The 72,089-nt window shown below is 51.2% G+C and overlaps 1 protein-coding gene and 1 long non-coding RNA gene across 2 annotated transcripts; both read right to left on the bottom strand.

The window, feature by feature from the left end:
- Positions 1 to 49,203: 49,203 nt before the first annotated feature.
- On the bottom strand, positions 49,204 to 49,773 carry LOC105723100 (ubiquitin-fold modifier 1-like). Its single transcript, XM_064363140.1, has 2 exons — positions 49,656 to 49,773; positions 49,204 to 49,370 (listed from the first exon to the last, which is right to left on the bottom strand). The coding sequence occupies exons 1-2, from the start codon at positions 49,771 to 49,773 to the stop codon at positions 49,204 to 49,206; spliced, it is 285 nt and encodes a 94-aa protein (XP_064219210.1).
- An 8,109-nt stretch (positions 49,774 to 57,882) lies between these two features.
- On the bottom strand, positions 57,883 to 71,248 carry LOC135269504 (uncharacterized). Its single transcript, XR_010337772.1, has 3 exons — positions 71,165 to 71,248; positions 70,244 to 70,387; positions 57,883 to 58,215 (listed from the first exon to the last, which is right to left on the bottom strand). It is a non-coding gene; the product is annotated as an uncharacterized LOC135269504 (long non-coding RNA).
- Between the last annotated feature and the right edge of the window lie 841 nt (positions 71,249 to 72,089).

The raw sequence follows: 72,089 nt of genomic DNA, 5'->3' as shown, positions 1-72,089 counted from the left end.
TACCCTCAAGCTCTCGAGTGAGTGTGTGGATTCACCCGGGGAGCCTCTGCAAAATGCATGCTCCTGGGCCCCACCTCGGGATCCCTGGGTAGCAGGTCTAGGGTGGGGCCCAGGAACGTGCATTACAGTCAAGGGTCCTAGGGGTTCCACTGAGACCTGGACCCCACGTGACTTCAAGACTGTAGTGGGCTGAATGGCGATCCCAAAAAAGATATGTCTACACCCTTGCCCCGGAAGCTGTGCATGGGGCATTATTTGGAGAACAGCTCATTGCCAATGTGATCTACTGAAGGTTCTCCTGCTGAGACTCATCCTGGATTATCCAGATGGGCTCTGACTGCAATGATAAGTGTCCTTAAGAGACAAAAGGGAAGAGGACGGAGGTGACGAGCGCCACATCAGGGTCACCACCTGAGAAGCCGATCAGCACCTGCGGACCCTGACTCGGCGATGGATGAGTGAAATACACTCACACACCCAGCAGTACAGTGAATTGAGTGGGCCAGGGATGGTCGTCGGCTGCTCTCAGAGGGCGATTGCAGCCAACCGACCGTTTCTCCCTGTTCCTCTTCGCATTTATTCAGTATAGATTTCATAACAGAGGTGCTAAGTCAACAGGCTTGTGAATAATTTACATCGTCAAAAGAGTGGTTTTACGGACGATAAAAGGTTTTGGTTCCTGGGCCCAGAACAAGCACCATGAATGGGTAATCCCCTTTTGACCGCCCCCCGAGACGATCATTCGGCACAAAGTTTACATGAGTGACAGAGTAGAGATAAAGGAATGTGGGGTAAACAGACATAACTGGGGAAGCTTTTAGTATCTCTAATCTTCGCCCTGTGACCTGATGCTCTAACTTAAGATCTGGCTGCCTTCAGCCATCTCATTAAAACATGATGACCTTCCAAAAGCTTTGAGAGTATAATCTTACACTTTCCCTAATATTTTCTAATATTTTGCCAACCACCCTGAGAGATTCTGAACAGACGGAGGTGGAGGCAGAGACTGAGGCTACGCAACCATAAACCAAGAAAGCCCTAGAGCCACCAGGAGCTGAAAGACAAGGAAATCTCCGCCCCCAAAGCCTCAGAGGGATCACGGCCCTGAAAACACCTTGATTTCAGACTCCTGGACCCTAGAACGGAGGGAGGATGAATCTCTGTCATCTTAAGACACGAAGTTTGTGATCATTTGTTACAGCAGCAGGAAACACAGACACTGACCTGCCAAGGAGGCAGCCACTCGGGCTGCTGAGAGCGGGCACACAGAGATGTCGGCTCCCAAATGCCAGCTCCATCACCATCTGTCCCTACGCAGAGAGACGCCTGCTCCCAAATGCCAGCTCCATCACCATCTGTCCCTACGCAGAGAGACGCCTGCTCCCAAATGCCAGCTTCATCACCATCTGTCCCTACGCAGAGAGACGCCTGCTCCCAAATGCCAGCTCCATCACCATCTGTCCCTACGCAGAGAGACGCCTGCTCCCAAATGCCAGCTCCATCACCATCTGTCCCTACGCAGAGAGACGCCTGCTCCCAAATGCCAGCTCCATCACCATCTGTCCCTACGCAGAGAGACGCCTGCTCCCAAATGCCAGCTCCATCACCAGCTGTGCCTACACAGAGAGATGCCTGCTCCCAAATGCCAGCTCCATCACCATCTGTCCCTACGCAGAGAGACGCCTGCTCCCAAATGCCAGCTCCATCACCATCTGTCCCTATGCAGAGAGACGCCTGCTCCCAAATGCCAGCTCCATCACCAGCTGTGCCTACACGGAGAGATGCCTGCTCCCAAATGCCAGCTCCATCACCAGCTGTCCCTAAGGAGGCCTCCCTGACATTGAGACCGAGTTCCAGCTCCACAGCAGACCTTGATTCTGACCACTTCATCCATCTCCGCAGCCACTATCGCCTCTCCCAGGAAGTCCTACTTTGGAGGAGAAAGCTTTGGGTTGTAAGGATGAGAAATGGATAACTCTGCATCTCCATATGAAACTGAGTTGGGCCGGGTGCAGTGGCTCATGCCTGTAATCCCAGAACTTCAGGAGGCCAAGGCAGGTGGATCATGAGGTCAGGAGATCAAGGCCTTCCTGGCCAACATAATGAAACCCTGTCTCTACTAAAAATGCAAAAATTAGCTGGGTATAGTGGTATGCGCCTATAGTCCCAGCTACACGGGAGGCTGAGGCAGGAAAATAGCTTGAACTCGGGAGGCTGAGGTTGCCGTGAGCTGAGATCGCGCCACCGCACTCCAGCCTGGCAACAGAGTGAGACTTTGTCTCAAAAAAATAAAATAAAATAAACTGAGAGGACGAGGGGGAGATGCAGGCATGGACCCCAGGCTCCCTCGGGTGGAAGCAGGAGTTACACGGACTTCGAGTCACTCCTAGTGACAAACTGGTGCCAGGTGACCAGAGAGATGGGCCAGGCACAAACTTCAGCACAATCCAAGCAGGGACGCCTGAACAACTTGGTAGTCAGAAAGTTCTAGAAAGAACCTGTTTTTGTTGTGTGGTGTCTCTAAGTCTTATATCATTTCTTAAAGATGGTTTTGTTTTGAATTTGTTTTGAATTGTCCATCACCCACTTTCCCACATGGGGCCTCTTCACAGGCTGCTTCCCCGAATAGCTGGGCTGGAGGAAACAGTGCTCCGGGGTTCCTGCCCTGTCCTAGAGCGTCCCCCTGAGTTTTGTGAGCTCCACACTTGCCACCCAAGACCAGCCTCAGGCTCTTTTGGTGCCCACACCTGCTGGAAGGAGAGGATGGTGACCATGACCCTCAGCTTCCTAGAAGGAGCAGAGGGTGAGAGATGGTGGAGGGCGGGAGTCCATCGGCCTCCTCTGAGCCAGCCTCACGGGGACAGGGACCAGTCAACTTACCCAGACCACCCCCGGGGTGGCAGTGGCCTCACAGTGGCCCTGCAGGCTCCTGTAGACACACACGTGAGGTCCAAGGGTCAGAGGACCCAAGACGTCCAGCCTCTGCAGAGCTCACAGTCGTCAGTGAATGCCGAGAACGAAGTACTTAGACGGTTTGAGCTGAGCGGGGCTGGGGGTAGCTTTTGTTGAGAGTGTTTTCCCCAGCATCTCCACCAAGAATTTATTGAAAGGGCTTGTATTAACTACAAACATTCACTAGAAGGTTATTTGAGGTGGGTTGCTGAGGCACCTGTGACCTCGTACACACTCAAACCGCATTCTCAGGAGGCTGTTTTTAGTGTTTCTTATCACACCACACACTCCACTCCCTGTTTTGTTTTTAGGGTTAAGGAGTTTCATTTCCATGCACAAGTACCATACACAGGGCCTCGGTATTTTTCCATGTGCCGACCCCAAATGCTATGTACGTAAGCTTCAATATGTTGCCATGTGCACCCTACAGCCTCTGCAGAGGGTGAGAGCCGGTGGAGGGCAGGGGTCCATTGGCCTCTTCTGAGCCAGTCTCATGGGGACAGGAATTGCCGACCTACCCTGATCACCCCACAGGGTGGCAGTGGCCTCACAGTGGCCCTGCAGGCTCCTGCAGACACACACATGAGGTCCGACGGTCAGAAGGACCCTGAGGAGTCTGGCTTCTGCCGTGGCTACCCACAGCTCAGGCATGACTGCCCTGTCTCACTCATTGCGACAGCTGCCACCTGAGCCATGCCCGCATTTTCAGAGGTCAAAGCCGACCCGAGAGCCCCTTGAGAATCAAGCACGTGACTGGACCAGGAGCCCATAGCCAGCTGCTGGCCTCACCAGGACTGGACACTCAGAGCCAGGGCCACACACTCCTCCTCAGAAAGACCCGAGGAGAAGCGATGTCTGCTCGATGGTGTCATAGCTGATCTTCCTCCTCATGCTTCAAGAGTCTTTTCAGGAAAGAGGAGTCAGGAACGAAGGCAATGTGAGAGGCCCCGTCCTTGGCTGGGTGAGCACGAACATCTGCATGGCCGGGGCTGCCCTAACTAAAGACCACAAAGCCACCTGGCTTGCAACCGCGGACATTCAGTCTCTCGCAGCTCAAGAGCCCACAGATCCGAACTCGAGGTGTGGTAGGGCTGCTTCCTTCGGAGGCTCTGAGGGAGAAGCTGTCTCTCCCCCACTTCTGGGGGCCCCAGCAATCCCTGGTGCTCTGTGACGGACAGATGCATCACCCGGTCTCTGCCTCCACCCTCTGGGTGCCTGTGTCTGCTTTCTCTTACAATGACACCATAGCCAGGCCTGGTGGTGCGCGCCTGCAATCCCAGCTACTCCGGAGGCTGAGGCGGGAGCTTGAACCCAGGAGGCCAGCCTGGACAGCATAGAAAGCCCCTACATTTTTTTTTTTGAGACGGAGTCTTGCAGTCAGTGCAGTGGTGCAATCTGGGCTCACCGTAACCACCGCCTCCCGGGTTCAAGCGATTCTCCTGCCTCAGCCTCCCGAGTAGCTGGGACTACAGGCGCACACCACCACACCCAGATAATTTTTGTATTTTCATTAGAGACAGGGTTTCGCCATGTTGGCCAGGATGGTCTCGATCTCTTGACCTCGTGATCCACCCACCTCAGCCTCCCAAAGTGCCGAGATTACAGGCATGAGCCACTGTGTCCAGTCGACCTTTCTTATTTTTAAAAATTAAAAGAAAAAAAATCTGTCTTTGGGTTTAGGTCCCATCCTAGTCTGCTGTGAACTTGTCTTAAGTAATGACATCTCCAAAGACCCTATTTCCAAAGAAAGGCCAGTTCTGATGTTCCCAGTGGACATGAGTTTGGGGAAACACTCTCAACTCACTGTGGGGAGGATTCAGCAAGGTGGGGTCTGCAGCTGGGCTTGGGGCTGGAAGGCCCGGGTTCCTGCCGTACCCATAGCTGGCACACCTGTGGCCACATCCTCAGCCTCCAAGTGTCTCCTTCCATCGTCTGCAAAATGAAGGCCACCAATACTTCTTTTACGGAGTCATGAGGAAGATATGGGGGGTTATGTGTAAAAGGGCCTGGCAGGCGGGCGGATCACGAGGTCAAGAGATCGAGACCATCCTGGCCAACATGGTGAAACCCTGTCTCTACTAAAAATACAAAAATTAGTTGGGCTTGGTGGCGCGCGCCTGTAGTCCCAGCTACTCCAGAGGCTGAGACAGAAGAATTGCTTGAACCCAGGAGGTGGAGGTTGCGGTGAGCCAAGATCGCGCCATTGCACTCCAGCCTGGCGCCTGGTGACAGAACGAGACTCTGTCTCGAAAGAAGAAAAAAAAAAGGGCCTGGCACAGGCCTGGTATGGAACAGAGGTGTCAGTGCGGGGATGAGGTGCCCCCAACAGTGAGGCCCCGCCTGGGAGGCAAGGGCGGGGCTGCCTCCTCGGCACAGTTTCCCTCTCAGAAGCTTGGAGGGCTCAGGGAGAGATTAAGCGCATTATGGAGATGCACTCTCGTGTTTGCAAATCTCTTCCCGGCGAGGGATTTGCTTCCTCGAGTGCCTGATAAGATGTTTGAGCAAACTCCCCTATTGTCCCGATCATCACTGTGATGTTGCGGTTGGCGGTGCGTGGGCGGAAAGAAAGGGGTCTATTTTCCTGGCTAATAAGGTTTATTTTTACTCTAGCTGAATAATGCATGATCAGTGTCAAAATAAATTACAATCCTCCCATCATAAGCCACTCTCCTGCCCTACATACCTGCCGAAGCTGCCTTCCCGTTCCCCCGGGCTGCCAGCCCCGCCCCGGCTCCCGGAAGGCACCCGTCCTTCCCCGCCACCGCCTGCCATTCATTCTCTCCAAGTTAGAACGGAATATAAATTGGGCGCCTCGGGGACCTGCAGAACTTGAGAGTACGTTACGTTAGGAATTGGCTTTGCGGCCATAAATTATGTAACAGCTCTGATCCCACACCAAGCTGGTATTTTCACTATGGTGTAAATAAAAATGTTAAATGATTTTTCTAAGCGTTTGATTTTTCATCTGTGGTTTATTCACCTACTAAATTTTTGTAAAGGCCCGTTTATTCAGCTTTGGGGGTAAATATATTAAGCAGCTGTCCACTTGGCAGCGACGGTGTGACGCCTCCAAGACAGGGAGGGGCTCCCAGGTCGTCTCTGCTGGCTGACGGCAGCCCACGCTCCTAAGCCTCTCAGCCTCAGTTTCCCCACCTATAGAAAGGAAAGCAAAACTGCTGTTTTCCGAAGGGTTACTTTCCAAGTTGAAAATAAGACAACAGGAGCGGCAGAGGCATTGCCTTTGGCTGCAGCACCTGATGTGAGGAAGAGTCACTACAGGTCAGCATGATGCCTCCTGCACCACAGCACCAGGAAGCCACATAACTCCAGTTAGAATATGGCACCAACAAATTCACTATGTGCCAACCACTAAGAAAAAGTACTCCATTTGGTAGCTCAAAGGAGCTTTTCTTCAAGACTCAGAGAGCGTGCCTTCCCCAGAAGCTGCTTTGTCCGACACTCAAGGCCTCCAGGAGTCCTGCCATCCACCTGGTGCTCCGCCAGCCTCGCACCTCCCACCTCCCACGTGTCCGCGGCCAACGTCCAGCCTACATGCACCCCAGCTCCGCCCACTCCTGCCGGCCCCTGCCTGCTCTCAGCTGAGGGTAAAGGCAGAGAGGTCTGGATCCAGGTCTGGGCGCAAAACTTACGGCTTTCCAACTCTCCACTCTGTCTCACCATAAGGAAACGGAGCAAAGAAAGGGCCTGGCTCTGGGGCTGTGGCAGGACTCTGCAGTGTCCCCCGCCACCACCCCAGCCCCACCTGCCCGGAGAGGCCCGAGCCCCTCAGTCCCTCTAGAGTTGCTGTGGCTGGGACTGGGCATGACACGAGAGCCCTCGTCCCCTCCTGGAGTCTCCTCCCTCAGCTCAGGATCCCACAGCCACGAGTGCTCAGTGGCCGCACATATGTGTCACCACTATCCCACCAGAGACGAACGTCTTCATTCTCAGGCTTCCTGGATTCAGATGGAGTTTTCAAAAGGAGGAAGTCTAGAGTGCCGTCCCCTAACCCTGCCAAAACTTCCTGGGGCCTCCACAGAAACAGACCCCCACCGCCCACCCCACAGTACACTGCTAACTCTGTTTCAGTTCCAGAACCCAGCGAGAGTGTGAGGTTTGTAACAAAACACAGGCTGCTTTGTAACAGAAAGGGGTCTACGTCTCCTCGCACTAGGGCATTGCTCCTGTCTCGTTCTGTTTGCCCTGTGGAATTGGGTTGCTAAAAGTTCTGGGAAGTTGAGCGGGACTGTTTAGCCGCACCTCATGCCTTTGGTTTTGCTGATGATGACTTCTGGACCACAGCCCCTGGCTTTGCTCACCAGCAGGTCCGCCGCTGTGGTCCGGGTCTGTTGTCAGCGATTGCCTTCATTCCACCAGCAGCACCCTGCTTTCCTAATTATTATCATTAAATTATTATAAACTATTATTAACTACTAGTTTTCCCAACCAGAAAAGACTCTAGGAGTTAACGTGGAAGGGCAGAGTGGACAAACTCCCTCCCTACCTCACCTTGTCCACTCCACGCCCCACCAGAGGTAATACAAGCACGCAAAACACAAACCTTTGCCAGCCACATTTTCATAATGCAAGGTGGAATCTTGAGCAAGTCAAAACACTGCTGCGATTGGAATAACCTTACCTCTTTGCAAGAAGTTAATGTCTCAAAGACTGGAAACATTGCATCCGTGCTTAGCTGAGCTCACTGAGGGGAGACCTGGCGCTGGAAGGACAGTGGGCGCCTCCAGCCTCCCACTGCCAGGGCCCATGGGCTGCCCGCGCTCCAGCCTAGCACTAAGCAGGTTGGGGTCTAGGTGTGCAGCAGCTGCCAGGTTCTGCTGCCCTCTGGGCTCTGGCATCCCACGGTCACTGTTTCTGTTGGCATTCTCTCCTTTCCTTTTGAAAGATGGCACAATCAGAAAGGATCGTCTCTGTTGCAGACCGCCCTGCGGGTCATCCCAGCTCAGGCACTGTGCCCACCACACGGTGCTTCCCAAATGCTGATCCAATGACAGACGATGTCACAGCCCTCCACTAAGGGTGCAGCACTGGGTGTGGTCTGGAGCAGTGGAACATAGGACCCTTTCTTCCCCTCAGGTCTGGAGGACCATGTAGCTGACCGTTGCTGTTCTTGCTTTGGCTGCCAGGAAACTCAACTGAATGCTTGAGAACCTGACGCCAACTTGGGGGCCCTCCCAGCCTGCTGTTTGGCCTTTCCCTGACTCCAGGTCTCCACACGCCTCTTACCAAGACCTCCCTTGTTCTAACCAAACATGTGTGGAGTCACCATGTACATGCTGTTCCTTCAGTGGCTGCCTGCAGACTCCTGTGTGACATCACCTCCCCATGACATCACCTCCCCGTGGCATCACCACCCAATGAAATCACCTCCCCCATGCCATCATCTCACACGTGACATTATCTCCCCATAAGATCACCTCCCCATGACATCATCTACCTAATGACATCACTTCCCTAATGACATCACCACCCCATGACATCACCTCTCCATGACATCACCCCCAAATGACATCACTTTTCGATGACATCACCTCCCCATGACATCATCTCCTATGACATCATCACAACATGACATCACCTCCCATGACATCATCTCTCCATGGCTTCAGCCCCAATGATACCATTTTCCATGACATGACCTCCCAGTGACATCAGCTACCCATGACATCACCTTGCCCATGACATCACTTCGCAGAGATATCACCTCCTCGTGACATTAACTCCCCATGACATCATCGCCCCGTGACATCACCTACCCATGACATCACCTCCCAATGACATCATCTCTCCATGACATCACCTCCTAATGATGTCACCTCCTCATCACGTCATCACCCCATGACATCACCTCCCCATGACATCATCACCCCATGACATCACCTCCTGTGACATCATCTCCCCATGACATCATCAACCCATATCACCTCCCATGACATTACCGCCCCATGAAATCATTGCCCTGTAACATCACTTCCTCATGACATCACCTTCCAGTGACAATACCTCCCCCATATCATCTCCCATGACATCACCTCTCCATGACATCATTGCCTCATGACATCATCTTCCCATCACATCTCCTCTCCCAAGACATCACCATCAAATGAAATCACTTCCCCATGACATCACCACCCATGACATCACCTCCCCTTGATATTACCCCATGAAATCAACACCTCATGACTCACCTCCCCATAACATCACCTTTCCATGACATCACCTTCCCATGACATTGCCTTCCTATGACAACACTTCCCTCATGACATCATCCTCCATGACATCATCCTCCATGACATCACCTCTCATGACATCACCTCCCCATGACATCAGCTACCCATTACATAACCTCCCTATGATAACATCACCCCATGACATCACTTTGCATTACATTACCTCCCTATGACATCATCGCCCATCACATCACCTCCCCATTGCATCACCTCCTCATGACATCATCACCCCAATATATCACCTACCCATGAAATCGCATCCCTATGACATCACCTCCTCATGACATCACTACCCCATGACATCTCCTACCTATGACATCACCTCCCCATGGCATCACCTCCTCATGACATCATTGCCCCATGGCATCACCTGCCCAGAACATCACCTCACCATGACATCATTGCCCCATGACTTCACCTCCCATGACATCACCTCCCCATGATATAATTGCCCCATGACATCACCTTCCCATGATACCACTTCCCCATGACATCACTGCCCCATGACATCATCTTCACATGACATCACCTCCACATTACATCACCTCACCTTTTTATGACATCACCTCCCAAAGACATCACCTTCCCATGATGTTACCTCCCAAGGATTTCATCTCCACATGACATCACCTTCCCATGACATCATTGCCCCATGACATCACCAGCCCATGACATCACCTCTCCATGACATCACCTCTTGACATCATCTTCCATAACATCACTTCCCATGACATCACCACCCCATGACTTCACTTCCCCATGACATCAGCTCCTCATGACATCACCTCCCCATGACATCACCTCTCCTGGAAATCATTATCCCATAACATCATCTTCCTATGACATCACCTCCCCATGACATGACCTGCTCATGACATCATCATCCAATGACATCACCACCCATGACACCAATGCCCCATGACATCCCCGTTCCATGACATCACCTCCCATGACATCACTTCCTCATGACATCATGACATCATTGCCCCATGACATCACCTCCCATGACATCACCTCTCCATGACATCACCTCTTGACATCACCTTACATGACATCATTTCCCATGACATCACCACCCCATGACTTCACCTCCCCAAGACATCACATCTCCTTGACATCATCATCCCTTGACATCACCTTCCTATGACATCACCTCCAATGACATCACCTCCCCTGTCATCACTTCCCCTTGGCATCATTGCACCATGTCATCATCACTTCCCATGATATCACTTTCTCATGACATCATCTCCCTGTGACATCACCTCGCATGATATCATCACCTCAAGACATCACCTCCAATGAGATCATCTCCAATGACATCACCACCCCATGACGTCAACTCCCATGACATCACCTCCCCCTGACATCACCATCCCCTTGAAATCATCTTCCCATGACATCACCTCCCCATGACATCACCTCTCCATTACAACACCCCTCTTGACATCACCTCTGCATGCATCACCTCCAACCTTGCATCACCACCAAATGACATCACCTCCATGAGATGAACTCCCCATATCACCTCCCTATCACATCACCACCCAATGACATCACCTCTTAATGGCATCACCCCTTTCATGACATCATCTCCCCCATGACATCTTCTTCCCGTGGGATCACTTCCACATGACATCACGTCCCTCATTACATCACTTCCTCTTTGACTTTACCACCTTATGACATCACTTCTCCATGGTATCATCCCAAAATAACATCACATCCTTATGACATCACCTCCCATTACTTCACCTCCCCATGACATCAACTCTCTTTGATATCACCTCCCTCATGACATCACCTCCCATACCATCACCTCTCCATCACCACCTCATGACATCATCTCCCCATGAAATCACCTCCCCATAACATCACCGCCCTCATTACATCACTTCCTCATAACATCATCTCCTGATAACATCACCTCCTTGGCATCACCTCCCATGGTGCATCACCACCCCATGATATCACTTCCCTATGACATCACCCCCCATAGCATTACCTTCCCATAGCATCACCTACTGATGACATCACCTCCCTCATGACATCTCCTTCCGACGTCACCTGCCCCTAACGTTACTAAACATGACATCACTGCCATATGACATCACCCCCATTGAATCATCTCTCCATGGCATCATTTCCCACATTGAATCACTACCCGATGACATCACTTCTCCATGACATTACCTCTCCATGCATCAGCTCCTCATTACATCACCACCCCACTGCATCATAGCTCCATGGCATCACCTACCAAATTGCATCACCACCACATGACATCATCTCCACATGACATTATCTCTTCATGTCATCACCTCCCACATTGTATCACCACCCCATGAAATCACCTCCCCATGACAACTTCTCTCCCATGACATCACCTCCCAATGACATCACCACCCCTTGACATCACCTCCCTATGGCATCACCTCCCATGACATCACCTCTTAATGACATCCACCACCAAGGACATTACATCCCCATTGACATCATCTCTTCCATGACATCATTTACCCATGAGATCACCACCCTATGACATCACCTCCCTCATGACATCACTTCCCCCATGATATCACCAACCCATGACATCACCTCTTAATGGCTTCACCCTCCCAATGACATCACTTCCCATGACATCACCTACCCATGACATATTTGCCCCATGAAATCACCTCCTCATGACACACCGTCCCATGACATTACGTCTCTCAAGACATCACTACCCCATGACATCACCTCCCCCATGACATCATCTCCCATGACATCACATCCCCACAGTATCACTTGCCTATGACCTCAGCCTCATGACATCACCTCTCCCATAACATCACCTCTTCATGACTTCACCATACTATTACATCACCTCACCGACTACATCACCACCTGATGGCATCACCTTTCCAGGACATCATCTCCCCCATGATATCACTTCCTTATGACCTCATCTCTGCCATGACATCATCTCCTCTATGACATCACCTTTCTGATGACATCCTCACCCCCACGGCCTTATTCCCCCATGACATTATTTCTGCTTGGCATCACCTCTCCATGATGTCACTTCCTTATGACATCACTTTACCATGACATCAACTCCCCCATGACATCACCTCCCCATGATATCACCTCCTCCATGACATCATATCCCCATGATATTACCTCCCTATGACATCACCCCCATGACATCACTTCCCCATGGAATCACCTCCCTATGATGTCACTCTTATTATATCATCACCTCCCCCATAACATCACCTCACCCATGACATCACCTCACCCATCACCACCCGATGGCATTTCCTCTCCATGATATCACCTCCCCTGTGACATCACCTCCCCATGACATCAATGCCCCATGACATCCCTTTCCATGACATCACCTCCCATGACATCACTTCCTCATGACATCGTTGCCCCATGACATCACCTCCCATGACATCACCTCTCCATGACATCACCTCTTGACATCACCTTCCATGACATCATTTCCCATGACATCACCACCCCATGACTTCACCTCCCCATGACATCACCTCTCTTTGACATCATCATCCCTTAACATCACCTTCCTATGACATCACCTCCTATGATATCACCTCCCGCTGACATCACCATCCCCTTGAAATCATATTCCCATGGCATCACCTCCCCATAACATCACCTAATCCATGACATCACCTCCCCTGACATCACTTCCCTTTGGCATCATTGCCCCATGTCATCACCTCACATGACATCACTTTCGCATGACATCATTGCCCTGTGACATCACCTCCCCATGACATCATCACCTCAAGACATCATCTCCAATGAGACCATCTCCAATGACATCACCACCTCGTGACATCACCTTCAATGGCATCACCTCCAATAACATCACTTCCCCTGACATCACCATCCCCTTGAAATCATTTTCCCATGATGTCACCTCCCCATGACATCACCTCCACATGACATCACCTCTCCATTACAACACCCCTCTTGACATCACCTCTGCATGCATCACCTCCAACCTTGCATCACCACCAAATGACATCACCTCCATGAGATGAACTCCCCATGATATCACCTCCCTATCACATCACCACTCAATGACATCACCTCTTAATGGCATCACCCCTTTCATGACATCATCTCCCCCATGACATCTTCTTTCCATGAGATCACTTCGACATGACATCACGTCCCTCATGACATCACTTCCTCTTTGACTTCACCAACTTATGACCTCACCTGTCCATGGTATCACCCGAAAATAACATCACCTACTTATGACATCACCTCCCCGTTACTTCACCTCCCCATGACATCATCTCCCTATGATATCACCTCCCGCATGACACCACCTCCCATAGCATGACCTCTCCATCACCACCTCATGATATCATCTCCCCATGAGATCGCTTCCCCATGATATCACCTCCCTCATGATGTCACTTCCCCATAACATCATCTCCTGATAACATCACCTCCCTTGGCATCACCTCCCATGGTGCATCACCACCCCATGATATCACTTCCCTATGACATCACCCCCCCAGCATCACCTTCCCATGGCATCACCCCATGACATCATCTCCTTAAGACATCACCTCCCCCTAACATTACTAAACATGACATCACCTCCCTAAGACATCGCCCGCATTCAATCATCTCCCACATTGCATCAATACCCCATGACATCACTTCTCCATGACATCACCTCTCCATGCATCACCTCCACATGACATCACCCCCCACTGCAATATAGCCTCATGGCATCACCTCCCAAATTGCATCACCACCCCATGACATCATCTCCACATGACATCTTCCCTCCCGCAACATCACCTCCCAATGATAACATCACCCCTTGACATTGCCTTCTTATAGCATCACCCCCCCCATGACATCACCTCTTAATGGCCTCCACCGCCAAGGACATTACCTCCCCATTGATATCATCTCTTCCATGACATCATCTGCCCATGAGATCAACACCCTATGACATCACCTCCCTCATGACATCACTTTCCCCATTATATTACCACCCCATGACATCCCCTCTTAATGACATCACACCTTTCATGACACCATCTCTCCCTTGACATCTTCTCCCCATGAGATCACTTCCACATGACATCACATCCCTCATGACATCACTTCCTCTTTGACTTCACCACCTTATGACATCACCTCTCCATGCTATCACCCCAAAATAACATCATCTCCTTATGACATCACCTCACCGTTACTTAACCTCTCCATGACATCAACTTCCTATAATATCACCTTCCCCATGACATCACCTCCCATAGCATCACCTCTCCATCACCACCTTATGACAACATCTCTCCATGAGATCGCCTCCCCATGACATCACGTCCTTCATGACATCACTTCCCCATAACATCATCTCCTGATAACATCACCTCCCTTGGCAACACCACCCACGGTGCATCACCACCCCATGATATCACTTCCCTATGACATCACCCCCCATAGCATCACCTTCCCATGGCATCACCTCCCCATGACATCACCTCCCCATAACATCACCTCCCCCAAGACATCATCTCCTTACCACATCACCTCCCCCTAACATTACTAAACCTGACATCACCTCCCTATGTCATCACCCCCATTGCATCATCTCCCCATGGCATCATCTCCCACATTGCATCACTACCCAATGATATCACTTCTCCATGGCATCACATCTCCACGCATCACCTCCCCATGACATCCCCGTTCCATGACATTACCTCCCATGACATCACTTCCTCATGACATCATTGCCCCATGACATCACCTCCCATGACATCACCTCTCCATGACATCACCTCTTGACATCACCTTCCATGACATCATTTCCCATGACATCACCACCCCATGACTTCATCTCCCCATGACATCACCACCCCTTGACATCATCATCCCTTGACATCACCTTCCTATGACATCACCTCCAATGACATCACCTCCCCCTGACACCACCATCACCTTGAAATCATCCCATGACATCACCTCCCAATGAAATGACCTCACAAATCACATCACCTTTCAATGACATCACCTCTCCTGTCATCACTTCCCCTTGGCATCATTGTCCCATGCCATCACCTCCCATGACGTCACTTTCTCATGACATCATCGTCCTGTGACATCACCTCCCCAAGACATCATCACCTCAAGACATCACCTCCAATGAAACCATCTCCAATGACATTACCACCCCATGACATCACCTCCAATGACATCACCTCCCCCTGACATCACCATCCCTTGAAATCATCTTCCCATGACATCACCTCACCCATGACATCGTCTTCCCATAACATCACCTCCCCATGACATCACCTCCACATGACATCACCTCTCCATTACAACACCCCCTTGACATCATCTCCACATGCATCACCTCCAACCTTGCATCACCACCAAATGACATCACTTCCATGAGATGAACTCCCCATGATATCACCTCCCTATGACATCACAACCCAATGATTTCACCTCTTAATGGCATCACCCCTTTCATGACATCATCTCCCCCATGACATCTAATCCCTATGAGATCACTTGCAAATAACATCACGTCCCTCATGACATCACTTCCTCTTTGACTTCACCACCTTATGACATCACCTCACCATTATTTCACCTCTCCATGACATCAACTCTCTATGATATCACCTCCCCCATGATATGACCTCAGATAGCATCATCTCTCCATCACCACCTCATGACATCATCTCCCCATGAGATCACTTGCCTCATGACATCACTTCCCCATAACATCATCTCCTGATAACATCACCTCCCTTGGCATCACCTCCCACGTTGTATCACCACCCCATGATATCATTTCCCTTTGACATCACCCCTCATAACATCACCTTACCATGGCATCACCTCCCCATGGCATCACCTCCCCATGACATCACCTCCCCATGACATCATCTCCTTACGACATCACCTCCCCCTAACATTACTAAACATGACATCACCTCCCTATGACATCACCCCCATTGCAACATCTCCCTATGGCATCATCTCCCGCATTGCATCACTACCCAATGACATCACTTCTCCATGACATCACCTCTCCATGCATTACCTCCCCATGACATCAGCCCCCACTGTATCATACCCCCATGGCATCACCTCCCAAATTGCATCACCACCCCATAACATCACCTAACCATGACATCTTGTCTCCCATGACATCAACTCTCAATGACATCACCACCCCTTGACATCACCTCCCTATGGCATCACCCCCCATGACATCACCTCTTAATGGCATCCCCCGCCAAGGACATTACCTCCCCGTTGACATCATGTCTTCCATGACATCATCTACCCATGAGATCTACACCCTATGACATCACCTCCCTCATGACATCGCTTCCCCCATGATATCACCACCCCATGACATCACCTCTTAATGGCTTCACCCTCCAATGACATCAATTCCCATGATATCACCTACCCATGACATATTCGCCCCATGAAATCACCTCCTCGTGACATTACCTCCCTATGACACACCGTCCCATGACATTATGTCCCTTAAGACATCACTATCCCATAACATCACCTCACCCATGACATCATCTCCCATGACATCATGTCCCCCTGGTATCACCTGGCTATGACCTCAGCCTCATGACATCACCTCTCCCATGACATCACCTCTTCGTGACTTCTTCACACTGTTACATCACCTCACCCACTATGTTCACACCTGATGGCATCACCTCTCCATGACATCACCTCCCCCATGATATCACCTCCTTATGACCTCACCTCCTCCATGACATCATCTCATCTATGATATCACCTTTCCTATGACATCATCTCCCCAATGGCGTTACTCCCCCAATGACTACTTCTGCATGGCAATACCCCCCCATAATGTCACTTCCTTATGACATCACTTTCCCATGACATCTACTCCCACATGACAACACCTCCCCATGGCATCACCTCCTCCATGACATCATCTCCCCATGATATTACCTCCCTATGACATCACCCCCATGACATCACTTCCCTGTGGCATCAACTCCCCCTAACATCACCTCCCCCTGACATCACCTCCCTATGATGTCACTCCTATTATATCACCACTTACCCCATTACATCACCTCACCCATGACATCACCTCAACCATCACCATCCGATGGCATTTCCTCTCCATAATATCAACTCCCTTTTGACATCACCTCCCTGTGACATCACCTCCCCATGAAATCAATGTCCCATGACATCCCCTTTCCATGACATCAGCTCCCATGACTTCACTTCCTCATGACATCATTGCCCTATGACATCACCACCCATGACATCACCTTCCATGACATCATTTCCCATGACATCACCACCCCATGACTTCACCTCCCCATGACATCACCTCTCCTTGACATCATCATCCTTTGACATCGCCTTCCTATGACATCACCTCCAGTAGCATCACCTCCCTCTGACATCACCATTCCCTTGAAATCATCTTCCCATGACATCACTTCCCCATGACATCACCTCACCCATTACATCACCTTTCAATGACATCACCTCCCCTGTCATCACTTCCCCTTGGCATCACTGCCCCACGTCATCACCTCACATGACATCACTTTCTCATGACATCATTGCCCTGTGACATCACCTCCCTATGACATCATCACCTCAAGGCATCACCTCCATTGAGACCATCTCCAATGGCATCACCACCCCATGACATCAACTCCTATGACATCACATCCAATGACATCACCTCCCCCTGACATCACCATCCCCTTGAAATTATCTTCCCACGACATCACCTCCCCATGACATCACCTCACCCACGACATCATCTTCCCATAACATCACGTACCCATGACATCACCTCCATGACATCACCTTTCCATTACAACACCCCCCTTGACATCACCTCCACATGCATCACCTCCAACCTTGCATCACCACCAAATGACATCACCTCCATGAGATGAACTCCGCATGATATCACCTCTCTATCACATCACCACCCAATGACATCACCTCTTAATGGCATCACCCTTTTCATGACATCATCTCCCCCAGGACATCTTCTCCCCATGACATCACTTCCACATTACATCACATCTTTCATGACATCACTTCTTCTTTGACTTCACCACCTTATGACATCACCTCTCCATGGTATCACCCCAAAATTACATCACCTCCTTATGACATCACCTCTCCATTACTTCTCCTCCCCATGACCTCAACTCCCTTTGATATCACCTCCCCCATGACATCACCTCCCATACCATCAACTCTCCATCAGCACCTCATGACATCATCTCCCCGTGAGATCACCTCCTCATTACATCACCTCCCTCATGACATCACTTCCCCATAACATCATCTCCTGATAACATCACCTCCCTTAGCATCACCTCCCACATTGCATCACCACCCCATGATATCATTTCCCTATGACATCACCCCCCACAGCATCACCTTTCCATGGCATCACCTCCCCATGACATCACCTCCCCATGACATCACCTCCCCATGACATCACCTCCCCATGACATCACCCCCCCATGACATCACCTCCCCATCACATCATCTCCTTATGACATCACCTCCCCCTAACATTACTAAACATGACATCATCTCCTTATGACATCACCCCCATTGCATCATCTCCCCATGGCATAATCTCCCACATTGCATCACTACCCAATGACATCACTTCTCCATGACATCACCTCTCCAAGCATCACCTCCTCATGACATCACCCCACACTGCATCATACCCCCATGGCATCACCTCCCAAATTGCATCACGAGTCCATGACATCACCTCTCCATGACATCACAACCCCTTAGCATCACCTCCCTATGGCATCACCTACCCATGACATCACCACTTAATGGCATCCACTGCCAACGACATTACATCCCCATTGACATCATCTCTTCCATGACATCATCTACCCATGAGATCACCACCCTATGACATCACCTCCCTCATGACATCACTTCCCCCATGATATCACCACCTCATGACATCACCTCTTAATGGCTTCACCTTCCCAATGACATCACTTTCCATGACATCACCTACCCATGACATATTCGCCCCATGAAATCACTTCCTCGTGACATTACTGCCCCATGACACACCATCCCATGACATTACATCTCTCAAGACATCAATACACCATGATATAACCTCCCCCATGACATCATCTCCCATGACGTCACGTCCCCATGGTATCACTTGCCTATGACCTCAGCCTCATGACATCACCTCTTCCATGACATCACCTCTTTGTGACTTCACCACACTGTTACATCACCTCACCCTTTAGGTCACCACCTGATGGAATCACCTCCCACATGATATCACCATCTTATGACCTCACATCCTCCATGACATCATCTCTTCTATGACATCACCTTTCTCAAGACATCATCTCCCTTACAACCATACCTCACCCATGACTTTACTTCTGCATGGCATCACCTCCCCATAATGTCACTTACTTATGACATCACTTTCACATGACATCAACTCCCCCATGACATCACCTCCCCCTGACATCACCTCCCTATGATGTCACTCCTATTATATCATCACCTACCCCATCCCATCACCTCACCCATGACATCACCTCATCCATCACCACTCGATGGCATTTCCTCTCCATGATATCACCTCCACTGTGACATCACTTCCCCATGACATCACCTCCCCATGACATCAATGCCCCATGACATCCCCTTTCCATGACATCACCTTCCATGACATCACCTCCTCCATGACATCATCTCCCATGACATCACGTCCCCATGGTATCACTTGCCTATGACCTCAGCCTCATGACGTCACCTCTCCCATGACATCACCTCTTCGTGACTTCACCACACTGTTACATCACCTCACCCATTACATCACCACCTGATGGCATCACCTCTCCATGACATCACCTCCACCATGATATCACCTCCTTGTGACCTCACCTCCTTCATGACATCATCTCTATGACATCACCTTTCCCATGACATCATCTGCCCCATGGCCTTACCTCCCCCATGACATTACTTCTGCATCATGTCACCTCCCCATGATGTCACTTCCTTATGACATCACTTTTCCACATCAACTCCCCCATGACATCACCTCCCCATGACACCACCTCTTCCATGACATCATCTTCCCATGACATCACTTCCACATGACATCACCTCCACATGACATCACCTCTCCATTACAAAACCCCTCCTGACATCACCTCCACATGCATCACCTCCAACCTTGCATCACCACCAAATGACATCACCTCCATGAGATGAACTCCCCATGATATCACCTCCCTATCACATCACCACCCAATGACATCACCTCTTAATGGCATCACCCCTTTCATGACATCATCTCCCCTTTGACATCTTCTCCCCATGAGATCACTTCCACATGACATCACGTCCCTCATGACATCACTTCCTCTTTAACTTCACCACCTTATGACATCACCTCTCCGTGGTATCACCCCAAAATAACATCACCTCCCTTGGCATCACCTCCCACATTGCATCACCACCCCATGATGTTACTTCCCTATGACATCACCCCCAATACCATCGCCTTCCCATGGTGTCACCTCCCCATGACATCACCTTCTCCATGACATCATCTCCTTACCACATCACCACCCCCTAACATTACTAAACATGACATCACCTCCCTGTGACATCACCCCCATTGCATCATCTCCCCATGGCATCATCTCCCACATTGCATCACTACCCCATGACATCATTTATCCATGACATCACCTCCTCATGACATCACCCCCTGCATCACCCTCCCATGGCATCACCTCCCAAATTGCATCGCCACCAGATGACATCATCTCCACATGACATTATCACGTCATGTCATCACCTGCCACATTGCATCAGCACCCCATGACATCACCTCCCCATGACATCTTCTCTCCCATGACATCACCTCCCAATGACATCACCACCCCTTGACATCACCTCCCTATGGCATCATCCCCCCATGACATCTGCATGGCATCACCTTCCCATGATGTCACTTCCTTATGACATCACCTCCCCATGACATCACCTCCTCCATGACATCATCTCCCCATGATATTACCTCCCTATGACATCACTTCCCCATGGCATCACCTCCCCCTGGCATCACCTCCCTATGATGTCACTCCTATTATATCATCACCTCACCCATAGCATCACCTCACCCATAACATCACCTCCCCCATGACATCACTTCCCCGTGGCATTACCTCTCCCATGACATCACCTCTCCTATGACATCACTTCCCCATGGCATCACCTCTCCTGTGATATTACTTCTTCCATGACATTTCCTCTCCCTAAAGCATCACTGCCAGTCACCAGCCTCTTCAGGAAATAAAATAAAGGTAATCTTTTTAAAGAATTTATGTTTTCAGCTCAACACAGTGGCTCATGCCTGTAATCCTAGCACTTTGGGAGGCCAAGGAAGGCAGATTGCTTGAAGCCAGGAGTTCAAGACCAGCCAAGCCAACATGCCAAATCCCCATCTCTAGTAAAAATACCAAATAAAAGACTAGGTGTGGTGACACATGCCTGTAATCCCAGCTACTCAGGAGGCTGAGGCTAGAGAATCACTTGATCCTGGGAGGCAGAGGTTGCAAGTGAGCCACAATCATGCCACTGCACTCCAGCCCGGGTAACACAGCAAGATTCTCTCAAAAAAAAAGAATCATCTTGTTTTTCAACAGTCAAGCCAAAAGCCAAATCATGAATGCAACCTTATTCACAATTGCCACAAAAAGAATAAGATATCCAGGAATACAGCTAACTAAGGAGGTGAAAGATCTCTACAAGGAGAACTACAAACCACTGCTCAGTGAAATCAGAGATGACACGAACAAATTTAAAACATTCCATGCTCATGGATAGAAAGAATCAATATCATTAAAGCAATTTATACATTCAACAGTATTCCTATCAAACTACCAATGACATTCTCTATAAAACTAAGAAAAAACTATTTTAAAATTCATGTGGAACCAAAAAGGAATCCAAATAGCCAAGGCAATCCTAAGCAAAAAGAACAGCTAAAGGCATCAAACCATCTGACTTAAAACTATACTACAGGACTATGGTAACCAAAATAGCATGATACTGGTTACAGAAACAGACATATAGATCAATGGAACAGAACAGAGAGCCCAGAAATAAGGCCACACACCTATAACCATCTGATCTTTGACAAAGCTGACAAACACAAGTAATGGAGAAAGGACTCCCCATTCAGTAAATGGTGTTGGACAACCGGCTAGCCACATGCAGAAGACTGAAACTACACTCCTTTCTTATACCATACACCAAAAAAAAATCAACTCAAGATGGATTAAGGGCTTAAATGTAAGACCCAAAACTATAGAAACCCTGGAAGACAACCTAGGCAATGCCATTCTGGACGTAGGAATGGGCAAAGATTTTGTGACAAAGACACCAAAAGCAATTGCAGCAAAAACCAAAATTGACAAATTGGGTCTAAATAAACTAAAGGGCTTCTGTACAGCAAAAGAAACTGAGAACAGAGTCAGCAGCCAACTTATAGAATAGAAGAAAGACTGTGTAAACTGCATCTGACAAAGGTCTAATATCCAGCATTTAAAAGGAACTTGAACAGATATACAAGAAAAAACAACACTACTGGAAAGTTGGAAAGCATCTGAACAGACACTTTTCAAAAGAAGACATAGATGTGGCCAAAAAGCGTATGAAAAAAGCTCAACATCACTGATCATTAGGGAAATGCAAGTCAAAATCAAAATGGGATACCATCTCACACCAGTCAGAATGGTTGTTATTAAAAAGTCAAAATACAACAGATGCTGGTGAGGTTGCGGAGAAAAGGAATGCTTATACACTGCTGGTGGGAGTGCAAATCAGTTTAACCATTGTGGAAAGAAGTGTGTTGATTCCTCAAAGAGCTGAAAACAGAACTACCATTTAACTCAGCAATCCCATTACTGGGTGTATTAGTCCATTTTCACACTGCTAATAAAGACATACCCAAGACTGGGTAATTTATTAAGGAAAGAGGTTTAATTGACTCACAGTTCAGCATGGCTGCGGAGGCCTCAGAAAACTTACAATCATGGCAGAAAGGGAAGTAAACAAGTCCTTCTTCACGTGATGTCAGGGAGAAGAATAATGAGTGCCCAGGAAAGGGAGAAGCCCCTTACAAATCCATCAGATTTCGTGAGAATTAACTCACTACCATGAGAACAGGATGGAAAACGCCCCATTATTCAATTATCTACACCTGGTCCTTCCCATGACACGTGGGGATTATGGGAACTACAATGCAAGATGAGATTTGGATGAGGACACAGCCAGACCACATCACTGGGTATGTACTCAAAGGAATATAAACCATTCTATTATAAAGACACATCCATCCATGTGTTCATTGCAGCAGTATTCAGAATAACAAAGACATGGAATTGACCCAAATGCCCGTCAATGATGGACTGGATAAAGAAAATGCAGTAAATATACACCATGGAATACTATGCAGCTATAAAAAAAAATTATGTCCTTTGCAGGAACATGGGTGGAGCCGGAAGCCATTATTCTTAGCAAACTAACTCAGAAGCCAAAAAAAACAAACACTGTATGTTCTCACAAGTAGGAGCTAAATGATGAGAACACATGGATACAGAGGGGCCTCTCAGAGGGTGAGGGTGGGAGGAGGGAGAAGATAAGGAGAAAGAAATAACTAATGGGAACTATGCTTAATAACTGGGCAACTCCATAATCTGTACAACAGACCCCCGTGACACCGGTTTACCTGAGTAACAAACTTACACGTGTATCCTGAACCCTAGGCAGATGTAAACATGCTTTCTGTAAGATGCGTCATAAACAGGTTTTTTTTTAGTGAATGGAAGCATATGACAGGAACACCCCTGCACAGGACAACGCTGAGAATACATCACGGGAGCAGGTCTCTTCCTGTACTGACTCACAACACACAGGTGTACGTACGCAGGTATAAAAGGCAAACATAACCACGCTTTTCAAAGGACTTATTGTAAACTGTTTTCTTTTAGTGAATTAAACTCTTTGACACAAAAAAAGTGCTTGTTTTTGACACTGTCACTTTTTACATTTTTATCCAGCATTCTTCTGAGGTCTGCACCATCTCCATCTTATGAGTGAGAAACCATACCTCAGAGAAAGGGCATCACTGGGCCAAGGTTCCAGGCAAGTAGGTGAGGGTGCCAAGACCCCGTGTGCTCCAGGATGGTACCTTCTCTCACCCCATCCCTGGCCCCTTCTCCCAGGAGAGTTCAGGACAAAAAGCAGGCTGAGACTGGTACCACTCAGCAGGGACTTGACGGCTGCTGGGTGGTGTCGGAGGCTGGGCGGTCAGCATGATCCTGCTGAATTTAATTTTGTAAAAAAAGTCTTTCCAGCTCATTCCTAAGTACCTCCAGGAAACTCACCAGAAACCCAAGCAGCGGCTCCCTCCCTACGTGCTCAGAGCCCTTTCACCACCATGGAACCCTGGACCGGGCCTTCTTTAACTCATTCCACAAGTAGAGTAGCCTCCCGATTACTTTTAAAAATGAGTTAATAAAAGCATCTAGCGAAAGTGTCGGAGGCTGACAGAGAGCACCTGGGGCCAGTCCCTGGAACACCACACGGTGTAACATCCAACAGAGGCCCCCAGGCTGGCACGATGGTTCTGATGCATCATGATCAGAGGAGAGACCACCGAGCCAGGGTCCCTCCATCCACCCCAGGAAGGCCCTCCCATCCCCGGCTCCTAAACCTGTATGCTCACCCCTCACAGCACCTTTGCTCAGTCCATCCCCAAGCCTGGGCCACCTGTCTCGGAGCATGGAGCACTTATCCTTAAGCCTGGGCCACTTGTCCCAAAGCCTGAGACACAAGTTTCTGACCATGGGCACCTGCTCCCCCTGCCTGGGCACCTGTTTCCTCCTCTCTCACTGATGGACACCACCCATCCCTCAGACTGGATCAAGCCACGCCTTGCAGGAAAGCTTCCTCTGAGCCTCCCTAGTAACTTCCAGCCCACTCAGAGTCCAAACCACATCCACCGCCTCTACTGGGAGGCAGACGTATAGCAGAGTCCTGATGTGTGCGCTGACCCTCGTGAGAAGGACCGGGACACGTGGGTCCAGAGGCCAGGGCAACCCACAGTTCGAGTTGCATGAGAGAGGCCAATGTGGGGACGTGAACCTGCTCCCCACGCAAGGCACAGCCCCACCTTCCCGCACCTCCATGTCCAGGCGAACCCCTCCCTTACCACCACACAAGGTCACCCCGACCCAGGGATTGTGGCAGGCAGAATTCTAAGGCCAGCCCCCACATCCCATGCCCTCATACGGTGCCCCACTCAAGTGCAGGGAGACCCAGGAGGCGAGGGGGCATCACACCCGGGATTGTGTCACGTCACACGGCCACAGGGACACATGACAATGTTATCTGGTCCCTAATCTACAGAGTGCTCCAAAGGGAGAGGGTCCTGCTCGGGCCTGTGCTAATCAGGGGAACTCTTAAAAGGGAGTCTAGAGGCTTGACACAGAAGTCAGAGAGACGTGTCCTGCAGGCCTAGAAGAAAGCAAAAATGATCCCCACTGTGAGCTTCCCACGGTGGCCTCGTGGCAAGGACCCACAGGCAGTCTCCAGGGTGGACAGCATCCCCAGCCGATAGCCAGCAAGAAAGTGGGACCTCAGCACTATAGCCCCGAGGAACTGAATTCTGCCAACAACCTGAGCTCCAGAGAGGAGCACAGTCCCAGCCAGCACCCAGGTGGCCGCCTGAGACCCCCCACCCAGACTCCTGACCCACCGTGCCCCGGGAGCACCAACGGGGGTGATGGTGACATAGGCCATGAATGGGTGGCGATTTGCCCCAGGCATAGACAGACAGTGAAGGGGTGCCTGAGCCTGCACCCCATCCCAGGAGCCAAGGAGAGTGAATTTTTATCAAGATACAACACAATATCGCAAAGGCTTCCTTTAAAAAGGTGATCTGTGCTCGCACCCAGGAGGTCAACTTCTGCTTCCTAAAGCGTGTTCATCACTTCTGAACTTCAGATAGGAAGTCAGCTTTAGGGTCTGAATGAAACCCGTCCTGGGGTGGGAGAGCGCCTTCAGTCATCACAGGGACACTTTGCTTCTACCCGTCTTGGCAGGGACAGTCACGGAGGCTCCCGGGGCCCAGGTCTGGGACACTTTCTGCCACTGCGTTTCTCTGCCTGGAGTGGTGCCAGAAGTTTCTGGGTGGTGACTGGAACCAACATTCAGTCCAAAGACACTTCAGAAGACTGCACTGTCCCCTGTGACACAGTGTGTGGGTGATTTACAGGAGTCTTTCCACCACAAACTGCTTTAAAACTCGGAGCTGCAGTGATTTCAGGCCCTGAAGTTAAAATAGTGCAGTGCTGAATCCTCTAAGCAGCCCCTGTGAAGCAGCCGGAGCGTTCGCTACTGTTTTAAATACATATCCATGCATGTATTTATTTACTTATTTACAGAGACAGGTTCTCATTCTGCTGCCCAGGCTGGAGTGCAGTGGCGCCATCTCGGCTCACTGTAACCTCCACCTCTCAGGCTCAATGATCCTCCCACCTCAGCCTCCCAAGAAGCTGGGACCACAGGTGTGCACCACCACATCTGGCTTTTGTGTGTGTGTGTGTATTTTTGATAAAGATGGTGTTTCACCGTGTTGCCCAGCCTAGGATTACAGATGTGAGCCACTTCACCTGGCGCACACACACACACACACACACACACACACACACATATATATACACACACACACATATATATATAATATGTATATACACATTTTTTTTTTACAGATAGGGTTTCAATCCATCCCCCAGGCTGGAGTGCCATGGCACCATCATAGCTCACAGCAGCTTCAAACTCCTGGGCTCAAGCCATCCTCCTACCTCAGCCTCCCAAAGTGCTGGGAATGACCACCATGCCCAGCTAGAGTGCTCACTATTCTTTTTCTTTTTTTGCAATGGAGTCTTTCTCTGTCTCCCAGGCTGGAGTGCAGTGGCGCAATCCCAGCTCACTGTTACCTCCGCCTTCTAAGTCAAGCAAATCTCCTGCCTCAGCCTCTCGAGTAGCTGGAATTACAGGCACTGACCACCATGCCTGGCAAATTTTTGTATTTTTAGTAGAGCCGGGTTTCACAATCTTGGGCAGGCTGGTCTTGAACTCCTGACCTCTTGATCCACCCGCCTCGGCCTCCCAAAGTTCTGGGATTACAGGTGTGAGCCACCGCGCCAGGCCGAGTGCTCGATATTCTTACAGCAGTGGTCCCATTGGGAGCTTTGTCTGTCTGGGTCTTCGGACCATGTTTTACAGGACACTCTGCAAAGCCCCAGAAGACACAGTAGAGGTAAAAGTGGGGCCGCTGGGGGGCGGCCAGGGGTGGCAAGAGGCTGAGGCAGGGGCCTGACCCCGACCTGTGACCCTGCTGGGGCACCGTATGGTTTAAATATGAGCTTACACCCTACCAAGGAAAGGACATCATTTTAAATGGTTTTTTTATTGCTGTTTTTTTGTGGAAGATTTTATTGTTTGTTTTTTAATAAACCATGGAGCAGTTTCTCATTGTTCTTACAAGGTCTTCTGGCAGCTAAGAGGTTTAACTGCTTTAGGCCAAATGTGCGGGCACTGGGAGCGGGCACAGGCGAACCGCCGATGTGCAGGAAGCTGAATGCCGCTCAGCAAGAAAATGTAAGTATTAGCCTCCATGGCGGAAGTGGGAATGAAAGTTAAAGCTCAGCGATGTGGAACCTTCCTCTCTCCCCCATCCTTTTAGAAAGCTCTAGAACTGCTGCTCCTGGATCATACAGGGGGCCTCAGATCCCCTGACCACGGCAATGTGCCGGCTCATGGGTGCTTCTCCGGTCTCAAGCTCATGACTTTGTCCTGGTGGGTAGCCCCCAAAAAACACAAATGCAGTCCCCCTGGCAGTTCAGATGGGAGGGACCAAGGTGTTCTTTCTCTGTGACACTTGGCCAGGAGTCCACCGCAGGGCCAGGTCTCAGAGCTGTAGTCAAACGGCCTCGTCCAGACAAGCTGGAAGAGGGGCTGGGGCGTCTCTGTCTCACGGGCAGCTCCCCTGAAACCCATTTTCAAACAAGAAGGGAAGACTCACTTTCTAATAAAAGAAGAGCAGAATTGATCACTCCCGTTTCATTGAGAGGTTGTTCAGCAAGGCTTCCTCTTCCTGAAGGATGGTTCTGGCCAGAAAACCGTCATAACAACAAAAATAGCTAACATTTATTGAGGGCAGACGGTGTGCCCGGTACTTCACGGACATGACTCAGTTGCAATCCTTACTTTAAACCTCAGCATAAAGTGCTCTTCCTTTCTTCGTTTCACAGCCAAAGAAACAGGCTTGGGTAGCTGGTGTGACCTCTCCAAGTCCCCATGGCTTTACCAGGGGACAGGAGCCCAGGCGGCTGGTGCCAAAGGGCCAGCTTTTATCCCTTTCTTCCCTGGAGGGAAGAAAGGTATTTTTAATTATCATTTTATCTTTATTACAAAAATAATATGTTTTAGATCATTTTTAAAAGAATGTAGCCAGCTGCAGTGGCTCACACCTGTAATCCCAGCACTTTGGGAGGCCAAGTTGGAGGGATCACTTGAAGTCAGGAGTTCGAGACCAGCCTGGCCAACGTAGTGAAACCCCATCTCTACTAAGAATACAAAAATTAGCCAGGAGTAGTGGTGCACACCAGTAATCCCAGCTACTCTGGAGGCTGAGGCGGGAGGATCACTTGAACCCAGAGGTGGAGGTTGCAGTAAGCTGAGATCTCATACTGCACTCCAGCCCGAGCAACAAAGACTCCGTCTCAAAAAACTAAATAAATAAATAAAAGAGATGTAAAAACTCCTTCGGCTCATACTCCTTGCCACTGTCCAGCCGTAATACCCCTGTAAGAATCGTGATAATGTGTGAGTCGATTCTGTCAATGTTTTCTATAGATTTTTTTTTACAAAAACGGGACTGAATCCTGTACATGCTCTTTTTTTCCTGGTCTTCCTTTTTCTGTGATCCCGGGGGTTTTACCCCCAGGGTCTCTTCTGCTTCCTCACCCCTCCTCCTGCTGTTTGGGAGACTGAAGATCAATTTCTTCCGTGTCCCCTCCTGCTGGGGACCTCAGAAGCTGCTGCCAGTCAATGAGCCCCTGCCTGTGGCTGCCGTGGAAGGGGATACTGGGAGTCCAAGTTCCTGGAGCCTCAACCACATGGCAGGAACTGCCTCACCCAGGCAGCTCCCCAGCTCAGAAAGCCCAAGCCTCAGGGTCCAAGGGCCACCCAGAGCAGACGCAGAGAGGCAGTTGGAATCAAAATCCCGTAAGCCCATCTCTTCCCGGTACCAGGGCTCCAGCCCATGGAGTCAACAAAAAATCTTAAGACAGGAATTTTTAAAATAAGGAAAACAAGAAGGGGAAGAGTAGCCACGCGGTAGGAAAGATCTGCACCCCTCAACAGGAGGCACTTTCTGTCCGAAGCCTGCTCTGCCAGCCAGCCTGGCTTTGCTCCTGGAACTCGGTCACTGAGTTGGCTTTACAAGGGCTGTCAGGACAAAGCACCACAGCCCAGCAGCTTAACCCCACAGTCCTGCAGGCCGGAAGTGAGATCACCAGGGAGGCACTGGCAGGATGGTTTCTCCTGAGGGCTCTCTCCTTGGCTTGTAGACGCCACCTCCTCTCTGTACCCGCAGGGTCATCCCTCTGTGTGTGTCTGTGTCTCCATCCCCTCTTCTTATAAAGACACAAGTCATTATGGTTTAGGGCCCACCCCAAGAATCCCATTTTAATTTAATTCTGAAAAAACTGTAAATACAGTCACACTCTGACATCTTAATGGTTAGGATTTCAACATACAAATTGAGTAGGGGACTCTATTGACATTTTGGACACACACACACACACACACACACATCTTTTACTGCCACAGCTGAAAATCGCTCCAAACATTGTCCGATGTCTCCTGGGAAGAGGGGTTACAAAACCACCCCCTCCCTTGAGAGTCATCGCCTAGACTTTAAAGGAAAGGAAGACGCACATGGGCCATGGTGGCCTCCCCAAGCCCCACAGGACTCAGGACAAAGGAGGAACTTGGTTGCTGGCTCAGGCCAGGCTGGCCCCATTCACCACCCTGTGGGGAAATCTAAGTAAGTGGCTTCAACAGAGCAAGGGAGCACTGCCAGGTCCCCAGGTCCCTGCATACCTGCTGAATCTGTGATCTCATCACAGGGTTAGAGCACCCAGGCACATCAGCAATGCTCATTTGAGAAGCTGCACAGAGCCGCAGCCACCCAGCCCAGCTCCACGGCCACCCAGCGCAACTCCACGGCCCACCCAGCCCAGCTCCACAGCCACCCAGCCCAGCTCCACGGCCCACCCAGCCCAGCTCCACGGCCACCCCGCCCAGCTCCGCAGCCACCCAGCCCTGCTCCACAGCCACCCAGCCCAGCTCCGCGGCCACCCAGCCCAGCTCCCTCGCTTCCTGAAAGTGCGGAGACAGGGACCCACTTGCCCAAGGTCACACCATGAGTTCTACCTGACGGGACCACAGCCTGGTCTCCCGGTGCTCGGCCAGTGCTCTCTCTCTAAATGGCTCCAGGCTCTGGGCACCCAGGCAGACCTGGGCATGGACACCTCCTATCTGAGGTCTCAGCCAACTCCCCAGCGGGCACCCTGGCCAGACAGAGAGCCAGATAGGGCCTGCCTGGACTCTGGGGAAAATTTCCTGGAGGGACCCCAGGAGAAGGGCTTGAAAAGTCCCTCCCCTCACCCACAAGGAACGAGCACCCCACCTACCAATTGCAATGATTCCCACTCTCCCAAGACGCAGCGTTTCCCTCCAGCCCACATGCCCCTTGGAAGGCGTAGCCCTTCCTGCTGGAGACTCCCAGGACCCCTCACCTCGTGCCTCCCCGTGTCCTCCTCCCCCTCCCAGCCACTCCACCAGGCTGCTGAACAGGAGAGGGAAATTAAATTTGAGCCTTGATTTTGTGAGGAAAATAACGAAAGTGCCCAAGGGTGAAGTGAATCAAGAAAAATGACACAAGTGACTGGTTAAAATAAGTGCTATTAAAGGAGCAGGGAGGGCGAGGCTTGAGTGAATGTCCACGTGGAGAAAGAGATGTCAAATTCCACTGCTTGTGATCAAAGCTCCATCCCTCCTCACATGCAGTTCCCAGGCTGTGAACGCTCAGACTCAGCCAAGACCAGGCTGGGGAAATGCAGTCCCTAACAGATTCAGCAGCACCCGTGACACATCGACCCCAAAGAGCCTCAGATCACAAAGGCATGAGCCAGGCTTGTAAACACATGCAGGCCTTGGGCCTGAAGCCCCACAAGGATGGAATGCACACTGTCCCTCCTTCCTGATCCTTTTGAGCTGCTTTGGCTGGGAATGTGCTGTTTCCAGGGAGCTCTTCATCTTGTCCACTGAGCAGTGAATCTCAACAGAGGCAGGGGGACACTGGTGAGTCAGAAGCCTGATTTGAAGGGACAAAGTCACAAAGTCCAGGCTCTGTGACTCCCAAACTCCTGACACTACAGCCTTGCTGAGAACTCCTCTGAGCTCAGAGCCTTCCCTGTAGATCCACCCTGCAGACCTCAGGAAAAGAATTTAAGTGAGGTGGCTTCATCTGCCTCCTTCCTGCCTGGGATGTGTATGCAACACCCAGAAGCAGTGCAGCTGTTTTGCAGCCTTGAAGATGAAACGCACCTGTTATGGAGGGCAGGACAAAGGAGGGCGCCTGGGTTGTGTCTCAGTCCTGCACCACTTTCCGTGAACATCTTGTCACAAAGATTTAGGGAAAGCAAAGAGGAGGGGAGAGAGGACAGCTGGCACATAAAGGTGACACCAACGGCAAGGAGGGAAGAGTCTGACACTTCAAAATGATCTTCTATGGTATGGAGCAAGAAGGGATGGGGTTTGTCCTGTTTTCTGAGTGGCTGATGGCTTCTCATTCTTTGGGTTTCAGATCAAAGCACTTGATTGGAGAAACCCACCCTGACCACCCCGGCTAAAATGCCCACTGTCAGCCTCCCCATGACCCTGCACACTCTGTAAGATGAGCAACCCTCATCTCTTTCACCACTCCAGATGGATGGATGGACGGATGAAGGATGGGTGAGAGAAGGATGGACAGATGATAGCAGATGGGTGGATGGATGATGGGTGATGGATGGATGAGAGAAGGATGATGAACGATGGATGAGAAAAGGATGAACAGATGATGGATGGATGGATGGATGGATGGATGGATGGATGGATGGATGATACGGTTTGGCTGTGTCCCCACCCAAATCTCATCTTGAATTGTAGTTCCCATAATCTGCACATGTCATGGGAGGGACCCAGTGGGAGGTAATTGACTCACAGGGAAGTTACCTTCATGCTGTTCTCATGGTAGTGAGTTCTCACGAGAGCTGATGGTTTTGTAAGGGGCTTTCCCCGTTGGTTCAGCACTTTTTGTTGCTGCCACCATGTGAAGAAGGACGTATTTGCTTTCCCTTCTGCCATGATTGTAAGTTTCCTGAGGCCTCCTCAGTCATGCTGAACTGTGAGTCAAGTAAACCTCTTTTCTTTATAAATTACCCAGTAATGGGTATGTCTTTATTAGCAGCATGAGAATGGACTAACACAGATGAATTAATAAATGCCCAGAGATCTCCCTTGTGTGCCACAGTGCCCTTCAAAACACAAGCTTGTTTAAATAAAATGTAGTGATTGTTTCATTTGGAGCAGCAAGGCAGAAAAATCTATCTAAACCAAGAAGACTGTCTCACACAGAGGAAGGCCCTGGCAAACTCTCACACAGGTCAGACCAGACCTTCAGCAAATCACTGGTCCTGTCTGTGCCTGTTTCTCAAGGGGGCTTCAATCACAGGATATTCCAAGGTGGCTCCTTGGGCTATAAAATCCAATGGTTTCATGGCCAAGTTTAAAAAGGCCATATTTTCCAAAGCCAACAGCTCAGAAAGGCTAATCACTTTGAGACTCCAAGGAACGGTAGCTTCGGACTGCAAGTCCTTAAAACAGAAGCAAGAAATAGCTGCTGGTCTCAGGGTAGGCTGGGCGTTCTAGGGGGTCCCCAGCATCCCTCCAGGGTGGGAAGTAATTGAGCTGAAGGTTGGTTCTGGGTGAAGTGGCCCTTCTAAGAGAGCAGGTAGAGGCCACATTCAGTTGTCAGGGGACCCAGAACTGCAGGATGGTGCTCCTGGCCACAGCCTCACCAGGCTGCAAAATGCACACGGCCCTTGTTATAGGCTGGGGCCATGAGTCCCTGCCACAGGCACAGCCTTCCTGGGCAAACGCCTCCCTGATGGTGCTCGGGAGAAAGGGAACGTCATTACACAGATTAATAAAACATAAATATGGGCTTGGAAATCTAATAATAGCTGGTTTACATGCTAATGAGCCCTCAAAGCAGCAAGTTCAAGGTCTCTCCATGACCAGGCAGAGCACGGAGAGGTCCTGCAGCTCATGGCAGGGACGCTCCTATCTCTTGCTTTATCACTCACCTCGCTAGGTAGCCTTCACCCCACAAAACAGATACATGGATAACAAGTGACATTTCTGCTAAGTGAATCTGATTTTCCTATGACATTCATAATTAAAAACAAGAACGTGTTCCCATAGAGAGGGAAGCCCCACTGACTGTTAGCGGGAAGGGCTAAGGACCGGCTCCCTCTTCAGCGTGGTGAGTGAGCAGCGCCACGTACGCTGCCGGGGCTGAGGGCGGCTCCGCACACTCAGTGGACAGCAGACACAGGTCCTGCAGCAGCTGGTCCTGGGCCGTGCCCCGCGGGACCTCAGGACATGCTTACTGAACTGGATTGGACCAGCTGTCTTAGCAAGCCCTGCGAGCCTGTTGAAAGCACTCACCCTTCTGACCCCATTGCCCACCCACTCCAGCGTCCAAATCCCTCCACTTTGACCTTGGGAGCCCACAGCCAGTCATCAGCAAAGTCCCCTGTACCTCCAAGCACTCCTCTAGAGGGTCCATCCACCCACTGGCTCCAGCAGGGTCCTGGCTCTCTCCCCCATGGTCCCTGCCTCCCCTGTGGCCGTCGTAGGTGGGCCCACGGAGCTAGAGCTGGGAGGGTGGGTGGGTGGCCTTCTGCTTTTCACGGTGGCTTTCAGGCTACACCAGTGAGCTTCTGCTGTCTAACAAATGATGGGAAAACAGTGGCACCAAAGCTACACACCACAGCCACCGTGGTTCCTCCCCACAAATCTGCAGGGTGTCTGGGTGAATGTTCGGGTCCCTGCTGGTCCCAGCTGGGCTCGCTCACGTGTTGGGCTCCCCAGCCTGGTGGGTTGGCAGCTGGATAGTCTCACTGGGCTTCCTCACCCATTCTGCACGCAGCAGACCATCAGCCAGGGCTCCCTCTTCTCCCCCAGGCAACATCTCACCTTCTAGCAGGCTGGCTTGGGCCTGTGCCCATGGGAGCCTCGGGGCTCCAGGCCCAGCAAGAGGACAAGCCCCAGGGGATGTGGGCTTCGACTTTAATGTCCCACTGGTCAAAGCGAGGTACACGGCCAAGCCCAGAGTCTGTGTGGGACCCCGCCCCCACCAAGAGCAGAAACACAGGGTGGGAAAGTCCTGGGGTCATTTTTGCCAACAGTCTATGTGCGGCCCCCGTTCCCTCCCTCCACAGTCAAAGCCTCCTCTCTGAGTCCCACGTCCGCGGGGGTGGTGGCCCTGTCCCCTTTGCCAAGTCCTCCTCCAGCCCTGGTTCCGGGAAGGCTCAGCTTCTGTCACTCTCACTCTGACCCCGCCCCACTCCCACCCAAAGTGCTGGAATTACAGGCATGAGCCACTGCACCTGGCTTTGAGACATTCTCCTTCTGAAGATAAATGTCTGCTGACCTCACAACCGATGCTGTCCCTCCCCCATCCACACCACCCACTTGCCCCATCTGCTCACTGCACACAGGGGCCAGAGCCCCCACCCCCAAACACCCCTCAGACAGAAACAACTGGGACTGGCAGCTTCTGGGCAGCAAAGCTCAGCTCACTCAGCCATTTCGCCCTTGTTTTAAGGTCAAAAGGAGAAAAATTGCTTCTCAGTTCTGTTTCACCTACAGCTAACCCTGGAACTAAATTAGCAGATATTTTCTGCCTTATTTGAGTACAGTCAAGATGTGTGATCAGGCCCCACAGTCACTCTTCTCCCAGGATGTCAAACTTGATGGGTTGCTCCACGTTCACTCTCCAAGTCCCCCCAGACACTGTGGGGAATGTGGTCCCCGAATGCGCTGGAGACCCCCAGACGCTGTGGGGAATGTGGTCCCCGAATGCCCTGGAGACCCCCAGACGCTGTGGGGAATGTGGTCCCCGAATGCGCTGGAGACCCCCAGACACTGTGGGGAATGTGGTCCCCAAATGCGCTGGAGACCCCCAGACGCTGTGGGGAATGTGGTCCCCGAATGTGCTGGAATCCCAAATGCCCAGTCAGCCGTGTGCACAGGAGCCCTTGAGCTGGAGTGGAAGACACATTCTTTGCACAAGGAATTGTTCTGGACATCCAGTAAAAGTGGAGAACTTGACAGGGCACAGTGGTGCATGACTGTGATCTCAGGACCGGGAGGCCAAGGAAGGAGGATTGCTTGAGCCCATGAGTTTGAGGCCAGCCTGGGCAACATAGTGAGACCCTGTCTCAATCAATCAATCAATAATATTTAAAAGAATAGAGAATTTACTTTTGGTTGAATCCTTGGTAGTACAGCAGAGTGGTCACCTACACAAACTCTAGATCCAAAATACTGCGGCCAAAACCCCAGCTGTGCCACTTACTCTGTATGACCTTAGGCGAGTTTCTCCACCCCTCTGTCCCTCACCTTCCCAATCTGTAAAATGGGTGACAACAATGAGCACCAACTGATACAGTTTGGAGGTGTGTTCCCTCCAAATCTCATGTTGAAATGTGACCTCCATTGTCGGTGGGCCTGGTGGGAGGCGTCTGGGCCATGGGGGCAGATCCCTCATGAATGGCTTGTTGTGGTCCTCGAAATAACAAGTGAGTCCTCTCTCTATGAGTCCATGTGAGACCTGGCCCCTCCCTCCTGTCTCTCTTGTTCCTTCTCCCTCCGTGTGATATGCCAGCCCCACCTTGCCTTCTGCCATGACTGTAACCCCCTTGAGGCTTCTTCAGGGGCAAATATTGGTGCCATGATTCTTGTGCAGTCTGCAGAACCATGAGCCAAAATAAATTTTTTTTTTTTTGAGACAAGGTCTCACTTTGTCACCCAGGCTGGAGTGCAACGGCACAATCTCAGCTCACTGCAACCTCCACCTCCTGGGTTCAAGCGAGTATCCTGCCTCAGCCTCCCAAGTAGCTGCGATTACAGTCACCCGCTATCACACCAAGCTAATTTTTGTATTTTTAGTAGAGACAGGGTTTCACTATGTTGGCCAGTCTGGCCTCGAACTCCTGACCTCATGATCCGCCCGTCTCAGCCTCCCAAAGTGCTGGGATTACAGTCATGAGCCACTGTGCCTGGCCAAAATAAACCTCTTTTCTTTATAGGTTACCCAGCCTCAGGGATTCCTTTATAGCAACACAAACAGACCAACACACCTGCCTTCCAGGGTATTGTCAGGAGCCTACGAGTTAACACATAAAGCTTCTCTGTGCTCAGCACAATCACAGACTTGCACCCATTCTTTTAGAAACATAGAAAGAAACAGATCAGGTGTTGGCTCAGCTGCCAGGTGATCACGTTTTCCAACTAGTTTGGAGCCTCAGGTCCAGTATTCTCCCTCCTCATGAGTGATTCACTGGGACTTTCAACCCAAACCTCTACAGAGTAATGACCAGCAGGAAAAAGAAGCAGCTGCTAAGTGTCGGCTCCTCTTTGATCTTTATTTAAAGGAGGATTAGGAAATCCTGCAGAACTGAAAAGCCTAAAGTGAGGCTGTGGTAAGGATAGAATTTTTTTGACCAAGCAGATCAAAGAGGGAGGTAGCGCCTGTTGCTCCCAACAGCTGAAGCCATTCTTTTAATCACGCTTCAGACGGCCTGGAGATTGGTGGGAAGACGGCGTGGCTCACCATCCCAAGCCCGTGTGCTTTCCAGGCAATGAGCACAGAGCTTGATCTTTTTCCCTACACACCAGGAAAAGGAAATGAAGCCGGCTTTTGTTAAGCTTCATGCGGGGCCAGCAAGTTGCCTGTGTCACCTCATTAATCCCGTGACAACCCTATGGGGTGAAAAATGTTATGCCCCATTGGAAACAAAGGAGCAGGCCTCAGAGAGACTCCATCACGTGCTCAATGTTACACATGACAAATGGGAAGTGAGAGTCACATCAAGGTCCCTCAGCGCACACGCGCTTCCCACTGCCCCCCGGGAAATAGCCTTGAGTCCTGTGGGGAGTACGGTCCCGAATGTGCTGGAGACCCCTAGACATTCTGAGGAATATGGTCCCAACCATGCTGGACACCCCCAGACACTGTGGGGAATATGGTCCCGACCATGCTGGACACCCCCAGACACTGTGGGGAATATGGTCCCGACCATGCTGGACACCCCCAGACACTGCGGGGAATATGGTCCCGACCATGCTGGACACCCCCAGACACTGCGGGGAATATGGTCCCGACCATGCTGGACACCCCCAGACACTGTGGGGAATATGGTCCCGACCATGCTGGACACCCCCAGACACTGTGGGGAATGTGGTCCCGACCGACGCCCCCAGTCACTCTGAGGAACGTGGTCCCGACCATGCTGGACACCCGCAGACACTGTGGGAATATGGTCCCGACCATGCTGGACGCCCCCAGACACTGTGGGGAATATGGTCCCGACCATGCTGGACGCCCCCAGACACTCCGAGGAACATGGTTCCGACCATGCTGGACACCCCCAGACACTCTGAGGAACATGGTCCCGACCATGCTGGACACCCCCAGACACTGTGTGGAATATGGTCCCGACGTGGCTGGCGTCCACCTAAACATCGTTTGCATCCTCAAATCTTCTGTCCTCCATTTTTTCTTGCTGGTGTCCTAGGGGCCCCAAAGTAGAGAAGCCACCACGGGCTCCCCCTGCATTTAGTGAAGAAGTGCCCGGGAGGTTCCACCCAGGAGCCACCTGCTCTCTAACATCCCCTCTGCCTGCCTGGTCCTCAGATCCGTCCACACCTGGACTGTCCAGTCCCACTCTGATGGAGCTTCTGCCGTTAGCAAGGTCAAGGCCATAGTATATGTTTCAGAGAGCCACACGCAGCACTTGGCAAGCACTCCCACATCCCTCGTTCGTGAAGGGGGAACATTGTGTCTCTTTTTTGGCGGGGGAGACCTAGAACTCAGGGGTGATGCAGGCAGAACAGAAAACTAGGGCAGACTTTTCAGAAGTGGAGAAAAAGTAATACACTTCATAGGTGAGCTGCTGAAATCGTCCCACAGGGGAGCATTTTGTTTCTGATGAAACAGTTGACATTTGCCTCCAGGAGCCCAAACTGAGAAAAATGGAGCAGGCACTATTTATCCCAGCCAGGGATTACAGCGCTTTGGCCTGACACCCCCTGGGGCCCCGGCAGACTACTCAGCTGAAATACAAAAATAGGAGTTGATGCGATTTTTTTCTCCATGCACAGTGCAACGGCTGGCTGGCTGCTGTTTCCTGCATAAACAGAAGTTGACAAACAAGTTATAAGCAGGGGCCCAGCTGGCGTACTGCCCTCTGCTCTCCTGATACAGATGCTGTGTGTCCCCATTCATGCAAACCCATAGGGACTTTGGAGGTTGGATTGAAGTGCCAGGGCCACAGGGAACGGAAATGAGGTTTGTGGAACAAATGCATGGTCTATGGCAGGCAAGGTTTCAGCTGTTGACATATTCCAACACTGTGGAAACATTACGGATGCAAATCTGCCTGCTGGGAGTAGCAGACGCTGGTAACATTTCACACCTCAGTGCCTCAGCCCACCTAACCTCAGCACCAGTAGCATGGACAAGTCCCCTCCTCAGGAACCATGTCTCTCTCTGCTGTTTGGAGTCAGAACTTTCTCTGATGCAATAGAGGCTGCTCTGCCTTTCACTGGCACAGCCCAGAGGCATGGGGAGGAGACACTCCCAGAGGTAACCTGAAAGAATAGGGGATGGGAGTTGACAGACAAATGGCCCAGCCTCACTTCCTTCAGAAGCACAGTAATGAGAGGCATCCTACACCCTGCCCAGAGTCCCCAGTAGAACTAGAGCTCAGTTGAACACAGCTGTAATCATCTCAATAGGAAATTCTTTCATTGAACTTTCCTCCGGCCCTATTCCACCCCCACTATCCCTGTTCTGCCCCTAGGATCACCACCCCATGAAAGTAGGTGTATCAAAGACTTTGTCTCAGACTCTGTTTCTAAGGAATTCAAATTTAACACAAAGAGTGATCCTCGACTGCTCCCTGGAAAGACAGCAACAAAGACTTCATGAAGGGGTCTTCGGCGATGTTAATCACTTAAGTTAACATGTTAAGCACTGCCTCATGGGCAGTTCAATGCACATTGATGGGATCTTGCTTCAAATCTGTGCTGCCTTTCCTCTCTGCTTTTCTGCCCCCAAGGCTTTTTCCAAAGCTGCAGAATGTCCCCCACACAGGGATAACCTTCAAATGATGAAGATTGGGAGTTGGTGGATAAATCCCTAGCTGATGTTAAGTGTGACAACAATCCCTCTATACTATAAAATATTTTGCCTGTAGTGCACTGGGATGAGGCCCAGGTGTAAGGAAAGCATTGGCTTATACACTAACTAGCACTTGAAGTGTATGAAAGCAGAAGTAGTTATAATGATGGGAGAGTTTGCCAGGTTTTGTTAACTGTCTTAGATTTGATGAAAGAGAATCATAAGCTCAGGTCAGCCAATTATCAGCTCAGGCTAGGCTGTCAAAGCCAGAATGTCTCCATGGAAGCATTCAAAGTGACCCTCATCTCTTGCAGCCAGAGGGCAGATAGTGCTGAAAATCAGGACTGTAATTAAATCTAAGGGTGGAAAAACCGTAAAAGGGACTGAATGCATAGCCTTGACAGGTCTCCAAGGCTAATGTCAGGGATCAATATAGAAAGAGTGGGACCCTGAGTCCAGGAACAGAGGCATGTGGAAGAATGCACCTGAGAATTCTGGACCTTATCCACTGACCCCTCCAAACTGAAAGAAGGAACTTTCTCCCCTTTTCTAGAGAGAAAAATACTCTTAATTGGTGACTATGAAAAGGCAAGCCTTCATATCATGATGCTCCATAATGTGATGCTGCTTCTCCTCAGGTTCCCTCTTCCTCTCCTCATTATCTTCAGACCAATAACTGGTGTCAGTGATTAGCATATCCCACGCAGACTGTGAGAAAGCTAGGATGAGTGGTGAAGGAAAGAGCTGCTGAATTTCAGTTACGACTTCTCAGGGCCAACTACAGCAACAAAACTAGCTGTGTTTGACAGATCCCTCTGGCTTAAGCCTTTGATTAGGGAGTTCAACTGGACACCACCTTGAAGAGTCAGTGATAGAGAGAACATAATGTGAGGCATGTGCAGATTGACGATTAAGGGGTGGACTGTAGCAGGCTCTTCTTGGCCCGCCCGATTTCAGCACTGCTATCATGGACAGTTCCATGCAAGTTGACGGGTCTCTGTTCACATCTGTGCTGCCTTGTTGACTCCCTGCTTTTCTGCACCAGGGCTTTCTCCAAAGCCGCAGAATGTCCCACACACAGGGACAACCTTCCAATGAAATTGGGAGTTGGTGGATAAATACTCCCACCTTGCATGCTTCAGAGAGCAATTTTAAAGCGTGGTCTACAAAATTCCTCACAGGGTCTCCAGCAGAATTAAGATCTAGCTGTTCACAGCAGTAACTAGCTCAACAATGAATCCTTTATAGATTCTTCTCTCCATTCCTGTCCCACTACCATCAGTCTACCCTCCAGCTTCCTGGGAATCTACTCTCAATTAAGCTCCCTGTGCTGCAGTCCTTGCCTCAGGCATTGCAAGTGGGACATCTAGAGACATCGGGTAATGTTTTTTGCCTTGTCCATTAACCAGGAGCTGCTCACAATGTGTGAGATTCTGTCCAGGGCAGAGGAAAGGCGGGAGCCCTTGGGTAGCCTACTCTGTGGTTAGGCCAGACATGGATATGTGAATGATTCTGGAGATACTCAATTTTTATCCATTGCATTGCCCATGATTTAAATCATAATAATTATTGATCATCCTCACTTTCTGGGGGTATAAAGTTCTTAGGTTGCCCCAGTTTCCTTTGGCTCATAAGACCCCTTCTGAAGTGGCTCCTCCTGACCTCTGTGACCTCATGTCTCCTTCCCAGTCCCACCATGGCACTCCACATCCAGTCACATAGAGTGACTCCATTTCTGTGCCTCACACACTTTCTCATCTTCTGGCCCAAGCCTCAGGACTTAGCTACCTGGAGGAACTCTGCCTCTCCCCACCTGAGCCCATCCTGGACCTATTCTAACCTAATTAATCCCTCCAGTGCCCTGTCACTCCCTCTGCCAGCATTTGCTGGGCATACCTCTCAGGTGCTTCAGGGACTCCTCATGCCTAGCCTGTCTGTTGTAACTATAACAATCTTTTGACTTTCTCTATTGGCTTGTGCATACAAACCATGGGACTATGAGCTTTATGAGAACAAGAACTATGTCTCACCCATTCTTGTAACCCCAAAACCTAGCACTTTTCAGGGCATATATCAAGTGATTAGTAATTTTGGGTTATTTTTAAGTTAGGTTGGTACAAAAGTCATATCTACAGGGTATCATAATAGTCCATTCATGCACATATTCGTTTAATGGGGCTGCTGTAGCAATGTACCACAAATAGAGTAGTTCAGTAGAACAACAGAAATTTATTCTCTTGTCATTCTGGAAGCTACATGTTTAAGATCAAGGGAAAATCTTGATCTTTCCTAAGATTAAAGGAAGGCTGGCTGCTTCAACAAATAAATCCTGATCTTATTGGTGATTTTGCATATGTTCACACACAGAGAGAATGCCCTGTGATAATAAAGCCAGAGAGATCAGAGTGATGCAACTCCCACATTCCAGGTGGGACAGGAAAAGAATGGTGGGAGACACACTGGTGACTGTGGTTATCCAGGAGCCTGGTGACCACACCCGGGAAGGGCCAGTGGGGCAGAGGGCCACACAGGAGAGGCCTCCCCTTGTGCTTTCCCTGTCATACATCCTACGACAGGGCACAGCCAGCTGGCCACCTGATGAGGTGTTTGCTGCCATCCTGTCTGTTAGACCCAGAGATCCATGCAGGCAGGAACTGCACCTGTCTCAAGCATCACCAGACACTAGCACTGAAGACAGGGAGCAGGAAGGTGTTCAGTCAATGCACCAATTGAATGAATGAATGAACAAACGAATGAATGAATGACGGATCTCCACTCTCACTCTAGTATGGAATGAATTGCATCCTCCTAAAAAAGATACATCGAAGACCTGACCCTGAATACTTTAAAATATGAACCTATTTGGAAATAAGGCCATTGCAGATCTCATTAGTTCAGAAGAGCTCATGCTGGAGTAGGGTGGGCCTGGGGTCCATCAGAGAAGACAGCCATGGGAAGACAGAGGCACAGGGAAAAGACGGCCATGTGACAATGGAGACAGACAGGAGGATGCACCTGCAAGCCGAAGAATGCCAAGGACTGCTGGCAGCAACCAGAAGCCAGAGGAGGCAGGAAGGATCCTCCCTACAGACTTCAGAGGGAGCACAGCCCTGTGGACACCTTGATTTCAGGCTCCCAGCCTGCGGAGTGTTGCAGGGGCCAGCTCCTGCCATGCTGAGCCCCCACACCAATCTGTGGTGCTTTGCTACTGCAGCCCCAGGACATTACCCCACAGCCAGGGCCATAGCACTGGCAACTTCACCCCCTCTGCAGGAGCCACACTGGCACCAGCTGACAGCCCAGAGCCCTTCCCTGCACAAACTGCCTGCAGCCATGGCTCAGTCATCTATTCATTTGCTGCAGCTTTGGAGCTCCATGGGCCGGGCTTCATGCTGGATGCTGGGGACGCAGTGGGCTCACAGTGCGATCTTCATCACTCCGTGTTATTATCACACCATACTGATGCAGGACAGGCAAGCCCCAAAATTGGGGCTTAGCCCAGGAGGGTTCTTGGCTTCACCCAGGAGATAATTTAAGGGTGAGCTGGTGGTTTTAGACAGCAACTTTTATTGAAGTGGCAGTGTATGGCAGCAGCAGAGATATGGCTCCTTGCAAACCAGGCTACCCTACAGGCAGCGTGCCCAGGGTAGCAGCTCAGAAGCACTTCTGTACTCATATTTATACTTATTTTTAATTACATGCAAATTAAGTGTGTGCAGAAATTTCTAGGAAAAGACTGGGAACTTCAGGTTGTCATGGTTGTTACTATGGAAAGAGGCAGTAATTTCCAGGTGTTGCCATGGCAATGGCAAACTGACATGGCACACTGGTGGGCGTGTCTTATGGAAAGCTGCTTCTGCCCTGGCCTTGTTCTATCTAGTCCTCAATTTGGTCCAGTGTCCAAGCCCCACCTCCAGAGTCGAGTCCCACCTCCTACCTCAATATCACTGATGCCTGAGGCCCAGGAAGCTTCAGTAACTTCCCCTAAATCACCCTGCTCTGAGGGGCAGTGAGGGACACTACCTAAAACATGTTCATGGGGGACCCGGTGAACCCCAGAGCTGGTTGTTGCATGTGGAGACCACCCAGAAAGATTAACAGTGTTAAGTTTCCCAATTTTTTTTTGAGACAGGGTCTCACTCTGTCACCCAGGCTGGAGTGCAGTGGCATGATCTTGGCTCACTGCAACCTCTGCCTCTCAGGTTCAAACAATTCTCCTGCCTCAGCCTCCTTACTAGCTGGGATTATAGGCGTGCGCCACCACACCTGGCTAATTTTTGTGTGTTTTGGTAGACAGGGTTTCACCATGTTGGCCAGGCTAGTCTCAAACTCCTGGCCTCAAGTGACTCACCCACCTCAGCTTCCCAAAATACTGGGATTACAGGCATGAGCCACTGCGTTCGGCCCAAGTTTCCCAAATATTTGAAATGTGATCTAGAAGAAAGTATTCTTTTTCTCATTCCTTATTTAAAGATGGCAGAAGGATTGGGCAAAAGTGTTCCACCACCCAGGGCCCTGAAACCATGTGTAGTTTTGAGCAGACCTGGGCACCAAGCCCCTCAGCCTGAGGAGCCCAGGGTCAGGCCACTCTTCCTGGTGAGCTCAGGGCCTGGAAGCAGGAGGGCTGCACCTATGCCCATCTCAGGGCCTGCTGTACACGCATCTCCTGGGCACTACAGAAACCACCAGCCTTCTGCGGTCTGATGGCCCTCCATCTGGCAAGCACTAATATTAAATTTTCAGGGATTTTAGGAGCCAGTAGTTAAACACAGCCATTATTAAAAATTAAACTATATAAACTTTCAATTAAGTAAATTATAAAAACGGACATAATAAGTACTCACATTTCATCATTTCCCCGTCGTCTGACTACATCTGACTGCACACCATGTGTGCCAGGTGGCTCATGTCTGTGGCAGCTGCATGGTAGAGACTGTGTGGTGGCGCTGCTGGTCCCTTCTCAACCCTCATTCAGTGATGGCACAGTCATGGGCTTCAAATCAGCCATAGTTGCAGTGTTTACACCACAGGAGGCAAACGCTGTCAATCAAGGTTAGATTAACTGTTCCATGGATCTCCCAGTCTTAGAAAGGAGAGAAGTTGCTAACAATGCAGACTAAACTCTGAAGTACGTTGTGTTTCTGGACATTTATTGCACTGTGATGAGCACAGAAAAATGAGGAAATATTCTCTGAGTATTTGAAAACTATCATTCAGTTCCTCGAAGGAACCACTCACATAATTGACAAAATGATGATGTTTAGACATATGTCTCTGTTGTTTCATTTCTGTCTTATTCATTAATATAAACAAAAATAGAAACTGACATTCACATCAGAACTATCCTTGTTCATCAATTGCAAGCTCTGATTACAACAAATACAAGAGTTAGACAAAAATCAACAAAAGTGATCTTTGAGAATCAATTTATCATGCGGAACTTGAAATACACAGTATTGCAGATGTTAATGTCAATTGTGTGCTCTATCTCCTTTATATCTGTAATAACTTCTGTGCATTTTATCACAGAGCTGGTTGTTGAGCCTCACCAGCACAGCAGTGTCTCCCAGCTAAGGCCGACCTTGACCTTCTGAACCCTCAGCCTTTCCCACGCTTTCACCGCATGTGGCCGAAGCTCAGCCCTGGGCCGACAAATGCAGCCATTGCTGGCCTTGACCATACAGGCCCTGGGCAGCTGACAGCAGGGATTAGCACTACCAGGTGTGAGGCTGAGAGAGGCCTGGCTGAAGACTCAGGCCTCATGAGACAGAGGAATTTGTCAATGGGACCAATTGCCAAGAGGAAGCACCAGTAACGGCAGTGTCAGCCCTGAGTGTTTCCGCTCCAGTGGGTCCTCCCAGGGGTTGGCGGGTTGAGGTTGACCTGGGCTGCAGCAGGGAAGCCTCTTTTCAAGCTCCTGGTCCTTGACAAGTCCTCTCCTGGACCCGACTCTGCTCTGGCTCCTCTCAGCCCTTTAGGACTGACCTTGATATCAGTCCTTCACAGGCCTGCCTGACCCGGTTTTAGTGAAGAACTCTGTTAAGTCAGGTGAGTGAGGCGCCCCCCACCCTCTACATCTGATGGAGTTCTTCATCCTCCACATCCCCCAGGCGATGCCTGATCACCTGCCTGGCTTCAGCAAGAATCCCGTTAGGTGGGTTGAGCCAGAATCCACCCCTGAGGTTGCCTCTTAGTCATTTTCCATTCGCAGACCCCACCCTGCTCCTTAGCTACACATCCCCACTTGCCTGTACTGTGTTCAAAATCAAGCTCAGGGCCAGATGCAATGGCTCACACATGTAATCCCAGCACTTTGGGAGGTTAAGGTGGGCAGATCACCTGAGGTCAGGAGTTCGAGACCAGCCTGGACAACATGGCGAAACACCATCTCTCCTAAAAATACCAAAAAAAAAAAAAAAAAAATAGCCAGGCGTGGTGATGTGCGCCTGTAATCGCAGCTACTCAGGAGGCTGAGACTAGAGAATTGCTGGAACCCAGGAGGCAGAGATTACAATGAGCTGAGATTGCATCACTGCACTCCAGCCTGGGCAACAGTGAGACTCTGTCTCAAAAAAAAAAAAAAAAAAAAAAAAATCAAGCTCAGTCCTATACTAAAGTCCCCATTCTCCCATTGTAATGGTCCCAGGTAAAATCTGATTTCAACACTGCAACAACTCCCATTTCCTTTGACGGCCTCTCCTCTTGCCCTCTACTGAGCGAGTTCCAGGCTGGCGGAATCCAACCCGACAGAAGTCTGGCTGCAGCCAGCGTGAGGCTGTCTGGCCAAGGGAATTTGCCTTTTTAAAAACATCATGGTAGAATTGCAAAACACAAAACTTACCATTGAGGAGGTCAGGACGTGCCACCCCAAAATATGCCGCTTTGACACACGGATTATTTTGAGCTGAAGACGCTTGAGAGACAGCAGGTGCAAGAAGGGCTCTCCGATTTTCCCCTTTCCACCTAAAAACGGGTGATAACATCTCCCTGAGAAAGATGTCCTCCCTGTCACCAGGAAGAGACGAGTGTCCCATCACCAGAGACTGGGGCTCGGTGCTGAAATGAACCTGTAAAAGCAGCCCACCAAGTAACCTCGATCTTCAGGCTCTCCTGCAGTCCGGCTCCCGTCCCTGCCCCACACTTTACTGCCCCAGCCCAAACCCCTTTGCCTCGTCATTTTCTCACAAACTTCTTTGTCTAAAAGGTGGATAAGCTGTCTGTTCTGGTCACTTCAGCTCTTCATTTTGTTTTTATTTTTTCAATATAACAAAATGTATTTTCATTAGATATTAATTATGAACCAATAATGCATGTCAACTAAATACTTCAAATCACATTCTGCACAAAGAATTACAGATCACATTTAATAACAAAATGTTTAGTTGTTTAATAAAATGTTTTTAGAAACTTACAATATAATTTTCAAAACCAAAGAATAAAAATATTAAATATATAACTGTATGGCACAGGACAACATAAATTTATGGCAAACTTTTGTGCTAGAAACAGAGCGGAGAAAAATCTAAATTAAAGCATAAAGTCAGGAAATGAATGTTCATAAATTTCTGGTTAACTGAGGCTCATTATTTATTGTAAGAAGCAAGGGCCTCTGAACATCAGATTTTATTTATAAAAATAAAAACTTCCTTAAACATCAGATTTTTTTTACCTCAGCAATCTTTTTCCTTTGATAATTCATAATCCTGCTGTTCGTCACATTTACAAATACCTGGTAATTTCACAAACTGCCAACGGCACACTTCAAATGCCGGATCCGATGACTGTTTTCCCCCAGGGAGCCTATGATAGAGAGGATACTGAAACATGCCAAGACAGTGATTGGTCTTGGAGAGACTGTGCAGCAAATGTTTAATGGAAGCCACTACGTTTCTAGCTCTAAAGGGCCAGACAAACACAATCCCTGCTTCCAGAGTTCACCATTCAGAACACAGCAGGTCAAGCACTGATGCTGAATCATTACGAGCTTCAATTTCATCTTTCGAGATTTGCATAGATACCGATTTCTTCTGGAAGGGCAAATAAAATCTTCCCATACACACATCGTTCTTTGGATTCTCATAAGGGGTATTTCGAAATCTGTATATTGACAAGGCCAGTAGATACTTTTTCTCTAATTGCCTTCTACTCCTTAAGGCCATCTTCCCCCTCAGTTTCTCCCCAGCCCAGACCTTCCGCGGTTTTGTCTATCCAGTAGGCTTTTCTGTAAAACTTGGCTACGCCTTTCTGTTCCCCCTTCACTGTTTTCCTCTGTTGCTTTGCTCCTTAACAGAAGCCTGGTGATCTGGGATTCCCCATCTTTCCCTTCCTGGCTTCTTATTCACATAGGTGACTAATCTTAGCACCTCTTTAAAAGTTGGGTCTTCGATAAATAGGCCTCATCAGCACTTCTGATCTGCATTTCCTTGAGCACTTTTCTTGATCCTCAGATCTTCTGTGCAATAATACTCTGTTCCTGAATGTTATTTAGAAATATTACCCTCAAAACACCAATGGTTTCTTGAAGACACTTGTTTTAAAAGTTGTATCAAAAGAGATTGATAAGGGAATGTAAAACTCAGCAAAGGAAGCTTTTACTGTATTGTGAATTCCCACCATTCCCAGTACTGGATTCTGCAAGTCCACCCTTAAACCTGGTATGGGACATCAATTTATACACATGACGGCTAGATTAAAATTTTAATTTTTTTGGTTGATATTAAACTGTAATTTATATAGTACATGAAGTTTGAATCTTAAAAAAAGTAAATGATAAAAATTTAATATAGTTAACTGTTCACTGATATGTGTGCTGACTTCACCATAACCTACATATTTAATTAAAAATAAAACTGTGAGTCTGCAAATCAGATCCGATCAAGCGAACTGCCATCCGTGATCCAAAATTCTTTTTATCTTTTTAACTCAAATGAATATATAAGATTCAGTAAATTTTAATGTTCCGAATCGTTCTCAAAAAAACTATCAGAAGCTTCCAGTTAGCACAGTTGGCGAATTCATTTACCCCCAAGAGACTACCTGTTTGTGTTGTGAGGTAGCAATCTAAGACGGTATGACCTTCTGTGACAGCAGCGCCCCTAATTCACAGGCGTTCCCTCTTCACGTGAAGAGCACGGACAACAAAAAGGGACAGATGGGTCACCTTTCATTACTCATCGACTCTTGTGTTTTCATAGTATGTTAAATGCCTGATTTCAATTTTACGACAACAAAAAATACCGATATTTATTCTGAACGGCAATGGTATGTTCCAAATAGCAGATATTAACGACTTCCAACACGGTCTCTAGGAATAATCCGCAGTCCTGAGCCACGTTTTAGGAAAACATTTCCAGCAGTCTGTGCAGGATTTATTCCTATTTCATCACTGGTAATAATTGCAGTTGTTAGAGCAGGAACTTTAAATTCTTCTGCTGCAAGCTTTAAGACTGCTGTGAAGGCCGGGCGCGGTGGCTCACGCCTGTAATCTCAGCACTTTGGGAGGCCGAGGCAGGCGGATCACGAGGTCAAGAGATCGAGACCATCCCGGCCAACATGGTGAAACCCCGTCTCTACCAAACATACAAAAATTAGCTGGGCGTGGTGGCGCGTGCCTGTAGTCCCAGCTACTTGGGAGGCTGAGGCAGGAGAATTGCTTGAACCCGGGAGGCGGAGGTTACAGTGAGCCGAGATCACGCCACTGCACTCCAGTCTGGTGCCTGGCGATGGAGTGAGACTCTGTCTCAAAAAAAAAAAAAAAAAAGCTGTGAAAGGTGTCCTTTCAGGAACACTGAGTACTTTGTACGGCAGCCGCGGATCTGACGTCAGCGTGATCTTAAGGGAAACCTTCGACATGGTGGTGTCCGGATGAATCTAGAACACAAGCCAACCCCGCAGGGTAGCACGACTTCCTCCACTCTCTGTTTTCTTCTTTTTTTTTTCTTTTTTTTTCTTTTTTTCCGAGATGGAGTCTTGCTCTGTCATGGAGGCTGGAGTGCAGTGGCACAATCTTGGCTCACTGCAACCTCCGCCTCCCGGGTTCAAGCAATTCTCCTTCCTCACCCTCCTGAGTAGCTGGGATTGCTGGCGCCCGCCACCACACCCAGCTAATTTTTGTATTTTTAGTAGAGATGGGGTTTCACCATATTGACCAGGCAGACTGGTCTCTAACAACCAACCTCAAGTGATCGCCAGCCTCGGCCTCCCAAGTGCTGGGATTGCAAGCGTGAGCCACTGTGGTCGGCCTGATTGTTGTTTTTAAATCGTCACCCTAATGGATGTGAAGTGGTATCACATTGTGGTTTTGACTGCATTTTGCTAACGATTAGCAAGGTGGAGCATCTTTCACACGCTTGTTGGCCATTTGTACCTTTTCTTTGAAGAAACGTCTATTGAAGCCCTTTGTTCATTTTCAAATTGGTCTGTTTGTTGTTGTTGAACTTCGGGCCTGTAAACACTCTGGATTATTAGCTACATGATTTGCAGGCGTTTCTCCCATCCCAGGGGCGCCTTCCATTCTGTTGGTAGTGTTCACTGATGTGCGAAAGTGTTTAATTGTGATGATGTCCAGGATTGAATACGGCTTTGAATTTTACAGCACAGTGAGTTCAAGGGTACTTGGCCTCGTCCAAGGCCAGCCCCGTGCTGGGATCTAGGGACACAGAGGAAGACTCGGCGCTACCCTCGGCGTGGATGGACTCACGCAGCGAGTCACATCTCAGTGACGGCACCTAACACGCCCTCTAGAAAGCGCACACCCACGCACACAGGCACGTGTGCACCCACGCACACACACACACAGGAAAATGCAAGCAAAGCTGCCTGAGAGGTCATGCCGACCTCACAACGGAGGGAACACTGGGGCTGAGCCTGGAAGGAGGACAAGGGAGTTCCTAACCAGATCAGGAAGTAGAGACAGGGCATCCTGCTAGAAGAATTAAGATCCTTCCTTTCCAAACTCCTCCCCTCAACCAAAAGGGATCCTGGGGCAACCGGGGCTCCTGGCAGAGGGCAGCTCTCTCAGTCCCACCTGAGAAACGAAAGTCACAATCAAAGCGTAACAGGGTTTAAGAGGCAGCACTGGCCGGGCACGGTGGCTCATACCTGTAATCCCAGCACTTTGAGAGGCCAAGGCAGTGTTCAGGAGTTCAGCAGTTCACTTGAGGTCAGGAGTTTGAGACCAGCCTGGCCAACATGGTGAGACCCCCATCTCCACTAAAAATGCAAAAATTAGCTGGGTGGGGTGGCAGGTGCCTGTAGTCCCAGCTACTTGAGAGGCTGAGGCACGAGAATCACTTGAACCCAGGAGGCAGAGGTTGCAGTAAGCCGAGATAGCACCACTGCACTCCAGCCTGGGCGATAGAGTGAGACCCTGTCTAAAAAAACAAACAAAATAGAAACAGTCGGGACTAAAAAGAACGGGCTGGGGGGCCCTGTTTCTACCCCCGGGGGCTGCAACTCCTGAATCTCACTGAGGCTCAGCCCTGCCATCCCGCTAAGGCCCCACAACCTTCGACCTTCAGGAAAGGACCACGGACAAATCTGTGACTGCCCGTCCCCCGCCCCTCCCCACCCCATCTGTAGAAGGGGATAATGATTCATTTGTATTCATAAGACTATTGTTCCAACGATTAATTAAAAGGCGAGAGTATTTTTAACCATCTGTACTAATTTAGGGGAAGAATTTAGAAATATAATTGTATTATCTGTAACTGAGGAATTCAGACAGATCCCTCTCAGAAGCAGAATATTAATGTCTCAAAGAAACTCAGCAGCCTGGTCCGCTCACGGCTGCTGTTCCTCCTCAATTAGCCAAATAAACGAGGATGATTCCAGATGTTTGGCTGGTGGGGAAAGGACAGTCGGAGAGAAGGCCGGGCTTTTCCCCCCAAGTTTGGGGAAGCTGAGGCTCCAGGCTGGGATTCAGCCCCCAGGGGTTGCGGGGATGAATGTTCTGGACCTAAATAACACAGCAGGGAAATCAGGTCGCCCTGGGGCTAGGGAGGAAGGTGTTGTGAGATACAGGCCAGGGGCCACCTGCTTCCACCCTACCGGCTTCTCAGAGCTTGGAGTTGGTGACCCCAAACCTCTGTCCTCTCAGGGACCTTGGGAAATGGCAGCCCTTGCTGCAGCCAGATCAGTCCCAAGTTGAAGGACACAAAATAACCAACAACACGGGATGGAAGGAGGGGCTTGGTTAGGATGGTGTCCGGATAGAGGAGACCCCTGGAGAGCCTCTGCAGACCCCAGGCTGCCCCGCCTCCATGCCTGGAGTGGCACTGGGGGGACCCAGGCCTCCTGAGAGCTGGAGAACTGGGACACCAGGTCAGAGGCTGGGCAGTAGTCGCAGGCCACTTAGGGGCTGGGGAGGGGGACTTTACACATGCCAGGGCCTGGGGCAGTGGGGAAAAGGAGGCTTAAGGTGCAAGGAGGGCACAGCGTCTTTCTGCCAAGCTCCTGCTCTGAAGGCTTCCTCCAGAGACTACTCATGGCCCGGAGCCAGGGCCTCCCTGGGATGTCCTATTCCACACTGGGGCACGTGCAGCCAGGCCGGCCACTTAGTGAGGGACACACAGTGGAAGGCAGTGTGGTTTAGAGACACATCCATGTACAAACACACAGGCACACATGCTCAGGCACGTGCATGCGTGTACACACATCCGTGTGGGTGCACACCCAGGAATCACACACACACGCACACAAGCATGCACAGGGTCTTGAACAGAGGGTTCAAATCTCGTTCCAAACACACATTAGCCAAGTTACTGCGGTTTCTAAAGGTTTTCTGAGCCTCCAATTCCTCATCTGCAAAGTGTGGGCAACGTACCTGCCCCTCGAGGCTGGGGGGTGACAGAATGTGATTCTCATGGCTGCCTCCTTTGAAGCCCAGCCCAGATGACCATCAGGAGCCCTCCCCGACCCCACACTGCCAGGGCGAACACAGGAGGTGTCTGCTAACTGTCTGGGTGTCCAGTTATTTCCCTAAAGGACCAAGGAGAGAGAAGGAGCCCAGATGCAATGAAGACCCGCACAGACTCCTGCCCGGTCAGCCACTGCCGACAGCAGAAGCACGGCGTCCTGCACACAACCCACCTCTCACCATTGTGGCTCATAGACTGAACGGTCTGAGTATGTGCTCAGTACACGCACATACTGAGCACCTACTGAATACCAGGCCTTGTCTTGAGCCATTGGGAGGAAGCTGAGCTCACACACAGCCCCTGCCCTCCAGAAGTGACGGGGTCGGGGAGAAGAGGCAGGGAAAGTTGAATATAAACCATGTTTCAGGGTACAGCTGGATGCCTACAGCATGGGAGATAGAACAGAGGTTCTGGATTGAGGGAGCAAGGATTCCAGGATCCAATGAGTTGTCTATGTGATGCCGGTCCAAGCTCCCAGGCCCCCTACTTTGTTGTATTGGGGGAAAATGAAATGAGGGACCCTGCAGACTCTTACTAGGACAAACGGCGAGGTGGCCAGGGACGCCCTTCCCAGCTGCTCTGGACCCAGCAGCAGTCGGTGGGGAGTAAGATCCTCCTTTCGTGCCAGACCACTGATTTCCAGATGGGCAAACTGAGACCAGGAGAGGTGACGAGCTTGAGGTCAAGTGCCCTAAACCTCTCTTCCAGTCCCCTTTGAGCTCCTGAAGCTATCCTTGGAGAAGGGAAGTCTCCACTTCCTCACCCTCAGCTCTGACCTTGCTTACCAGGAAGTTCTTCCTCAGCCCCGCTCAGCCCCTCCAGCTGCAATGTCCCTGAGAGCTTCTCCGACAGCCAGGGTCTGACTGGGCTCCAGGCGGCAGGACCCTGGCACTCAGGCTGGTAGAGCCATCCCAAGAGCCCGTGGCCTCTGCCGCACTCACGCTTCACTCCCTGCCGGCCTGTCCTTTCAGCCGTGCAGCCAGAGACCACGCACATCCGCCCGTTGCCTCGCTCAACGTTGAGTGAGTGTCGACACTGAGTCAGCTTTCGGGCTGCGAACTGGAGGGAGAGGAATGACCCAGCCTTGTTTACTCCACGCTGAAAGGAAACCTCTTCTGCCAAACTCCCGAGAGCTCACAGAGCTTATGGTCACATCATGCTCCTTATTGCAATGGTCCCCTCCCCTCCCCATTCTCCTTATTGCAATGGTCCCCTCCCCATTCGGTAGCCCCTATCTCCACCGCAAGAGCTCCCTATTCCCATGTCAATAGTCCCCTCCCCAACCACAGTATTCCCCTCCCCTACTGTAGTCATCCCCTCCCCCACACAAGCCCCCTCCCCCACGGCAATAGTCCCCTCACCCATGGCAATAGTCCCCTCCCCCACGGCAGTAGCCCCTCCCCCCACGGCAGTAGCCCCTCCCCCACAGCAGTAGCCCCTCCCCCCGGCAATAGTCCCCTCTCCCCAGCAATAGTCCCCTCCCCCATGGCAATAGTCCCCTCCTCAACCACAATATTCCCCTCCCCTACTGTAGTCATCCCCTCCCCCACACAAGTCCCCTCCCCCACAGCAATAGTCCCCTCCCCCATGGCAACAGTCCCCTCCCCTACTGTAGTCATCCCCTCCCCCACAAAAGTCCCCTCCCCCACGGCAATAGTCCCCTCCCCCACGGTAGTAGCCCCTCCCCCACGGCAGTAGCCCCTCCCCCCGGCAATAGTCCCCTCCCCCTGGCAATAGTCCCCTCCCCCACGACAGTAGCCCCTCCCCTGCTGCAACACGCCCTTCCCCACTGCAGTCAGCCACTCTTCTTTGCAGTAATCCTTTTGAATAGAGTTTCTCCTTCCTAGGTCCGGATTCCAGTTTCATTGGTGGAGCTGCAGTTCCCTCCAGGGAGGTGGCCTGCGGGAAAGGAGCCAGTAAGGAGGAACTGGCCTTGGGCAGTACCAAGGTGGGGAGGGCGGTCCAGGCAGAGTGACGTGGGCGCTGTGTGCAAATGGAAACAGGGAAGGGGAGTGGGCCGGGGGTGTGAGGGGAAGCGACAGAAGCCAGGAGGCCTGGGGGTCGCAGGCAGGGAGTGTGCAGAGGAATTTCAACCAGCGTCAGCTTCGTCCTGGGTGGCAGCAGGGACGCCACCACCGGGGGCTGTGGCACCACCCAGGCAGCAGCAGGAGAGGCGTGGGCCAGGGTGGCAGTGGCGGTAGAGACACAAACCCAGGACTCACTGCGAAGTAGAGACAGGAGTGGGGAGGGGTGGAGAAGGAGTAAATAATGACTACATTTTTTAAGTGAAAAGAGAAAGACTGGCAGAGGAAAAAGGTATTTTGTCACAGACTGGATAGGCAAAGTTATGCTGCTGTGACAAAAACTGAAAGTGAAATCCAGCTGCTTCACGGATCACTCGGCCATTGCTACAATACGGCTGGCGACAAGCCACTCCGAAACGCAGCAGCAGGCGACAAGCACCAGTTCCTCAGCCTCGGCCAGCATCTGGCTGTGGATCATCTGGGCCTCCCCGGGAATCCACATTCTCTGGAAGGACTGTGCCCGGGGCAGGTGACAGGAGCCCCAGAGGGCAGGACACGCCCAGCCCCAGGAGCACAGCTGAGACCTAAAACCTCTGCCTGCGCAGCAGCTGCCGAAACGTCCTCGGCCAAAGCGGGTCTCATGGCTAAGCCCGGCCGCAGCGGTTTGGGGAACACATCCCATGTACGCGTGTGTACCGGACAGTCACCAGCGGAGGGACAGACTGAAAACAGAATGCCGAGAAGAGGAGGAGAATGCAGGGAAAGACACAGGGGCAGAAGGAAACCCGTGAGCAGGAAGGTCCCGGGAGCCCAGGAGAGAAGGGACAAAGGGCCAAGCGTGAGAAAAGCGACGGAGAGGAAACAGAGGAGGAGCACAGAGGGCCGGTCCTTGCTGTGGCCAGGGGAGGGTGGGTGGCCAAGGTGCAGCCTCAGCAGTGGCAGGAGGAGAGGCAGAGGGGGTGGGAGCAGCCAGCTCTTTGGAGGACTCTTGCTGCAAAAGGGAGCAGAGAAATAGGGCCGCAGTCCACAGGGGCATGGGGTCACCGAGGCCTCCTACGCCTGGAAAGGATGATGAATGCCGATGGGAGTGACCCAGAGAGAGGCCAGACCTGGAGAGACCGGAGAGGAGAGATGATTGCAGAAGCCGAGGGTGGAGCTGGGGGCTGGGGGCAGAGCCCGGAGAGGCTGGAGCAGGGCAGAGCTGGCCGTGCCCGAAGCGGAGCGGGAGGCGGGGACCCTGCTGTCCGTCCTACGCACACACCACTCCCGGCTTCAAAGCAAACCACCATGGCACACGCCTACCTATGTAACAAACCTGCCCATCTGCACATGGACCCTGGAACTTCAAATAAATGTTGAAGAGGAAAAAAAACACCGTTATGCCCACAGGAGGAGTCATGTCTGGGTCAAAGCATCCAGTACTCCACTAAGAGGCAACATTATCTAGCAGGGAAAACGAGCTGCTTTCAACCCCCTGAAAACCCTTGGTTGGTAATAAATCCTGAAAATGAGCCAGCCACTCGGCTGGGCTGAGAAGCGAGGAGAGGAAGCTGGACTGGGTGGTCTGTTTCCATTCAGCATCATCCCATCGCCTCCACGTTCTCCCTGGCTTCCCACGTCCCCTCCCCGTGTGGTTCCAGGCTGGATTCGGCTCTGGGCAGCCATCAGTCTCTGGCAGTTCCCAGGTGTTCCCTGGGAATGGCTCACTGGGCACTGCGGGCTGCCAGGGGCATCTCTGGGGCTTCCTCGTCATCTCTGCATTTCTGGGTTTCCTAAAAGTGACCTTCACCGCTCCTTTCCAATGTCTGTGTGAGCCTCAAATTTCCTGGGTTAAGTCAATCTCTCTCACTTGAGCTCTCGCTCGCTCTCCGTCTCTCTTTCCTCTAAATCTGAGTGTGGCTCCTGTTCTTCTGCCCAGACCTGTATGGATAGGAGGAGTAATAAAGCGAGAGGGAATGGGGGGCTCAGGGGCTCCTGGGGAGAAACGCTGAGGGACATCACTTGCCTGTGGGAGCACACACCCTAAGGTGTCAGGAAAGGGATGGGATGGACAGAGAGGCACCATGACAGCCTCCACCCGGGGGTCAGTGCTGCACACCGAATGTCTGTGTCCCCCACAAATTCATGTGCTGAAACCCTCACCCCCAAGGTGATGAGGTGATGGTGTTGGGAGGTGGGGCGTTTGGGAGGTGATGGATTAGACCATGAGTGGGGAGCCCTCATCATGGGATTAGTGCCCTGATAAGAGACTCCAGAGAGCTTGCTCCCTCCCTCTCTCTCTCTCTCCCTTCCTCCCCACCTCCCTCCTTCTCTGTCCCTACCACCTGCCCCGTTTGAGGATACAGCGACAAGTGGCCATCTGCAAGCCCTCACCAGACACCAAACCTGCCAGCACCGTGATCTTGGATCTCCAACCTCCAGGACTGTGTGAAGCAATGTTTGCTGTTTCAGCCCCCGGGCTCTAGTCATTCATTACCGCATCCCCAACTAAGACGATCAAAGCCCGCCTTCTGCAGTACAGCAGTTTCCGGTGGTCATGAGGCCAAGCAGCCGAAGACTACCTTTCCCAATGTTCCTCACAGTCATTTGCTGCCATGTGACTAGATTCTGGTCCCAACCCAAGCTGAGCAGGGTGGTGTGAGCAGCATCAAGGCCCTGTCCCTAAAGCGAGAGGCATAAGCTCTCCCTTTTTTCTTCCTGCTTGCCACCTGCTGGAATGCAGAAATGATGGCTGGAGCCAGAGCAGCCACTTTGGACTCAAAGACAGAAGCCACCTGTTGAGCACAGCAGGCCCTCAAGAGAAAAGACGCTGGCTCCTTGCCACTGTGGAGCTGCCATCTCGGCCCCGGGTTGCCTGTGTTTGGACTGTTACATGCATGAGAAATAAGCTTCTATGTCATCTTGACCACTGTGAAACTCCTTCTTGGTTACAGCGGCTGGAGTGTGTATTTTAACTCACGCAGAGATGCCTCATCCACTCCAGATGGCTTACGTTTAAATGTTTTTTGCAGACACATGAACTGCAATCATTCTACGATTTTTTAAAATCTATTGTCCCTTCGTAGTGCTGCTGCAAATTTCTGTTTCAGAGGGGAAAATAGCACATTATCATCTATAACTAGTGAAAATGTCTACTATTATATGAGTGTATATTAGTGAAGGTAATGCTAACCGTTCTAATAAAGCAAACCCAAGAATATACAATGGCCCAGCACAACCCTGCTTTGTATTTTGCTTGAATAAAGTCCAACTGGGTGTTTCTGATGAGCCGGTGGGTGTCATTCAAGCTCGGTTCAGGGCAAGCCCATTTCCCGGGCAACAGGGCCCCTTCCTGGGTCATCTCCATCCAGTCACTAGGTGGGGAAGGGAGAGAAGGCAACGCCTTAGATGGGAGGCCTGGAAGAGGCACACATCACTTCCACCCACATTCCTCATCCATAGCTCAGTCACACGGCCCTCCTAGATATCATAGAGTCTGGAAATGCGATCCCTGCCTGAAAAGCCAATTCCCAGTAACGTCCCTGCAGCTCCGATGGAGAGTGTAGATCTTTGGTGGCTCAGTCGCCATCTGTCATGACTGCGAAGAACTCCACAGCAGTTCCAGCAATTTATGGTTAAAAAGAGCTATGTAAAAATAAAGGTACATTCACACATGCCCACATCAAACACCATGCATGCTCTGCTGTTTACCCCAAGGAGACACGCCAGTGACCTGCCCCAGACATAGCTCCACGCAGCTGAAATAAGAGCCTGTCTCTTCTGCAGCAGACTCACCTGCCAGAATCTGTTGCTGTTCCCCTCTGGGGAAGAGAGGGAGTGACTGCTTCTTCACCGAATGCCACAAAAGGTTCATGTGAGGAGGGAGAAATCAGACTGTGGCCCCTACGGGTATTTTCAAGCTAGAAGGGGTTCTCCAGTTCACATAATCTCTTCATTTTCATCCTACTTCTGTCTTGTCCAGAAGAAAATTTTTTTGTGAAAAATCAGACCTTGGCAATGACCTTGAGCAGTAGGATATAAATAACTCCCACAAGCTTAGCGTTCCAATAATGGAACACTAGGCATAAATGGGCTAAACTTAACTTATAGATGTAACCCAGATATAAACTAGGGCCCCATGTGGTCCAGTCTCAGAAATAAAATTCAAAGAAGTACAATACAGCATCAAAGGTAGCGCTAAGCTGTCCTCAAATCTCTTCAGGAAAATGGTCATAGACTTAACTCTATCTTTTTTTTTTTTTTTGAGACAGAGTCTCAGTCTGTTGCCCAGGCTGGAGTGCAGTGGCATGATCTTGGCTCACTGCAGCCTTGACACCCTGGGCTCAAGCAATCCTCTCACCTCAGCTTCTTGAGTAGCTGGGACTGCAGGCATGTGCCACTACACTGTTAATTTTTCTTTTCTTTTGGTAGAGATAAGGTCTTGCTGTGTTGCCCAGGCTAGTCTCAAACTCCCGGCCTGAAGCAATCCTCCTGCCTCAGTGTGGATCTAATTTATAGCCCACAGCCACACGCCTTTCCTCCCTTCCCTAATTCTCTTCCTCCTGTATCTTTCTCAGGGCTTCTCACAGGGCAAATTGCAGAAACCCTCTCTGATGCCCCCATTCACCTTTTCATCTCCCCCTACTACTTCTTTTCCTCACATTTCTTGTAGAGATAGATTTAGCCTCTCGGATACTTTTTTAAATGGACTTTATATTTTCAGAGCAGTTTTAGGCTCACAGCAAAATGGAGCAGAAGGTACAGAGAGTTCCCATGTACTGTCTGTCCCACACACACACAGCCTCCCCAGCTGTTAATATCCCCCACCAAATAGTACACTTATCACAACTGATGAACCTACATTGACACATCATTATCACTGTATTAGTCCATTTTCACGCTGCTGATAAAGACATACCAGAGACTGGGCAATTTACAAAACAAAGAGCTTTATTGGACTTACAGTTCCACGTGGCTGGGGAAGCCTCACAGTCATGGCAGCAGACAAAAGAAGAGAGCGTGTGCAGGGGACTCCCCGTTACAAAACCATCGGATCTCATGAGACTTGTTCACTATCAGGAGAACAGCAGGGGAAAGACCCACCCCCATGATTCCATTGCCTCCCACTGGGTCCCTCCCACAACACATGGGAATTCAAGATGGGATTTGGGTGGGGACACAGCCAAACCGTATCAATCACCCTAAGTCCATAGCCCACATTAGGGCTCACTGTTGGTGTTGTACATTCTATGAGTTTTGACAAACGTTTGATGACATGGACCTGCTATGACAGTATGATACTGAGGCGTTTCACTGCCCTAAAAATCCCCTGTGCTCCACCTATTCATCCTTCCTGCTCCCCAAACCATGGTGTTGCTGGAAAAGGTGTCTGGATCCAGACCTCAAGGGAGGGTTCTTGGATCTCATGCAGGAAGGAATTCAAGGCGAGTCACAAGGTGCAGCAAAGGAAGCATGTTTACTAAAAGCTACTCCAGGCACTTTGGGGGGCCGAGGCAGGCAGATCGTGAAGTCAGGAGATCGAGACCATCCTGGCTAACATGGTGAAACCCCATCTCTACTAAAAATACAAAACATTAGCCGGGTGTGGCGGCAGGTGCCTGTAGTCCCAGCTACTCAGGAGGCTGAGGCAGGAGAATCGCTTGGACCCGGGAGGCGGAGGTTGCAGTGAGCCAACATGGCGCCACTGCAGTCCACACTCCAGCCTGGGTGACGGAGCAAGACTCTGTCTCAAAAAAAAAAGAAAAAGCGACTCCATTACAGAGCAGAGGACCTTCTGAGAGAATGAACCATCTTTGTTTTAAGTTTTTCTTATGTAGGGGTCTTGTCTATGTAACCACTAAACCAAGCTACGACTCTGTGAGTGGCAGCAGACAGCGTGACAAAATTTATTACACTACTGATTTAAAGAAAACTACCCTTGACAGTCTAATGCATGAGTACGTCAAAGCGTAATTATAAGTATCTTGAAAGCACATGTTGTTACAGGTGTTGGGACACTGGGTGTTGTGACAACTGGGCTTTCTATTGTTTTAGGAGTTTGTCCTTGCAGGCAGTACCAAGCTGCCTCCTTAGCGGTGAACGTCTTAGGACCGGGGTCACGACTGGCAAGGAACGTGCCTTGTTAGTTTCAAGACAAGGTCGATTTTTCAGTGGCGTCACTCTGGGTCTCCTCAGCTCCTGCCTCCCTAACACTGGCAACTCCCCTTTTTACTGTCCCCATACATTTTCCTCTTTGGGAATGTCACAGGACTGGAGTCACAGGGTGTGTAGCCTTTCCAGATTGGCCTCTTTCACTCTGTGATCTGCGTTTCCGGTTCCTCCATGTCTTCTCCTGTATGGAAAGGTCACTTGTTTCCAGTACTGAACAGTATCCCGTTGTCCAGGTGGATGTGCCACAGTTTACTTCTCAGTCACCTGCCGGAGGACATCTCGGCTGCTTCCAGGTCACGGCGATTGTAAATAACACTGCTGTCATCGTCCGACGCATTTTCAGGCTTCTCTCCACTTTAATCATTCTGCGGATTCCTCTTCACGCTGACATCACAAAGACAGGACCCCTGAGGGACTGAGGAGAGCAGACCAAGGCAGAATCCCCCACAGAGGGAAGGTGGGGGAAGGCTGGGACCCTTCCCCAGGGACAAGTCTCATCCTGTCACCAGATGCACACAGCTCATGGAGACCACGTCGACACCGGCCTAAGGAACGCAGCAGCAAAGCTGTGACATGGAGCCCGCTGGAGAAGAATCCATACTCAACCTGTGTGTGTCAGGCTCCTAAGTACTTGCTAGGGAGGGTCCTCCAAACTGTAAGGCCGGTTGCCTCGCCGGGAGCTCGGACACACACACCCCTACCCCCTTTTTTCCCGAAAGCTCGGACAAGCTTGGGCATGTTCCCTTTTCCCCTTCTCGCACAGCCTGGCCTTCCCTTAAAGAACCCAGTATGCAAACAGGGTCTTGTGATTCTAGCCAATAGCAGCCGAGTCTTTCTAGCCAATAGCAGCCAAGTCTTTCTAGCCAATAGCAACCGAGTAATTCTAATCAATAGCAGCCAAGTCCTGTATGCAAACAAAGGCTTGTAACCTTACCCAATAGCAGTCCTGCTCTCCCACAACCAATCGAGCTCCTTCACTCCCTATAAAACCCCACGTCTGAGAGGAGTCCGTGCGATTTCTCTGGCCCCTCCTGTCGGACCGCAGAACCTCGCCCGGTTCTGCGAGGCTGAATAAATTCCTTCATATTGGATCTTCTTGTGTTGGCCTCAGTTTCTTCCTTTTAAACTCGGCAAGAACCTAAGAACAAACCTCACACAAACTAGCTCCAGGTCCTCAAAATTAGTGTACAGGCGAAGAAGCACACCTCCTGGTTGTTATGACTTCCAGGTACAGGACCCTGACCGTGGACCGGATACTCCTCAGGGCTGCACACCCACATGCTACCTGATCCCCCATCCACCTTCGCTTTACAGAAAGCGTGAAGCGACTTCAGCAGCCTGTCTTTCGCGCAGATGGCTGAGGCATGACGCACACGCAGGTCCATCCACCGCCAAAGCTGGAGGTCTCAGGCATCCTTCTAAGGTCTGAAAGGGAAAGAAATCCCTTAACCAGGAGCCTGTGTGACAGCATTCCCACCCTCTGCTGTCCCACCCCCGCCAAGGACCCGTTCAAAGGCTGGTCACGCCAGTCACTGCAGTCCACGTGGAGCACAGAGATGTCAGTTCTAACAAGCACTGGCCTTCTAGCCCAACCCCACTGTGCAGACGGCAAGACTGAGGCCAACCCCACTCTGCGGAGGGAAAGACCGAGGGGTGGAGAGGATGTTGGTTTGCTGCAGATGATCCAGACTCTAATTTCCCAGGCTGACTCAAACTCATCAGGAACATCGCTTCCACCAGGTGTATGGAGTGGCTTCTCCATCCACGTGGCTTTACCCTGACCCCACAGCAGTCCCACGGCCCAGGTGTGGGGCCGAGCACTCCCCTCTGCCTCCTCCTTGGATTGCAGGAGGCATGTCTCGCTTTATGAAACAGATGCCATTTGGGGAAGACTCGCATTGTCAGGAGCGCTGTGGACGCTCGGGGCCGAGATCAACACGATGATGATGCCAGTGGAGGGAACGTGTGCTTTTCAGGAGGTAAATCACACTCTGCACCTATTGATTCATGCTTTTCCTCGGCCGGTAGGAGCCAGGGAGGCTACCTTCGCTGTGATATTTCTGCCAGTTCTCATTCCCAGTGCGAAGAAGAATTGCCTGTGTTTGCTGAAATTGAAGTCGAAACCCAGCTGGCGCATATTGGTGGCGGGGAGCTGGGAGCAGCGGGGAGCTGGGGTGTGGGAGGGGACTCAGGCCATGGGGCAGGGAATGAGGGGAGGAGGGGGGAGCTGGGGTGTGGGAGGGGACTCAGGCCATGGGGCAGGGAGTGAGGGGAGCAGGGGGGAGCTGGGGTGTGGGAGGGGACTCAGGCCATGGGGCAGGGAATGAGGGGAGCAGGGGGGAGCTGGGGTGTGGGAGGGGACTCAGGCCATGGGGCAGGGAATGAGGGGAGCAGGGGGGAGCTGGGGTGTGGGAGGGGACTCAGGCCATGGGGCAGGGAATGAGGGGAGCAGGGGGGAGCTGGGGTGTGGGAGGGGACTCAGGCCATGGGGCAGGGAATGAGGGGAGCAGGGGGGAGCTGGGGTGTGGGAGGGGACTCAGGCCATGGGGCAGGGAATGAGGGGAGGAGGGGGGAGCTGGGGTGTGGGAGGGGACCCAGGCCATGGGGCAGGGAATGAGGGGAGGAGGGGGGAGCTGGGGTGTGGGAGGAGACTCAGGTCATGGGGCAGGTAATGAGGGGAGGAGGGGGGCCGTAGCATGATCTGGGAAACAGCCGTCTCAGGCCACATCGGGACCACTGAGGGTTTATTGGGAGTGAGTGGAGCTACCATAGAATGAGGTCTTGAAAATCAGCTGCATGGAGGAACCGGAGGAACCAGAGGAACCGGAGCAACGGGAGGCCACCATGTTAAGTGAAATAAGCTAAGCAGAGGAAAATGAATAGGGCATGTTCTCACTCACACAGGGGAGCTAAAAGGTGGATCGCATGGAGGTAGAGAGTAGATTGTGGGTACCAGAGACCGGGAAGGGGAAGGGAGTGAGGGGGTGAAGAGGGGGTGATTGATGGGGACAAATACATGGCTTGATCAAGAAATAAGGCCTGGTGCTGCAGCAGCAGGGTGACTGTGTTCACAACAATCCATCGCACATTTCAAAACAGGCAGAAGAGAGTGATCTGAATGTCTCCAGCATCAAAAAGAGGCCAGTCCTGAGGGTGATGGATGTCACATTTATGATGACTGGATCTTTACAAATTATGCAAATGTATTAAATTTGCATGTACCCAGAAACTGCATACACCTATTATGCACCAATAAAAAAGAAATAAATCCTTTTTTTTAAGAGAGTAAAGGCCCCTTTGCCTTGGATCCCAAGTCTTGGAAACAGGCCCTGATGCCTTCAGAAAACCCCAAAGGGAACAGGGCCCTTCTGTGAAGTTGAGCCGATGGAAAACCACCCTGGTCTTCAAAACTGGGCAAACGGGGGTGTGTTTCTCAGGCCCAGCTGTCGTCTTTGCCCTGGAAACTGGGCCACACCTATGGTTCCGACGGGCTGCACCTGGGGCTTCAGGTTCCAGATCGCACACTCCTCCCAGGGCCTATTAAAACCCCACAGCATCCGCAGGAAGCCTGTGCAGGCCTCAGACAAAGCTCAGCCTCTCACTGGACATTATTCTTGACCTCGATCTTGCTTCTGCCCTGGGCCCCACTGTGGGTTTGAGATTTCCTAGTGGCCCCTGGAGAGTGCTCCCTGTATCACCTGGAAGGGATCCCCTCACCGGATGCCCCATCAGCCTGCAGGTCCATGCACCAGGCCTGGCCCTGGCTCTGCTGGTCCCGAGCTCAGCCCTGAGGATTAACTGGACCGGACCTGGGTGCCCACGCACCATCTTGCCCACCCACGCTTCATACGTGTCACAAGCTTCGCCCTCTCTTGGGATGAACCAGCTCATCATCCCCTGGCCCCTGGCTGTTGGGAATGCCGTCCCCATCTGGGGATGTGCCAGTCTCAGTTTCCTTCTCTGTACAGTAGGAGCCAAAAGCATTTTGCAGACCTCGGTGCAGATGGACCCTGAGACAAGGTGCAGCAGACGCACCAAAGGGGCTTTGTGGCCAGCAACATGCCAGGCCGGTGCACCTTGTTGATGCAGTCGACGCTGCAGGGGTGCGGGAGGTGAGGACCCATGCAGGGGTGCGGGAGGTGAGGACCCACGCAGGGGTGCGGGAGGTGAGGACCCATGCAGGGGTACGGGAGGTGAGGACCCACGCAGGGGTACCATCACAGGCCATAGGAGGGACAGCTCCAGGGACAGAGGCAAGGCCCACTCCACCCTGACTGTGAGGGGACAAGTCCATGGCCAAGCATCTTGGGAGCCATTATCTCTGCTACGCGCAGTGCAGAGGTGCCCTCCAGCAGCAGGTGCAGCTCTGGGCACAGCCAATGCAAACACGAGAGAAAGAGCCAGCCAAGGGGGGAGCATCTGTCCAGGCAGGGAGACAGGGGAGCGGCGTCAGACAGGTGGGTCAGGCACACGTCCCCAGCAGGACCCTGCGGGAGGGAGCAAGGCTGGGGGAGGGATGGGGCACTGAGCAGCCCGTGCTGGAACAGTCAGGAAACCTCCCAGGCGGGCATTTGAGCAGAGGCCCTGGCCAGCGGCAGGAGCAAGCCTGCGGGAAGAGTGAGACCTGGAAGGGGCTGGGGGCTGTGCCCGCCGGTTTCTTGCCCTGTGGTATCTTTGTCTGGCTTTGGATCACTGGACTCAGATGACGCTGGGAAGCACTTTCTCCTCCCATCTTTTGGAGGCGTTTGTGAAGATTTGATATTAACTCCTCTTCAGATGTTTTGTAGAATTCAGCAGTGAAGCTGTCTGCAGCCAGAGGCCTGTGAAAGGTGCCCTGGCGTGTTCAAGGCACAATGATAAGGAGGTGGGTGTCGCTGGGGACAGAGGAGGGCAGCAGGCGGTGGGCAGCAGGCCTCATGCTGGTCCAGCAGGGTACGGAGCCTGGAGGGTGCCATGTGGAGGAAGTGACAGGGCCCACCTGTGCAGCAAGGAAGCCCTCTGGCCCTGCCCCATGGTGTAAAGGCTCTCACGGGAGAGGAACAGAGGCCAGAGGGCAGGTGGTACCGGTGGCATCTGCTCTTCCGTCATTGCACACGTGAGCTCATCAGGGTGGGCTCTGGGTCCCCTGGAAGAGTCAGGGTCGAGTCCCAGAATTAGCCTGAGGTCAACTTGGAGAAAGACCATGTGTCTAATGTGTCTAGTGCCTCCCTCCCTCCCAGCCTCCTACCCCACCTGACCTCCACAACCCACCCAGCAACCCTGGGGACTGGCCTTGTCCCCCTAGGGACTCCAGAGGGAGTGTGTTTTGTGCCGTGAAGAAAACAAGCCAGGCTCACTGCAAACCATGACAGCCCCTTCAAGCTGTCAGAGTCCCCGCATGTGGAGTGAAAAGGGGAAAAAGACAATTTACAATTGCAAATTGGAACTCCTCTCTCGGAGCGGAGTGATAATCTAGCTCGGGAGACAGATGGTGAGGAAGCGTTCCAGGAACGTGTTACAACACAGCGCTGCCTAGCAGAGGCGAGAGGCTCCAGGAAGGACCCGGTGCCTGCCATTGCAACCATGGGGGGATCCTGGAGGGGTGCTGGGGACAAGGTGGCTGTCCTGTCACCTCGTTCTTGTCTCTGCCCCCACCTCTCCCCACTGTGCGGGGCTCAGGACCACGGGCGCCCAGACACAAAGGCACAGCGCCATGGAAACATGAGCTCCATGCTGTGCAGCTGCTGGTGCGTGGGGCAGGGAGAGAGACCAGAGTCCCCTTCTCTGCTGCCTTTTAAATAAAAGACAAGGAGGACGGCGAGGACGAGGTCAAAACTCACTGTGGTCTATACCGCGGCACAGATCCCGACTCAGGGTGGGGACGTGTGGGAGGGACAGAAGGAGAGGAAAAACCACAAAGAGAGTTGGAGGCCCCTCCGCTTCCCGTGAACGGGAACAGGTGTGCGGGAACCCTGGCGTGTCTGGCGTCTGGCGTGGCAGGCTCCCATGCTGGATTCCGCCAATGCTGCCAGCGAGGCCTCCCTCACTCCCCAAGTGCTGCTCTTTTCATGGGGGAAACAAAGATAGGGCAGATGCTGAATGAACGAATGCTTTTAAATGCCCACGGTGTCATTATTTCTTCTGGAAGTTCGTTCATTTACGTGATGATCTGAGGGCCTGTCACTCACTGAGGCCAGAGTGGACCCTCAGAGGCAGGCGGCAGTTCAGGGAGCAGGGCCTGAGGTGCAGGGATAGATGGAGCCTGACAAAGGCCAGGACACAGTGTTCTGGGTCCAGGCTGGGGACAGGGGTGGCCAGGGCAGCAGAGGACAAGGAGACAGCCTGGCAGACCCCAAACCCTGGACCGGGCTGGTCTCGGGGAAGTGCGCGTGTGGAGAGAAAGAACGTTTCCTGCAGACAGAATGCGGGATGGGCCGGCTATGGCCAGGGGACAGCTCACAGTTCAGCCAGGCTGCAGGGACTCCAGAAGATTCTATGGCTGAGTCCTTCCTGCAAACTGGAAAGCTTCAATGAGCTGCTAACAAAAAGCGTCAGCAAACCACCAAAACCAAAATACGGGTGTACGGATGCAATGGGCGGGGGGCGTCAGGGACGGCGAGCTGGTGGAAAATGAAGAAAGGAGAGGGAGGGCCACGGGGCTCCTGAGCCTGGACCGGCCCATTCCGCTTTCCCACTGGGCTTCAAGGCCGAGGGAGCATTGGTGTCCTGGCCTGAAGTCAGTGAACACGAAAGCAATGAAGATCCGAAAGGTTCTCAGGATCAAAGGCCCCTCCGTGAACTCTTCAACATTTTCAGCATAAATCCGATAAATGTCAGAGTTTTGGTTTTTCTTTTAAGGCACCACCTGTTTCTCCCTATGGAAAAAGAAAAGGATGACTAGTACTAAAAAGGGAAAATTTAAAACCCCTAAAAGATCACCTGAGGTGCACGTGAAGCTGTTCTGGGCCACGCTTGAATGCGAACGGAGCCAGCCTCTTCACGCTGCAGGAAGGCCTTGGAAAGAAAAATCGAGGCCCAGGCTTCCCGGTGGCTACAGCTCTGGGCCGCGTGCCCCTACCCTCCTCTCCCAGCAGTAACTGCCTCGAAGGGCAGACCCCAACTCTCCCCAAATGCTGAGCGGGAGAGGCCCTGGCGCCGAGGGCAGAGCAGCCCACTGGACCTCACCCTCCCACCCCCACCCTCTGCCTCCCCCTCCCCCTCCCATCTGGCACCCCTGCCCTCTGGGCACAGGAGTGACTTGAGCCCTGGCTGCCAGGGCCCTAGAGGAAGTCACATCTGCTCACGGAATGCACAGGACAGGCGCGGGACAGCGCTGTGTCTGACGCGTCCTCCCGAGCAGGTGAGACTCAGTCACTCATTCACTCCTGTATTCATTTGTGGGTTGTGAAATTAATTTCGCAAATATTTACAGAGAGCATTCCAGGGTTCTTCAAAGGGAAGAAATAAAGACGTTAGCAGAGTTCCTGTTGAAGCTTCCCACTGCATCCTGGCATCACAGGGGGCCTCAGCGCAACTTGGTAACGGGAGGTCCCCACTTCCTCCAACCCAAAGACACCAGCAGGCGGGATCCCGCGGCCGAGACAGAGTCCCGCTCCACTGTGGCAAATCTCAAAAAGTCCCTTCATCTCTGTTGGTTTCCCGAAGCCACAAACTAGGCAGCTTCAACAACAGAAACTTGTCCTCTCCTGGTCCTGGAGGCCAGAAGTCCACAAGCAAGGTGTGGGCGCGGCTGGGTCTCTCTGAGCCTCTCTCCTTGGCTCCCAGATGGCTTTCGTTACTGCGGCACGGCCTCCGTGTGCACCTGTGCGTGTCTGTGTCCAAATCTCCCCTTCTTAGAAGGACACCAGTCCGACTGGACTAGCGCCCACCTGAATGACCTCATTTTAACTTAATTCTGTCAGGACCCTTCTCCGAATAAGGTTTCACCCACAGGTTCTGAGGGTCGGGGCTTCAGCGAATGGATTTGGTAAAGGGGCACACAACTCAGCCCAAAACAATCTCTGCACCTTCATCTTTTCATTAAAAAAAAAAGGCTGGGTGCCGTGGCTCACACCCATAATCCCAGCACTTTGGGAGACTGAGGCGGGCAAATCATTTGAGGTCAGGAGTTCGAGACTAGCCTGGCCAACATGGTGAACCCATGTCTCTACTAAAAATACAAAAAATATAGCAGGGCATGGTGGTGCACGACCGTAGACCCAGCTACCCTGGAAGCTAAGGCAGGAGAATTCTTTGAACCTGAGAGGTTGCAGTGAGCTGAGATCAAGCCACTGCACTCCAGCCCGGGTGACAGTGAGACTCCATCTCGAAAAAAACAAAAGAGAGAGAGAGAGACAGGCCAGGTGTGTTGGCTCATGCCTGTAATCCCAACACTTTAGGAGGCTGAAGTAGGCAGATCACTTGAGCCCAGGAGTTTGAGACCAGCCTAGGCAATATGGGGAAACCCTGTCTCTACAAAAAAAAGTACACAAATTAGCCAGGTGTGGTGGCTTATGCCTGTAGTCCTAGCTGCTTGGGAGGCTGAGATGAGAGGATCTCTTGAGCCCCAGAGGTGGAGGCTGCAGTGAGCTGAGATCATGCCACTGCACTCCAGGCTGGGCACCAGTGAGACCCTGTCTCAAAAAAAAAAAAAGAGAGAGAGAGAGAGAGATAGCACCTGCCCCAACTCTCTCCCAGAGCAGACCCAGGGAATTGGGCCCGAGGGGTGCCCTGTGAGCTTCAGAGGGCTGTGCTGCAGCCACCACCCACTTTCCTCTCCAAGGACAGGCAGCAAGAGAGACAGGGACTCTCATCTCCCAGTGCCCTTCAGAAAGTCAGAACCCCCAGGCAGGGTGTTAGCGTGTGGTCCACCGGCAGAGAAAATCCTTTAAGAAAAGCCAAGTGTCTTCAGAGACGTGAACATAAGGTCAGAACTCTCACCAGACCCATCATTTCTCCCCACTAAGTAGCATCTGATGGCGTTAGATGCTAAGACTCGCTCTTCAGAAGCAATAAAAAAATTAAAATTAAAATTAAAAAAGGCAGTCCCTTGGTGGGAGGGTTTCTGGCTTTCATCTGAATTCCATAATGAATAATTGATACGAAAGTTTTATTGGCGCCCAGCGTTCCACAATAAACAATCCCTGAGAACACGTGCAAATACTGGGGCTGCCGTCTCTGCTGGATTGGGCTGACGGCCCGAATCAGATCTGAGTCGCCGCATTGCTTATTTACAAAATAACATAATCTTACTTTTATGTGCATTTTCCAGGCATCCATGGGTGACAAGCTGGAGAGGCATGGGCAGCTGCTCCTGTTGGATCCAGGAGGGAAGGGAGGTTCTGAGCTTCGGAGCGGGAAGCGAGCAGCCTCAGCTGTCTGTCTGCACCCTTTTGCCTGCAACACAATGAGGAGAGGGACTGGGGGAAGGAGCCACCTGGTTTCTGGGGTATAGGAGCCCTATGCAGCCACGGGTCCCAGGCAGAACGACGTAGGGAGGTGATGGAAATAGATGCTCGGGGCCACAAGGAAAAATCAGCACTGAGACAAAGGATCTTTCGGCAACGTAATTTTTACTTTCTGGATTGCAGGAACGGTGCTCTCACTAGCCATCATGCCACAAGAGTACAAAAAACAAAGGAAAACACACACATTTATCCCTTACGCATTTGGGGTGGTCCTTACTGCTGTGTCTGATCTCTGTTGGCTGAAGTCAGACCTTACAATCTAAACTAAAACCCGGGTTGCTGACAACTTAAAATGTTTCTAAACAGGCAAAAGCAGTGGAGAGCTGGGACATGCCTGTGAGCGCGTCCAGCACAGATATCTTGGTTAAAGTACAAGGACAGAGTGTACTATGTGCCTGTAAGCACGGCATGTCTAACAGCTACATAGGATGGGGCTTAACAAAGTTATTAACACACTTATGATTTATTCTTTAACAAGAAAGGAAACTTTATAAAGGACCTTTTTTACTTCCCACAGGTGGGGGCCAGAGGAGACCCCAGTTATTCAGCGTCAGGAGGGGGATCCAGAGTGCGACTTGGGGACAGGGAGATCCAGCTCAAACCCTCCTCCTAGCCAGGTTATCTGGTCTCTCTGAGTCCTTGACCTTATTTGTATCATGGGAAAAGGAGAACCGGCCTTTCAGGACTGTCCTGGGAATGTACTGACCTGTTGTGGGCAGCGTGGCCATCACGTCACCCTTCACACCCAACGAATGCAACACAACTGACAGGCACGTGGCATGAGCATGCCCCTAGCGAGGACTGCTGTTTCTGATACTGCCGTTTCCATGGTGCCAGCGAGGCGGCTCCAGCCCAGCTGCAGCGTCCAGGGGCGCAGCCCCCACTGCCTGCACTCACTACCCAGGAGTTCCCGCGTCCTCAGCTTAATGTCTTCTTCATATTTGATGAAGTTTCTCCTTCGTGAATGTGTCTCTTTTCACGGAGCCTTCACCCGTGTGTGCCCAGTGGGAGTGTGAAGGCATCAGTCATCACCGCATCCTCCTGAGGGTTTCTCAGTCAGTCACTCTAGGCAGGTCCTGAGGGAGGGGTGGAGAAGACCCCAGACCCTGTCTCTGCCCTTCCTGTCCCAGCCAGGTGAGTCTGCTGGTTTAGGGCTGCCAGGGACGTAGGCGTCAGCCCCGGCTCTGCTGTTGACAAGCTGTTTGACTTGGGGTAAGTTTCCTAACCTCTCTGCACCTGTTTCCTTAGCTGTAAACTGAAGTGACTGTAACCCCTTCCCCGGGGAAATCGGGAGGCTCCCAGATGGGACTGTGCACACGCAGCCTTGGCATTGTGCAGAAGTGGCACCATGTGTGCCCCCAAGAAATGCCAGTTGTCTTGTGCAGCTAGCTCAGTCTGCAGGAGCAGGAAGGGAGCCTGGGGTAGGAGCTGCCCGTTGCCCGCAGGGAGGTGCTGGAGGACCTGGGACAAGGCCTGGCTCTCCACCCCCTGCACCGTGCACCCCTGCCTAGCCACTGCGTTTGCCTTCTCCACTCCCTCCCTCCCTATAGGAACCAGTTTGGGCTTTGGCCCCTTCTCTGTACTGCCCATGACCTTGGGAGGCTGAGTGCATCTCTCATTCTGGATGGATC

The sequence above is a fragment of the Aotus nancymaae genome, unplaced genomic scaffold (genome assembly GCF_030222135.1).
Source record: "Aotus nancymaae isolate 86718 unplaced genomic scaffold, 86718_ANA_hifiasm-v0.15.2.pri h1tg000053l, whole genome shotgun sequence".
NCBI lineage: Eukaryota > Metazoa > Chordata > Mammalia > Primates > Aotidae > Aotus > Aotus nancymaae.
Note: the sequence above shows the minus strand (reverse complement) of the source record. Positions and strands in the feature narration are given on the sequence as shown.

What these genes read in the sequence shown, in the direction of transcription:
- LOC105723100 (XM_064363140.1), bottom strand. Translation starts at nt 49,773, where the DNA reads ATGTCGAAGGTTTCCCTTAAGATCACGCTGACGTCAGATCCGCGGCTG. An exon ending in TTTTTTTTTTTTGAGACAGA is followed by an intron (nt 49,371 to 49,655) that starts GTCTCACTCCAT and finishes CGGCCTTCACAG; the next exon opens with CAGTCTTAAAGCTTGCAGCA.